The 72,089-nt window shown below is 38.1% G+C and overlaps 2 protein-coding genes across 2 annotated transcripts; one reads left to right on the forward strand and one right to left on the reverse strand.

The window, feature by feature from the left end:
- Positions 1–34,728: 34,728 nt before the first annotated feature.
- LOC308702282 (major histocompatibility complex class I-related gene protein-like) lies at positions 34,729–48,483 on the reverse strand. The gene is made up of 4 exons (XM_081384991.1): positions 48,435–48,483; positions 38,269–38,547; positions 37,805–38,107; positions 34,729–35,901 (listed from the first exon to the last, which is right to left on the reverse strand). Exons 1-4 carry the CDS (start codon positions 48,457–48,459, stop codon positions 35,888–35,890), a joined length of 621 nt encoding a protein of 206 aa, XP_081241117.1. The 5' UTR covers positions 48,460–48,483; the 3' UTR covers positions 34,729–35,887.
- Positions 48,484–49,263: 780 nt separating this feature from the next.
- On the forward strand, positions 49,264–54,732 carry LOC308702277 (major histocompatibility complex class I-related gene protein-like). Its single transcript, XM_081384985.1, has 6 exons — positions 49,264–49,393; positions 50,681–50,935; positions 52,910–53,188; positions 53,379–53,681; positions 53,855–53,956; positions 54,153–54,732. The coding sequence occupies exons 1-6, from the start codon at positions 49,345–49,347 to the stop codon at positions 54,245–54,247; spliced, it is 1,083 nt and encodes a 360-aa protein (XP_081241111.1). The 5' UTR covers positions 49,264–49,344; the 3' UTR covers positions 54,248–54,732.
- Positions 54,733–72,089: the final 17,357 nt, after the last annotated feature.

The following is a 72,089-nucleotide window of genomic DNA, read 5'->3' on the forward strand; positions in this document are numbered from 1 at the left end:
CGGGCGAACCGGCGAGCTTTGGCGGCTGGGAGACGGCTCCGGGACCCGCTGAGCACGGCGCTTTTTAAGGGCGCGGTAACACAGCGGGCGGGGGTGCAATCTCGGCGACACATGCCAGGCGAGTCCTCAGAGTCGCCATGGGCAAGAGCTCGCAATGAGGGCAGCCGCCGTCAGCGAGCGCGAGAGCTGCTTGATCCTCACCCAGGCAGGAAACACAGATAACGTGGCGGTCCCCGTCGCTGAGTGTGGCTCTGCATGAGCCGCAGGAAGGCATCTTGAAAAAGACGCTGCTCTTTTAGAGAGAGTGTGTGTCGCAGTGACGCACACACAAGCACAGAAAAAGGGTACAACGCCGGATAGCACAGCAGGAAGGCAATGAAGGCGGCGCGGCCAGCGACTCCAAAGACTCGTCCCGCTGAAAGGCTTTGTCAGACGGCACGGCTTCTTCTCCGGATCCAACGATGCGTGTGCTTCGCTTGAAGGATGAAAAAATCTGATTTTGGTCGCCTGCGAGCGGAATTTATAGGCCTAAGCCACGCCCGTTTCGGCGGCACGTGACGTAGCGGGCGCGAAGCACCCCCATTGGGTCTGATGTCACACTAGGCCTCGCTCGATAGGCTCATGCAGTTGCCGCCGAGCAGCCAATAGGCGCGCAAGCCATCTTGCCTATGGCTGTATGCTGCCGCAACGCGTTTTACATTATTTCAAAATTAAGGATAATTTTTTGGCTTCAATATCTCGCGGAAAAGGATTTTTCCCCTAGCGTAAGATACTCTTACGCAGTACGAGAGACCTCTCGTAAGAGAACACTTAATATAGAAAATCACATCTAATATAGAAATAAAGTGCCTTAATGTACTAAAATAGTGATAATAAAAGATTCAGAATAGACCTTACTGATGAATACTATATACAGGCGAGAAGCAATGCGCTAAATTATTTTCTCTATAATGGTTTTCAGTGGAAAAACACTTCTGCTCGTATGTATGGTATGTATCATAAATAAGATGTATGTTGAATGTAATTCTTAATATCGCTGTCTTCCTATTAGAACTTGGTACAAACTTGGTCAAATGACTGGAGGCAGAAGGAAAGCCTTGTTTCGTCCACAAGGTGGGCAGAGACGTATAAGAGTGTGATATCAGGTGAAATCTATGAAATAAAGAGGCATAACCTAAAAAGACTATTAACAGAATTATTAAAAACTTACTGTAGTAGCTCTTGATCTCATCTTTAATCAGAATCTTCTGGATAGTTTTTCCCTGGTGCTCCACCTTACAAGTGAACTGGTTGTTCTTCCATTCGTCTGGAGAAACACGAAGGGTAGATGTCTTCTGGAAGGTCTTGTCCTCATTTGGCAGTGTCTCTCCAAGATCCACATCCTTATGGTGCTCCTGCCCATTTCTGAACCAGGTAATGCTCACTCCTGATGGGTAGAAACCTGTGGCATGACACACTAGTGGAGAAGAGGGATTCTTCTGTAACAGAGACACTTCAGGAGCTGAAAAAGATTGAGAAAAATGTGGCCATAGTGTAATCTATCTCCAGTTCAGACAATGGAAATTGTTTGGGAATCATCTTCATGTTACTGTTATAATAGTCGATCTGTTGTCCATCCAGTGTCGTTACAGAAAACTCTGGGATTCCTTCAGTCGTCTGGCCTCTTATTGCAGTGTATGTGGAGATAAACTCATGCATCTCTGAACAAACAACACAAAGACATGAAGCTCTCAATCAGTTAAACACCATATACAGTGTGTCATAAATCAAATTACTGTTTGAGTCATTCACTTTTTTCCTTTTTAATTTCAAATCAGTACTTTTGCACAGATATTTTAGTATTTAAGGTATCATTAGAAAGCACTCAAAATTAATTATTTGAAGCCGTTTTGGCATAGAAAATTTTTTACTATGGTAATGCTACTTGAAAACTTTACATTTTTCAAATTGTACTTTAAGATTTTTTTGAGACATCAACTTAAATTTTCAATATCTCGCGGAAAAGGATTTTTCCCCTAGCATAAGATACTCTTACGCAGTACGAGAGACCTCTCGTAAGAGAACACTTAACATAGAAAATCACATCTAATATAGAAATAAAGTGCTTTAATGTACTACAGTAAAATAGTGATAACTAGATGTACCGCATGGCGGTACAAAATATAACCGCCGCTCAGGCCTGCACTGGCTTTCCACAAAAAGAAATGACTTGGAGCAATTTGTATGAAGGTAAAACAGTAGCAAAACTCGAGAGCTTGCTAATTTGAATGTGAGAACTTGTAAAATTAATATTTGTATTTGTAAGTTGAAATTTATACTTGCAGCTCTGATGTGAAAAGCTGCATCTATCGATTTGCACACACAGACAATACTCAGAACACCTGTGTTTTGAATTCGAAGTTGCAGATTAATAGTTACAAATGTGTAAAGTGTCATTTACATAAACAAAATGACAGGCACAATTGTGTACTACACATTTATCTTTGTGCTTTAGTTCAGTTTCGTTGTACAACCACAAGTCGGCACTCACAACCTCTCATATCTGGCAGTACAACTTCAAATCCTAGCGCTTTGACTTTTGCTACTCTTTTTGCGATATGCCTGTAGCAAAACTCACTAGTGCACTTGTAAATGCAGACTTGAGAGAGCAGAGTCGGGGGCGGGGCTGGGGGCGGAATGAAGTCATTTTATTGGTCGATGCCTCACCAATGAACAACGCCAGCCACAATGCAAACATTTGTATGCATATGTATCAGCTATTTTTTAAAACGCTTGGAAAATATTTTTATGAAATATCATTAGTTTTACTGGAATAGTTTTACAGAATATGAACGCAACGCATTTAATTGAGACAGTGGTATTAAAAGACCAAACAGGAAACACCATAAAGCATAGCCTATACAGAAAAAAATTGAGCACAGAATATGAACGCAACGCGTTTAATTGTACGTTTTCCTCGAAACCCAAGAAAACGCTTAATGAGGCTTAATGGACCAACAGTTATAAAATAAAAATTAAAAACAATAAAAAAAAACATAATTTGTTACTTTATTAATAAAACACTAGGCAGCAAGTTTATTTGCACTGAACACACATTTGCTTATATATATATATATATATATATATATATATATATATATATATATATATATATATATATATATGAAGAGTTCAGATGCTCGTATATTTAAATTCAATAATTTCACTTAAATGGCAGTGAAGATTACCTATTAATTATCATTTAAGTGAAATTACTGAACTTAAATATACAAGCTTGATAAAAATGATCATTCTATAAGAAAATTTCAAATGGCATTTAGAGGCTTTTGCATCTGAACTCTTCATATATATATATATATATATATATATATATATATATATATATATATATATATATATATGTGTGTGTGTGTGCCAATTCCATTGCAATATGAAAATGCACCTAAATTATCTGATAAGAAAGTAAAATGTATACCTTAATATGCAATGTAAGTCGCTTTGGAAAAATGTAAATGTTTTAAATATTCACCCTAGCCTAACTGTTGGACACACAAAAACAAACAAAACATAAATAAATTATATATATATATATATATATATATATATATATATATATATATATATATACACGTACGTGTGTGTGTGTGTGTGTGTGTGTCTTTTACAGTCTATGGTATATATATCATATATAGGGCATATATATATATATGGCATACGTCATATGTTTTACGTCATATTCTGTGCTCATCTGCTTTTCTGTAGTATGCATTAGCATTGTGTCTACTGAGTTTGATAATTTCGTTTATTTATTTTAATATCAGTCTAATGCATTAAGCCATGTTAGTTTTTTTTTTTTTTTTTTTTTTTTTTTTTTTTATTGGACAGAAAATCTTTTTTTTTTTTTTTTTTTTTTTTTATTGGACAGAAAATCTTTTTTTTTTTTTTTTTTTTTTTTTTTTTTTTTTTTTAATAGATGCACAAATACAAAAATAAAAACAAAAATCACAGTACACATAGTATATAGATTATTGTATATAAACAGAGGTTGAGAAAACACAATAAAAAAATAAATAAAAATACCCAGGGACATTGCAGATATTTTGTCAAAAAAAAAAAAAAAAAAAAAAAACACACATTTGGAGAGGAACATATTAATCTGTCATAATGTTGCTGATTAAACATAAAAGTCTGTCATTCTTCTTGTTATTTCGTACATTCCTAAGTGACTGAAGAAGTGAATCAATCTCTAACTTAAAGCTTTTGAAGCAAGGCAGCTTTTTTTGCCATTTTTGTTTGTGAATAAAGAATTTTGCTTGTAAAATAAAAAAGTTAACCATGTATTCAAATGATTTATCCGAGTTCTCATAACCAATGATGATATCTTTGGCTGTGAGGGAATAAGGATTTTTTAATTTTTTAAAAAGAAAACTATTCAGACCATAGAAAAACAATTTGGTTTTTCCACATTCAATGAAAAGATGCAACAATGTTTCATCCACACTCTCACAAAAGGAACACTTGGGGCTTATATCTACATATTTAGCTATACTCGTGTTGGTAGGGTAAATCTTATGAAGAATCTTGAAATGCACCTCCTTTACCTTGTTTGTGATGCAGTACTTATAAGGTAAAAGCCATGCTTCCCTCCACTGGATATCATTAAGTAGAGAAGCCCAGTAGAACTTGCCCCTCGGTGAAATTCTGTGTTTAAGTTCAAATATTTGACGGATATGTTTGTTGTCACATTTTTTATCAAGAATATTAATTCCATTAAGTAAAAGTTGTGTCGGACTACTGGTTGGTAAACCATAAGAGAGATGGCATTTAAATGTTTGTGTTAGTCCTTTAGGTATAGCCTTAATCAGTAAATTGAATTCCTTGAAGGGCACTGGGAAGCAATAGCGGGACAGAAATTGGTCATAAGTCAAAATTGAACCAGAACAGTCAAATAAGGAAATAATATTATGAATACCTTTTTCAAACCAAGGGTAAAATATAGATTTCTTATTAATTGTGATCAATTCATTATTCCAAATAATCATTTTATGAGGTGAAAAATTGTGGATGAAACAGAGTTTCCAGGCAAGCAAACATTGCTGATGAAAATTAGATAATACAACAGGCAGTCTATTTGGAGCAATTTGACATTTAAGCACAAAGGAAAGGCCTCCTATTTGGTTGAATATGTGATTAGGAATGAAGAACCATAGGGAGTTGCACATACTAATACATCTTTTAATCCAACTAATCCTAAATGTGTTAATGGTATCAGTGAAATCCAGAAAATCTAAACCACCATTCGCCCTACATCCTGTAAGCACTTCCTTTTTGAGCTTATGAGGTTTGTTTTTCCAAATAAAGTCTAGAAATATTTTGTTGATCTGTTTTATTGTTTTATAATTAATGAATAATGAAAGTGATGGGTAAACAAAATGAGAAATTCCATCAGCTTTAGATAATAAAATTCTGCCAAACATACTGAGGTCACGTTGTAACCATGAATTCAGAATACTTTTAGTTTTAACTATTTTCTCTGTAAAATTTAATTGTTGTCTATTTTTATAATCTTTAGTAATTTGAATGCCCAAATATTTAACTGTATGTTTTACTGGTATATTGTTTATGTTGGTGTCACTACACTTTTTTAAGGGTAATAATTCACATTTGGCTACATTTAATCTCAGACCCGAGGCATTAGAAAATTGCTCAATAATATTTAGGCCACGAGCTAGTTGGTTTTTATCGTGCAAAAATAAGATAGTGTCGTCTGCCAATTGTGAGATTTTAATTTCTTTGTCAAAAATTGTTAATCCTTTTAAGTCAAGATCATGTTTTATACCCAAAGCTAGTAGTTCTGTTACCAATAAAAACAGGAAGGGTGAAATAGGACATCCTTGCCTTATGCCTCGTTCGATACTAAATCGTTGAGTTGTGTTATGATTAACTATAATAGAGCTATTAATATCTTTATAGAGCATCTCGACTATATTAATAAAGGGTAGGCCAAATCCAAATAGTTTAAGAGATTGAAACAAAAATGTATGTTCGATAGTATCGAAGGCCTTATAGAAGTCCAGAAATAATATAAGGGCCTCAGATTGTACAGCATCTCCATAATCTAACAAATCAAGAACCAGTCTTATATTATTTGTTATATGTCGGTTTTTAATAAATCCTGATTGCGTTTCTGATACAATTTTGTCAAGGCCAATTTTTAACCTTCTGGCATAAACTAAAGCTAAAATTTTGTAATCAATTGTTAATAATGAAATTGGACGCCAATTGTCAATAAGTAAAGTATCTTTTCCTGGTTTAGGGATCAGCGATATCACTCCTTGTTTCATAGTTGATGTCATTTCTTTTTGTCTAATGCATTCATTAAACATACAAAATAGTGGACCCTCTAAGTATTCCCAAAAATGTGAATAAAATTCTACAGATAGCCCATCAATGCCGGGACTCTTACCTTTCTTCATTGAGTGAAGAGCATCTTTTAAGTCACTAGTACTTATTTTAGAGTCGCAGGCCTCCTTATAAAATGTATTAATGATTGGAATGTGTTCCTTTATTTTTTCAATGTAATGGATACTTGTATTCTGATCAAATTTAGAGCTATATAATTTTTCATAAAATTTAGTAATGTGTTCTGAGATTAAGCTAAAGTCTGTACAGATTGTGCCATTTATATTTAAAGATGAAAACGTTTTCCTTTGTCCATTTCTTTTCTCTAATGCAAAGAAATAATTTGAGTTTTTCTCTCCTACCTCTAACCATTTGGCTCTTGAACGCACAAAAGCTCCTTTCGCTAAATCTGTATAAAGTTCGTCAAGTTTTAGACTAATTTTTTTAATATCTAATTTTTCTTCCTCTGTATTATTCTCTTTGGTTAGCAAGTTAAGTTTTTGCAGGAGATCAGTCTCTGATTGATTTCTGTTAGCTTTAATCATTTTGCATCTCTTAATAGCAATTTGTCTGGTTTTATACTTGAAAAATTCCCATTTTTCTTTGTACCCTTCAGTGCAGCCAGAAAATATATTCTTTACAAGTTCCTTGATTGAGTCATTAAATTCTACGTCATTTAATAAGGCGTTGTTTATTTTCCAATACCCCCTTAATGTTGGTGTATTTTGCTGGTTTCCCAGCTTGAGAGATATTAATTTGTGGTCCGATAACGGTGCTACTGAATGTAAAACATCTTGAACAAAATGTAAAGCAGATTGTGAAATTAAAAACATGTCTATTCTTGATTTAAGAGTTAAATTATTATTGGACCATGTAAAATCTATAGACTCTGGGTTGAAAAAACGCCAGGTATCTATTAATGACAGATCTGATCCCAAAGACAAAATTAGGTTATTCGTAATGGATCTTGGATCCAACTTAGAAGGAAATCTATCAACACTAGTGTCAATACACTCATTGAAATCACCTCCCAGAATGACATATGAATCTTTATATTTGCCATTAAGATGTTTAACATTACTAGATATTTGGCCAAAAAGAATTTTGTTGGATTGACTTGAATTATAACCATAAATATTGCCTAAAACATAAGTTGCATTTCCCTGTTTGACAACCATTAATATCCATCTTCCTTCAGATGATCTGATCAGCTCCAATACTTCTCCTTTAAATTTATGCAAGAGTATTGCAACACCTGCTGAGTGACTGCTCCCATGAGAGTAATGTATAGTATTCCCCCACTGTGATTTCCAAAATTTAGCTTCTGTTTCAGTTGAGTGTGTTTCTTGGAGCATTACAATATCTGCCTCACTTCTTTTACAAAATAAAAATAAAGCTTTTCTTTTCACATTTTCACGTATTCCTCTCACATTAAAAGACACAATAGACAAAGAATTACACATAAAACTCCTATGATTACAGGAAATATATAAACGCTCAAGGAACTCTCAAAACTCACCTACAAGAGAGAGGTAGATAACAACAAATATGTCACAACACAATGTGTGATTCAAAACTGACAATCATTGTCCAGTATTTTAACTAACTCAAAAAGACTACAATTTCTACAATTGTTTTGTCATAACTAAATAAGAAGCAAATATCAGGCTTAGGCCAAACTGTTGCCTGTGCCTGATTTAACACCTGTTAATTACCTAAAAACATAAAGATTGTTATTGGCCATTAGCCTGTGGTCTAAGTAGACTCTATAATTATTAATTTTTAATCAACAAAATATCCCAAATTGGCCTAATTTGTGAACAATATATGCAAAATTACATGTGCACAAAGCACAATACTGTTATGTCGGACAGTATATCTATTCAGTGAAGAAAAACAGACCATACATTTAAAGAGTTTTTGAACTATAACTGTAAAACCAGTATCAAGGTAGTTTACCTCCTAATAAATCTGTCACACAACACAATGTGTGATGAAAAGTAGTCCATTAACTATGCTCCATTAGTCCTGACTCAAAAAAAAAAAAAAAGTTTCTTTCTAAATGGACCAACCTTTGCAGTCATTATTTAAGACAGCTAATAGAAGTACAGAACATGTTTAGGTAGTCTTTTCCTTGTTAATACAAATAATTCACCAAAAAAAAAAAAAAAAAAAAAAAAAGTTTAGAGAGAACTAGCAAGGTTGTTTCACTTCACAACAGACCTATCATAACAAAAGTGTGGTGCAAAAACTACCATTATCCTATTGATTTAATGAAAAGGATTTTCTTTTTTTTCTTTCCTCTTTTTTTTTTCCTTTTCCCCTTTTTTCCTTTCCTTCCTTTATTCTTCCCCTTTTTTAAAAAAAACCAACAAAATTAAGGCACAAGGGAAGACAAATTGACTGGTTCACCTCAGACATCTGCGTAGTTGAATTTCTTCCCATCTATGAGGGCATATGAATCTTTGAAAGAAGCTCTCTTGCCTTCCTCTCTTGCCTTTTTTACGAGCGGCCAAAGTTTTTCACGCGCTGCCCTGTCCTCCGGTGGTACGGGCTCCGTGATGGTCAAGTTATTGTCTTTAAGAAATTTGCACCTCCTGACCGCCTGCCAAACAGCATCTCGCACTCGTCGCAAGGAGAACATGATAATGATGGATCGGGTTTTCCCTGTTTTTGGTCCAAGTCGATGTACGATGTCCACTCCAGCATCTAAACTTACAGGTGCGTCAGGCACAACTTTTTTCAGAACTCCAATGACCTTCGATCTCACGTTTTCTCCGTCTTCCTCTTTAAGGCCATGAAGTTTCAAGAAAGACTTCCAACCGTAGCGCCGTGATTCATCCAAGGCTGCTTTAAGTGCGATATTGCCCTGCCGCAACTCTTTAACTTCGTTTTGCAAGCGAGACAACTCTCTCTTGTTTTCGCCAACATCAGACACTAGTTGCTTAACTGTTATAGATAAGCTTTCGATTTCCCTTGAAGTAGCTTGGGTGGTCTTTTCAATTAAAGATACCTTTTGGAATGTAGCATCATGCTTGAGGGAAAGTTTACGAATTGCAGACAAAATGTCTGTACTTTTATTTGAATCTGTGTCAGTTTCAGATTCACGCTTGGACTTTTTAGCCAGCGGTTTCTCGGGAGTATCTGGGATGGGAACTAAAGTAGCATTTTTTCCCAGCGTAGGAGAGGAGTCAAAACAAACTCTATCTTCACCCTCAGAAGAGGCCATATCAACTGAGCTATCAATTTCAGTAGCACTTTGCATCTTCGTTTTTCCCACAGCTTTACCTTTAGTTTTCTTGCCCATACATCCGTTGTAGATCAATCCTGCTTCTATATGGTTGGTCACACATGCGAACGAACAAAAGTTATGCGCTATTATTGTTGTTTTTCCACTTCACTTGACGAGCTGTATCTCACACGTCTAACTCCTCCGACGCCATCTTGGCCCCCCATTAAGCCATGTTAGTGTTTCAGTGCACGCGGGTTTCGTGACATCATCGAACTCCCATTTCATTGGCTAGGTGCGAACCAATAAAACGTCTCCTTTGACCCCCCCCCCTCCTCCCGCCCCCCTTTCTCTCTCGCCGCCTCTGAGTTTCAAGTGCACAAGTTAGTTTTGCACCTGATATATCGCGAAAAGAGTAGCAAAAGTCAAGGCGCGAAATTTGAAACTGCAGTGACAGACTTGAGAAGCTGCAAGTGCTTAATTGAGGAAGTACTGCGAATGTGAACGTAAGATTAAACGCAAAATATATGTTACAAGTTTGTGTCTGTCGTTGTATTTCTGTGAATGGCATTTTACACATTTGTGTCTACTCGTCTGCAGCTTCAGATTCAGAATACAGGTTTGTGCCTATTGTCTGCGAGTGCAAATTTCAACATTCAACTTCAGATTTTTATTTTACAGGTTTTCACATGGGAGCTGTGAGTGTAAATGTTCATACACAAATGCGAATATTTATTGTACAAGTTCTCAAATTCACATTTACGTGCTCTTGAGTTTTGCTACTGATTTACCTTCATAAAGGAAAGCCTTGTTTCGTCCACAAGGTGGGCAGAGACGTATAAGAGTGTGATATCAGGTGAAATCTATGAAATAAAGAGGCATAACCTAAAAAGACTATTAACAGAATTATTTAAAACTTACTGTAGTAGCTCTTGATCTCATCTTTAATCAGAATCTTCTGGATAGTTTTTCCCTGGTGCTCCACCTTACAAGTGAACTGGTTGTTCTTCCATTCGTCTGGAGAAACATGAAGGGTAGATGTCTTCTGGAAGGTCTTGTCCTCATTTGGCAGTGTCTCTCCAAGATCCACATCCTCATGGTGCTCCTGCCCATTTCTGAACCAGGTAATGCTCACTCCTGATGGGTAGAAACCTGTGGCATGACACACTACTGGAGAAGAGGGATTCTTCTGTAACAGAGACACTTCAGGAGCTGAAAAAGATTGAGAAAAATGTGGCCATAGTGTAATCTATCTCCAGTTCAGACAATGGAAATTGTTTGGGAATCATCTTCATGTTACTGTTATAATAGTCGATCTGTTGTCCATCCAGTATCGTTACCGAAAACTCTGGGATTCCTTCAGTCGTCTGGCCTCTTATTGCAGTGTATGTGGAGATAAACTCATGCATCTCTGAACAAACAACACAAAGACATGAAGCTCTCAATCAGTTAAACACCAAATACAGTGTGTCATAAATCAAATTACTGTTTGAGTCATTCACTTTTTTTCTTTTTAATTTCAAATCAGTACTTTTGCACAGATATTTTAGTATTTAAGGTATCATTAGAAAGCACTCAAAATTATTTATTTGAAGCCATTTTGGCATAGAAAATTGTTTTACTATGGTAATGCTACTTGAAAACTTTACATTTTTCCAATTGTACTTTAAGATTTTTTTGAGACATCAACTTAAATTTTCAATATCTCGCGGAAAAGGATTTTTCCCCTAGCATAAGATACTCTTACGCAGTACGAGAGACCTCTCGTAAGAGAACACTTACAGTAATATAGAAAATCACATCTACAGTTTTTTACAATCACTTTGTTACTATTTTCAGAACCTTGATGTCATTTTTCACAACTCTAGACACAAAACTCACAACCAATGATCAAAATGCACATTTTTCAAAACTCTAACCCTTTTCTCAATTGCTTGGATACAATACACATAAAACTTAGATCATTTATTCATTCAACAAAAATCACCTGTTCAATATGACACAACTTAACATCAAAGTACTACTATTTCAAAAGGCAATTCACACATTACATTTCAAATGAGTGTCTATTCATTTCCTTACATTGATCTAACTATCAATTGATACAACTGCTCAAAATGATAAGAAACTATTGCATTACTCTGAATGCATAGTTGTATGGAAACAGACAAACAATCTTCCATGTTTAAATCATGAAAGTTTCAAGATAACGAGATTCATTGTCACCAATTAGCATGGAGCATGAACCAATTAGACTACAATATCCATGGATGTAGCCTAATATTTGATCATAATGCTTCATCAGACACTGTGTCTATGGTCCCAAACACTGTACTACCTTTTCAGACTATGTACAGTATTGACAGCACTGCACTGTATAGATCATCACTCCTGTTCTGTTTCTTACAGTACAAGCAAGCAAGTTGAGGAACACTGCATTTGATGTTTTACAGTACTGTCTTTTCTTTTCTATTTCATAGCTAATTATTTTTTGCTTTGATTCAAATAAACCTATGTTGTGATTGTACTGTAGTGTTTTGCATCAATATATTACAAACTTTGTTCAATGATTCCACTGTCTGTCGTATTCTCTCTACTACTGCAGTGCCTTTACAGAGATGTATTTACTGTACATGTAGTGCCATAATGAAACCTGTATCACCTATTTTGTTCTACAATATTTAATGATTGTACGAACAATGACACAGTGAAACTATCAGTTGCTTGTGTGTGGGTGATCTATAGTTATGTCTCAACGGTATTTCACAGTAAATTAGTTTTTTGAACCAATGATTGTGCAAGTGCAAGATTTCTTTAAAGATGTGAATGCACAATGCAGTGTTTTGAACATTAGATAGCCTGTGTTACAAGTGATAACCGTTTTGAGTTTTGTGTCTAGAGTTTTGAAAAATGACATCAAGGTTCTGAAAATAGTAGCAAAGTGATTGTAAAAAACTGTAAAATAGTGATAACTAGATGTACCGCATGGCGGTACAAAATATGACCGCCACTCAGGCCTGCACTGGCTTTCCACAAAAAGAAATGACTTGGAGCAATTTGGCTGTATTGCGTGTTTATGTATATACCTAAAAAAAGTAGTAGTATGTGCATGTCTGTCTGTGTGTGTGTGTATGTGTGTGTGTTTGTGTATGTGTGTGTCTGTGTGTGTGTGTGTGTGTGTGTGTGTGTGTGTGTGTGTGTGTGTGTGTGTGTGTGTGTGTGTGTGTGTCTGTGCGTGTATGTATGCATGCGTAAATGTGTGTGCGCGTGTGTGTTTGTGTGTGTGTCTGTGCATGTGGATTTGTATGTGTGTGTGTATGGGTGTGTGTCTGTGCGTGTGGATGTCAGTGTGTGTGCATGCTTGTGTTTGTTTGTATTCCTGCATGTGTGTGTGTGTGACAGTTAGGGTTGCCAACTTCAGAAAAGGAAAATGCGCGACAATCGTGGTTATTTATAGGAAAATGAGGGACACTCAAAATATTTGTACTGTATCACACAGTGTACGTCATTTCAGTGTCTGCAGTTAAGTGTGTGTTTAAAAGGTTATCAGACATAAACACATTTGTATTGCTAAACCTATTTATGTTTTTAATTCTAAAAAAAATGTAATGTCATACATGAAAAAAGTCACATTACAAACAAACCATAGTTCAAAATAACAGCATTTATCTAAAATAGAAAGCTTTTTTAACATTATACACTAGGCTTACAGTTCAAAAGTTTGGGGTTAGTAAGATTATTTTTTGGGAAAAAAAATAAAGAAAGTAATTGCCTACTTTTATTCAGCAAGGATGCATTACATTAATCAAAAGTGACAGTTAAGGTAATGTTACAAAAGCTTTCTATGTACTTTCTAAAAGCTTTAAAACATTCATAATAATCAGAAATGTTTTTTGAGCATATTATTCCCTCAGGTAGATTACATGTTTTCTTGCGTGGCTGGATGTTAGACTCATGAACAATAATCACGTTGTTTGCATTCGCCAAAATTGATTAGCCGAAATCAAAACGTGGACAGTGAAAGGAAATTACCGTTAGCGTGAGACGAGTCCGGCTTGAAGCGTAAGCGACCAGACGCCAGAGGATGTTCGCAAATCAAACAATGATTTGTCTCAAAACAGTGATTAAAAAAAGCTGTAATTGGATGATGACAGGTGTCGGTGATCATTCTCAAGTGTCGTGGTCAGCACTGCTGCTGTTGCTGTTGTATCAGTCAGTGGTTTATCAGCTTGTCCAAAAACGGGACACGGGAGGTCACGCACGGGACAAATAAATTAGGCCCAAAATACGGGACGTCCCGCCTAATTCGGGACAGTTGGCAACCTTAGAGACAGTATCATCCTAAACCAGCAACCCTTTGCTCAACAACACCATCTACAGGCCGATGAGTGTACAGTCACTAAATGTGCACATAAATGAATTTATTTTATACCCCCCCATGGATGAAATTCTGCGAAACTTAGCATACCCCCAGAGGATGTCAAGTTAATCATACACATGAAATATGGTGCAGTTCTGAACATCTCCACTGAAGATAGGGGCGATTAAAGCAGAATAATATTGCATTTTCATTTTTTATGGGAGGGGCGCAAATCACAAATGAGTGATTATGGGCTAGGTTGATGTGGGCCCTTAAGAGCAACATACCATAAAAATTTCTTCATCCTCGGTGCCACGGTTCAGGTAGTTATTTAGGAAAAACTGCATTTTTTGGGTTTGGGGGGGCCCAGCGCGGGGGGGGGGGGGTGTGGCCCCCGGGGACCAAACGAAATTTTTCCGTAAAAGTCTAGTGGGGCTACATGCCCACCAAATTTCATGTTCCCCGGTGTTTCGGTGCCCCTGGTATCGTTGATGAAAAATTCAGTAGATGACGAAAAAAAAAAAAAAAAAAAAAAACTTTGACAATCCCTATATGACCGCTTTCGCTAGCTACGCTAGAGGCTGTCATAATAAAAGATTCAGAATAGACCTTACTGATGAATACTATATACAGGCGAGAAGCAATGCGCTAAATTATTTTCTCTATAATGGTTTTCAGTGGAAAAACACTTCTGCTCGTATGTATGGTATGTATCATAAATAAGATGTATGTTGAATGTAATTCTTAATATCGCTGTCTTCCTATTAGAACTTGGTACAAACTTGGTCAAATGACTGGAGGCAGAAGGAAAGCCTTGTTTCGTCCACAAGGTGGGCAGAGACGTATAAGAGTGTGATATCAGGTGAAATCTATGAAATAAAGAGGCATAACCTAAAAAGACTATTAACAGAATTATTAAAAACTTACTGTAGTAGCTCTTGATCTCATCTTTAATCAGAATCTTCTGGATAGTTTTTCCCTGGTGCTCCACCTTACAAGTGAACTGGTTGTTCTTCCATTCGTCTGGAGAAACACGAAGGGTAGATGTCTTCTGGAAGGTCTTGTCCTCATTTGGCAGTGTCTCTCCAAGATCCACATCCTTATGGTGCTCCTGTCCATTTCTGAACCAGGTAATGCTCACTCCTGATGGGTAGAAACCTGTGGCATGACACACTACTGGAGAAGAGGGATTCTTCTGTAACAGAGACACTTCAGGAACTGAAAAAGATTGAGAAAAATGTGGCCATAGTGTAATCTATCTCCAGTTCAGACAATGGAAATTGTTTGGGAATCATCTTCATGTTACTGTTATAATAGTCGATCTGTTGTCCATCCAGTGTCGTTACAGAAAACTCTGGGATTCCTTCAGTCGTCTGGCCTCTTATTGCAGTGTATGTGGTGATAAACTCATGCATCTCTGAACAAACAACACAAAGACATGAAGCTCTCAATCAGTTAAACACCAAATACAGTGTGTCATAAATCAAATTACTGTTTGAGTCATTCACTTTTTTTCTTTTTAATTTCAAATCAATACTTTTGCACAGATATTTTAGTATTTAAGGTATCATTAGAAAGCACTCAAAATTAATTATTTGAAGCCGTTTTGGCATAGAAAATTGTTTTACTATGGTAATGCTACTTGAAAACTTTACATTTTTCAAATTGTACTTTAAGATTTTTTTGAGACATCAACTTAAATTTTCAATATCTCGCGGAAAAGGATTTTTCCCCTAGCATAAGATACTCTTACGCAGTACGAGAGACCTCTCGTAAGAGAACACTTAATATAGAAAATCACATCTAATATAGAAATAAAGTGCCTTAATGTACTAAAATAGTGATAATAAAAGATTCAGAATAGACCTTACTGATGAATACTATATACAGGCGAGAAGCAATGCGCTAAATTTTACTTATCACTATCACTATCACGGATTTTACTTATCACTATTTACAGGCCTCCAAAATACTCTTCAGCCTTTGCTGAAGACTTTACAGAACTGTTATCAATAATTTCCTCAGAGTTTGACAGTTTCACTATTGCTGGAGATTTTAACATTCACATAGATAATGCAGAAAATAATATGGCAAAAGAAATCAATACTGTTATAAAAACTTTTGATCTGATTCAACATGTACATGGGCCCACACACAATCGTGGACACACTCTAGATTTACTTATCAGTAAGGGTCTAAACATTTCATTGAATGATATTAAGGATGTCGCACTCTCTGATCATTACTGTATTTTCTTTGATTTATTGATCTCTCCTGCCATTGAAGTTAGATCTGTGTCTGTCAAGAAGAGATGCCTAAATGAGAACACTAGTGTACTATTTATGAAGGCCATATCCCTAAGACCGAGCATATCTGCTGACTCGGTTGATTCTGTCCTTGATTCTTTTAACTCGAAGGTTAAAAATGTAATTGATGACATTGCTCCTGTGAAAGTCAGGAAGAATGGTAAACAAAAAGCACCTTGGAGAAACTCAACAGCAGTGCAAATTATGAAAAGACAATGCAGAAAATCAGAGCGCATGTGGCGAAAGACAAAACTTGTAATCCACTATAACATCTATAGAGACACCATTCGTGCTTTCAATATGGAACTAGGCAAAGCTAGACAGACTTTCTTCTCCAATATCATAAACAGAAACCTAAATAATACTCGAAATCTCTTCGCTACTGTCGACAGACTAACAAATCCCCCAAGCCAGATTCCCAGTGAAATGCTCTCCGACAGCAAGTGTAGTGAGTTTGCTACCTTTTTCTCTGAGAAAATCAATAATATCAGAAAGGTGATCAGCACATCCTTGAGTTGCACTGGGGTCAGACAGATCAGACTACAACCTGAGAAAGTAGTTACTATGTCTGATTTTGAAGAAATTGATGGCAAAATTCTGAAAGAAACCGTTCAGCACCTTAAAACATCAACCTGCGCCCTTGACACACTTCCCACATCTTTTTTTAAAAGTGTGTTAAACGGTTTGGAAGCAGATCTCCTAGAAGTGGTAAATGCCTCACTTTTCTATGGAAGTTTTCCAAACTCCCTTAAAACTGCAGTTGTCAAACCCCTCCTGAAAAAGAGCAATCTGTATAAGACTATATTAAGCAACTATAGACCGATCTCAAATCTTCCTTTCACAGGCAAAATCATTGAAAAAGTTGTCTTCAACCAGCTGAACAAATTCTTAAACTCAAATGGATACTTTGATAATTTTCAATCTGGTTTCCGACCGCACCACAGCACAGAGACGGCGCTCATTAAGATAATAAACGATATTCGCTTAAATACGGATTCAGGCAAATTATCAGTGCTGGTACTACTCGACCTCAGTGCTGCATTTGACACTGTCAATCACAAAATACTTCTAGACAGGCTGGAAAACTGGGTGGGGTTTTCTGGGATAGTCCTAAAATGGTTCAGGTCATACTTAGATGGGAGAGGTTATAATGTGAGTATAGGTGACTATAAGTCTGAGTGGACGCCCATGACATGCGGAGTCCCTCAAGGCTCAATTCTTGCACCACTCCTGTTCAACCTGTATATGCTCCCAATGAGCCAAATAATGAGAAAGAACCAAATTGCTTACCACAGCTATGCAGACGACACACAGATCTACTTAGCCCTATCGCCTAACGATTACAGCCCCATTGACTCCCTGTGCCAATGCATTGATGAAGTCAACAGTTGGATGTGTCAAAACTTTCTACAGTTAAACAAAGACAAAACTGAAATCATTGTGTTTGGAAACAAAGATGAAGTTCTTAAGGTGAACGCATACCTTCACTCTAGGGGTCAAACAACTAAAAATCAAGTTAGGAATCTTGGTGTGACACTAGAGTCAGACCTTAGTTTCAGTAGTCATGTCAAAGCAATAACTAAATCAGCATACTATCATCTGAAAAATATTGCAAGAATTAGATGCTTTGTTTCCAGACAAGACTTAGAGAAACTTGTGCATGCTTTCATCACCAGCAGAGTGGATTATTGTAATGGACTCCTCACTGGCCTTCCCAAAAAGACCATAAGACAGTTGCAGCTCATACAGAACGCTGCCGCCAGGATTCTGAGCAGAACCAGAAAATATGAACATATCACACCAGTACTCAGGTCATTACACTGGCTGCCAGTTACTTATAGGATTGATTTTAAAGTATTATTACTAGTATATAAATCATTCAATGGCCTAGGACCTCAATACATTGCAGATATGCTCACGGAATACAAACCCAACAGATTACTCAGATCATTAGGATCATATCAGCTAGAAGTTCCAAGGGTTCACTCTAAGCATGGAGAGTCTGCTTTTAGCTATTATGCCAGCCGCAGCTGGAACAGCTTCCAGAGGAGATCAGACGTGCTCCTACAGTAGTCACATTCAAATCCAGACTCAAAACACATATGTTTAACTTTGCATTTAATGAATGAGCACTGTGCCACTGTTTGTCCGACTGTTTATACTGTGTCTTATTTTAGTCTTTATTCTAAACTGTTTTAATTATTTTTAGTTCTTTGTCGTTTCTTTATTTTAAACTGTTCTTTATTCTAAACTGTTTTAATTATTTTTAGTTCTTTCTCGTTTCTTTATTTTAAACTGTATATTCTTATTTCTTCTGATTATTTTTAATAGTATGTAAAGCACTTTGAATTACCATTGTGTATGAAATGTGCTATATAAATAAACTTGCCTTGCCTTGCCTTGCCTAAATTATTTTCTCTACTTGGTCAAATGACTGGAGGCAGAAGGAAAGCCTTGTTTCGTCCACAAGGTGGGCAGAGACGTATAAGAGTGTGATATCAGGTGAAATCTATGAAATAAAGAGGCATAACCTAAAAAGACTATTAACAGAATTATTAAAAACTTACTGTAGTTGCTCTTGATCTCATCTTTAATCAGAATCTTCTGGATAGTTTTTCCCTGGTGCTCCACCTTACAAGTGAACTGGTTGTTCTTCCATTCGTCTGGAGAAACACGAAGGGTAGATGTCTTCTGGAAGGTCTCGTCCTCATTTGGCAGTGTCTCTCCAAGATCCACATCCTTATGGTGCTCCTGTCCATTTCTGAACCAGGTAATGCTCACTCCTGATGGGTAGAAACCTGTGGCATGACACACTACTGGAGAAGAGGGATTCTTCTGTAACAGAGACACTTCAGGAACTGAAAAAGATTGAGAAAAATGTGAGAAAAATGTTTAATACTAAAACAAAGAGACAAACAATGAATCATTATTAGAGATGCAATGATGTATCAGCCGCCAATATTGAGCGATATAAAACCATCAGAATTTCGGCTAATCGGGAATAGCATGAAAAAGGCAGATATAAAAGAAGCAAAAGTTTGGTGAGAGAGCGCAAGATCATTGACACAAGTAAAAAACGGGTTAATTCCATGTTCAATGAAAATTATTTGATGATGCAGATAAATCCTATCAGTGCATCCCTACTATATATGTATATAAATGATCTACTTGGTGAACAAAGGGTACCTGTTATCATGGGAAGCACTGCCCTTAACCTTTCCAGCAAATCATCAAACTCATCATCATAATATTGTTTCAGAGATATAAGCTCTTCTCTGTCATTATTCCACTTCATCGCTGTAGTTGTTGCCTGTGGTACAGATGCGATGTATCTGAGGTTCTTCAGGTCCAATGAGATGAAGTCCTGTCCATCATAACCGTACTGATCAAAAACTTGTGATTTTCCAGTCTCATCATCCCATTCACAGCCAAACCTCCTCTGATATGTATGAACTCCTGGAGAATGGGATACCATAAGATCTGCTCTTTTTAATGTACAAGATAATCTTTCACATTTAAAAATGTTGTATAAAACATTTTCTCTCACCCTGTGTCTGACTGAATGTCTCCATTATATCATGAATGTTGTTTTTGAAGATCTGCTGTTGTTTTTTTCTGGCCATAGTGAATTCTATCTCCAGTTCAGACAATGGAAATTGTCTGGGAATCATCTTCTTTATGTTACTGTCATAGTAATCGATCTGATGTCCATCCAGTGTCGTTACAGCAGTAAACTCTAGAGTTCCTTCAGTCGTCTGGCCTCTTATTGCAGTGTATGTGGAGATAAACTCATGCATCTCTGAACAAACAACACAAAGACATGAAGCTCTCAATCAGTTAAACACCAAATACAGTGTGTCATAAATCAAATTACTGTTTGAGTCATTCACTTTTTTTCTTTTTAATTTCAAATCAATACTTTTGCACAGATATTTTAGTATTTAAGGTATCATTAGAAAGCACTCAAAATTAATTATTTGAAGCCGTTTTGACATTGAAAATTGTTTTACTATGGTAATGCTACTTGAAAACTTTACATTTTTCAAATTGTACTTTAAGATTTTTTGAGACATCAACTTAAATTTTGAAACACAACTTGGTTAGACATATGGAGTATTTAGAGTATTTGTTTTGTAAAACATAAAAAATAAAAATGTATAGGTCAGTACATTTGCTTTAAAGAAAACCTGAATATCTAAAACTTTTTTATACTTCTATGTTTCAAAGTGCTTTAATTTCTGCAATAATTTGCTGAGTGTTTTTTTTTTTTTTACAGTTTTTTTCAATTGTTTACACGGAATTTTGAAAACCGGGTTCTTTTTTTCAAAACAGAATCACAATTATCCAAACACCACACTCAATTTGCATAATTCCTAGATTGTTTGCAAAATGACACACTTCAGTCAAAACATATACACATATTTGTGAAAATGCTATTAGTTTTCATTTAACCAACACAGTCCTCAATGATCAGACACTATTGCAGCCAGTTACACACAGCTGTGATAAATATAAAACACATTTGTAAAAAAAACTAATTTTAGGAAATAGCATGTGCTAGATTTTTGGCAAGACATTGTTATGTAAGGGATAATTTAGATGACAAAAATAAAATAAAAAATAGTTATAGTGACATACCCACATCAATGAAATCAATGAAAGGTCTCTTCCTCTATCTCCTTCTTCTCCTCTTCCTCTATCTCCTCCTTCTCCTCTTCCTCTACCTTGGCCTCTTCCTCTATCTCCTTCTTCTCCTCTTCCTCTACCTAAGCCTCTTCCTCTATCTCCTTCTTCTCCTCTTCCTCTATCTCCTTCTTCTCCTCTTCCTCTATCTCCTTCTTCTCCTCTTCCTCTACCTAGGCCTCTTCCTCTATCTCCTTCTTCTCCTCTTCCTCTACCTAGGCCTCTTCCTCTATCTCCTTCTTCTCCTCTTCCTCTATCTCCTTCTTCTCCTCTTCCTCTACCTAGGCCTCTTCCTCTATCTCCTCCTTCTCCTCTTCCTCTACCTAGGCCTCTTCCTCTATCTCCTCCTTCTCCTCTTCCTCTACCTAGGCCTCTTCCTCTATCTCCTTCTTCTCCTCTTCCTCTATCTCCTCCTTCTCCTCTTCCTCTACCTAGGCCTCTTCCTCTATCTCCTTCTTCTCCTCTTCCTCTATCTCCTCCTTCTCCTCTTCCTCTACCTAGGCCTCTTCCTCTATCTCCTTCTTCTCCTCTTCCTCTATCTCCTTCTTCTCCTCTTCCTCTATCTCCTTCTTCTCCTCTTCCTCTACCTAGGCCTCTTCCTCTATCTCCTTCTTCTCCTCTTCCTCTACCTAGGCCTCTTCCTCTATCTCCTTCTTCTCCTCTTCCTCTATCTCCTTCTTCTCCTCTTCCTCTACCTAGGCCTCTTCCTCTATCTCCTCCTTCTCCTCTTCCTCTACCTAGGCCTCTTCCTCTATCTCCTCCTTCTCCTCTTCCTCTACCTAGGCCTCTTCCTCTATCTCCTCCTTCTCCTCTTCCTCTTCCTCTACCTAGGCCTCTTCCTCTATCTCCTTCTTCTCCTCTTCCTCTACCTAGACCTCTTCCTCTATCTCCTTCTTCTCCTCTTCCTCTACCTCCTTCTCCTCTTCCTCTTCCTCTACCTAGGCCTCTTCCTCTATCTCCTCCTTCTTCTCTTCCTCTACCTAGGCCTCTTCCTCTATCTCCTTCTCCTCTTCCTCTACCTAGGCCTCTTCCTCTATCTCCTCCTTCTCCTCTTCCTCTACCTAGGCCTCTTCCTCTATCTCCTTCTTCTCCTCTTCCTCTACCTAGGCCTCTTCCTCTATCTCCTTCTTCTCCTCTTCCTCTATCTCCTTCTTCTCCTCTTCCTCTACCTAGGCCTCTTCCTCTATCTCCTTCTCCTCTTCCTCTACCTAGGCCTCTTCCTCTATCTCCTCCTTCTCCTCTTCCTCTACCTAGGCCTCTTCCTCTATCTCCTTCTTCTCCTCTTCCTCTACCTAGGCCTCTTCCTCTACCTCTTCCTTCTCCTCTTCCTCTACCTAGGCCTCTTCCTCTATCTCCTCCTTCTCCTCTTCCTCTACCTAGGCCTCTTCCTCTATCTCCTTCTTCTCCTCTTCCTCTATCTCCTTCTCCTCTTCCTCTTCCTCTACCTAGGCCTCTTCCTCTATCTCCTTCTTCTCCTCTTCCTCTATCTCCTTCTTCTCCTCTTCCTCTACCTAGGCCTCTTCCTCTATCTCCTTCTCCTCTTCCTCTACCTAGGCCTCTTCCTCTATCTCCTCCTTCTCCTCTTCCTCTACCTAGGCCTCTTCCTCTATCTCCTTCTTCTCCTCTTCCTCTACCTAGGCCTCTTCCTCTATCTCCTTCTTCTCCTCTTCCTCTACCTAGACCTCTTCCTCTATCTCCTTCTTCTCCTCTTCCTCTACCTCCTTCTCCTCTTCCTCTTCCTCTACCTAGGCCTCTTCCTCTATCTCCTCCTTCTTCTCTTCCTCTACCTAGGCCTCTTCCTCTATCTCCTTCTCCTCTTCCTCTACCTAGGCCTCTTCCTCTATCTCCTCCTTCTCCTCTTCCTCTACCTAGGCCTCTTCCTCTATCTCCTCCTTCTCCTCTTCCTCTATCTCCTTCTTCTCCTCTTCCTCTACCTAGGCCTCTTCCTCTATCTCCTTCTCCTCTTCCTCTACCTAGGCCTCTTCCTCTATCTCCTCCTTCTCCTCTTCCTCTACCTAGGCCTCTTCCTCTATCTCCTTCTTCTCCTCTTCCTCTACCTAGGCCTCTTCCTCTACCTCTTCCTTCTCCTCTTCCTCTACCTAGGCCTCTTCCTCTATCTCCTCCTTCTCCTCTTCCTCTACCTAGGCCTCTTCCTCTATCTCCTTCTTCTCCTCTTCCTCTATCTCCTTCTTCTCCTCTTCCTCTACCTAGGCCTCTTCCTCTATCTCCTTCTTCTCCTCTTCCTCTACCTAGGCCTCTTCCTCTATCTCCTTCTTCTCCTCTTCCTCTACCTAGGCCTCTTCCTCTATCTCCTTCTTCTCCTCTTCCTCTATCTCCTTCTTCTCCTCTTCCTCTACCTAGGCCTCTTCCTCTATCTCCTTCTTCTCCTCTTCCTCTACCTAGGCCTCTTCCTCTATCTCCTCCTTCTCCTCTTCCTCTACCTAGGCCTCTTCCTCTATCTCCTCCTTCTCCTCTTCCTCTACCTAGGCCTCTTCCTCTACCTCCTCCTTCTCCTCTTCCTCTACCTAGGCCTCTTCCTCTATCTCCTCCTTCTCCTCTTCCTCTACCTAGGCCTCTTCCTCTATCTCCTTCTTCTCCTCTTCCTCTACCTAGGCCTCTTCCTCTATCTCCTCCTTCTCCTCTTCCTCTACATAGGCCTCTTCCTCTATCTCCTTCTTCTCCTCTTCCTCTATCTCCTTCTTCTCCTCTTCCTCTACCTAGGCCTCTTCCTCTATCTCCTTCTTCTCCTCTTCCTCTACCTAGGCCTCTTCCTCTATCTCCTCCTTCTCCTCTTCCTCTACCTAGGCCTCTTCCTCTATCTCCTTCTTCTCCTCTTCCTCTATCTCCTTCTTCTCCTCTTCCTCTACCTAGGCCTCTTCCTCTATCTCCTTCTCCTCCTCTTCCTCTATCTCCTTCTTCTCCTCTTCCTCTACCTAGGCCTCTTCCTCTATCTCCTCCTTCTCCTCTTCCTCTACCTAGGCCTCTTCCTCTATCTCCTCCTTCTCCTCTTCCTCTACCTAGGCCTCTTCCTCTATCTCCTTCTTCTCCTCTTCCTCTATCTCCTTCTTCTCCTCTTCCTCTACCTAGGCCTCTTCCTCTATCTCCTTCTTCTCCTCTTCCTCTACCTAGGCCTCTTCCTCTATCTCCTTCTTCTCCTCTTCCTCTACCTAGGCCTCTTCCTCTATCTCCTTCTTCTCCTCTTCCTCTACCTCCTTCTCCTCTTCCTCTACCTAGGCCTCTTCCCCTATCTCCTTCTTCTCCTCTTCCTCTACCTAGGCCTCTTCCTCTACCTCCTTCTCCTCTTCCTCTACCTAGGCCTCTTCCTCTATCTCCTTCTTCTCCTCTTCCTCTACCTCCTTCTCCTCTTCCTCTACCTAGGCCTCTTCCTCTATCTCCTTCTCCTCTTCCTCTACCTAGGCCTCTTCCTCTATCTCCTTCTCCTCTTCCTCTACCTAGGCCTCTTCCTCTATCTCCTTCTTCTCCTCTTCCTCTACCTAGGCCTCTTCCTCTATCTCCTTCTTCTCCTCTTCCTCTATCTCCTTCTTCTCCTCTTCCTCTACCTAGGCCTCTTCCTCTACCTCCCTCTCCTCTATCTCCTTCTTCTCCTCTTCCTCTATCTCCTTCTTCTCCTCTTCCTCTACCTAGGCCTCTTCTTCTATCTCCTTCTCCTCTTCCTCTACCTAGGCCTCTTCCTCTATCTCCTTCTTCTCCTCTTCCTCTATCTCCTTCTTCTCCTCTTCCTCTACCTAGGCCTCTTCCTCTATCTCCCCCTTCTCCTCTTCCTCTACCTCCTTCTCCTCTTCCTCTACCTAGGCCTCTTCCTCTATCTCCTTCTTCTCCTCTTCCTCTACCTCCTTCTCCTCTTCCTCTACCTAGGCCTCTTCCTCTATCTCCTTCTTCTCCTCTTCCTCTATCTCCTCCTTCTTCTCCTCCTCTACCTAGGCCTCTTCCTCTACCTCCTTCTTCTCCTCTTCCTCTATCTCCTTCTTCTCCTCTTCCTCTACCTAGGCCTCTTCCTCTATCTCCTCCTTCTCCTCTTCCTCTACCTAGGCCTCTTCCTCTATCTCCTTCTTCTCCTCTTCCTCTATCTCCTTCTTCTCCTCTTCCTCTACCTAGGCCTCTTCCTCTATCTCCTTCTTCTCCTCTTCGTCTACCTAGGCCTCTTCCTCTATCTCCTTCTCCTCTTACTCTACCTCCTTCTCCTCTTCCTCTACCTAGGCCTCTTCCTCTATCTCCTTCTTCTCCTCTTCCTCTACCTAGACCTCTTCCTCTATCTCCTTCTCCTCTTCCTCTACCTAGGCCTCTTCCTCTATCTCCTTCTTCTCCTCTTCCTCTATCTCCTTCTTCTCCTCTTCCTCTACCTAGGCCTCTTCCTCTACCTCTTTCTCCTCTTCCTCTACCTAGGCCTCTTCCTCTATCTCCTTCTTCTCCTCTTCCTCTATCTCCTCCTTCTCCTCTTCCTCTACCTAGGCCTCTTCCTCTATCTCCTTATTTTCCTCTTCCTCTACCTAGGCCTCTTCCTCTATCTCCTTCTTCTCCTCTTCCTCTACCTAGGCCTCTTCCTCTATCTCCTTCTTCTCCTCTTCCTCTACCTAGGCCTCTTCCTCTATCTCCTTCTTCTCCTCTTCCTCTACCTAGGCCTCTTCCTCTATCTCCTTCTTCTCCTCTTCCTCTATCTCCTTCTTCTCCTCTTCCTCTATCTCCTCCTTCTCCTCTTCCTCTACCTAGGCCTCTTCCTCTATCTCCTTCTTCACCTCTTCCTCTACCTAGGCCTCTTCCTCTACCTCCTTCTCCTCTTCCTCTACCTAGGCCTCTTCCTCTATCTCCTTCTTCTCCTCTTCCTCTACCTAGGCCTCTTCCTCTATCTCCTTCTTCTCCTCTTCCTCTATCTCCTTCTTCTCCTCTTCCTCTACCTAGGCCTCTTCCTCTATCTCCTTCTTCTCCTCTTCCTCTACCTAGGCCTCTTCCTCTATCTCCTTCTTCTCCTCTTCCTCTACCTAGGCCTCTTCCTCTATCTCCTTCTTCTCCTCTTCCTCTATCTCCTTCTTCTCCTCTTCCTCTACCTAGGCCTCTTCCTCTATCTCCTCCTTCTCCTCTTCCTCTACCTAGGCCTCTTCCTCTATCTCCTTCTTCTCCTCTTCCTCTACCTAGGCCTCTTCCTCTATCTCCTCTTTCTCCTCTTCCTCTACCTAGGCGTCTTCCTCTACCTCCTTCTCCTCTTCCTCTACCTAGGCCTCTTCCTCTATCTCCTCCTTCTCCTCTTCCTCTACCTAGGCCTCTTCCTCTACCTCCTTCTCCTCTTCCTCTACCTAGGCCTCTTCCTCTATCTCCTTCTTCTCCTCTTCCTTTATCTCCTTCTTCTCCTCTTCCTCTACCTAGGCCTCTTCCTCTATCTCCTTCTCTTCCTCTACCTAGGCCTCTTCCTCTATCTCCTCCTTCTCCTCTTCCTCTTCCTCTACCTAGGCCTCTTCCTCTATCTCCTCCTTCTCCTCTTCCTCTACCTAGGCCTCTTCCTCTATCTCCTTCTTCTCCTCTTCCTCTATCTCCTTCTTCTCCTCTTCCTCTATCTCCTTCTTCTCCTCTTCCTCTATCTCCTTCTTCTCCTCTTCCTCTACCTAGGCCTCTTCCTCTATCTCCTCCTTCTCCTCTTCCTCTACCTAGGCCTCTTCCTCTATCTCCTTCTTCTCCTCTTCCTCTACCTAGGCCTCTTCCTCTATCTCCTTCTTCTCCTCTTCCTCTACCTGGGCCTCTTCCTCTACCTCCTTCATCTCCTCTTTGAGCTCACCCTCTCATTCTCACTCTTCTTCTTTTTCTTCTAGCTCCTTCCATCTTTGTTGAAGACAGGTGAACTCACCTGCTGCCTCTTATAGCACACCTGGGTGCTGCGTTTTCAAATTAGCACATGTGTGCTTCCACACCTGGTGGTTGTGTTTATCCAATTCGTTCATTAGTGTTGTCATTGGCAATCCGGGGCTTTGTAATGACAAGGAAGTAACCTCACAATCCTTAACTGTGTCTAAGGTGTGAAAATGTGTGTAGAGTTTTACAAATCACTGTGTGTAATGTTTTGCAAAAAGGGTGAAGCAGACATTGTGTGTAATGTTGTGCAAATCTGTGGAGGTGTTTTGCTCCTTGGAGTAGAATTTTGCAAATTGTGTGGAAATTTTTATTTTAGTGTGTAAACAATCGTAAAAAACTGTAAAGGTCTTCACTCCAAAACATTCATGATCAGGAGTGACAGTTAACAGGTTAATTAACATTAAAACTTTATTCATTCTTATAGGCCTATTCTCAGACTTGTTATAGTTTTATTGCCTTGTAAATAGACCTGCCTGCATGAGACAGATCGACGTCATTGGAAAATTAAAGATAAAAACACAACGGAAATGGCAAGCACTGAATCAGATTAAAAAGATCTCATGATTTTCTGTCAGTTCAACAACTGAAACTATTAAAAACCTTTTAACTTAAGTAAAGATGAAATCAAATAAAATTAATAATAAATCAAATGTAAAAACTAAAATAACTAAACTTAAATTAAAAATGTTGCCTTGACAATAAATTATAAATAAACAAAAGTTCAAATTGAAGCACTAAAATTATTAACTGAAAATAAATAAAAAATATACACTAAATTCACATTAAAATATAAATGAAAAATAAAATCTAAATCAAAATAAAACTTCCTTAAACTAAAACTGAAATAAAAATAAATTAAACCTAAATAGCATTTAAAAAAAAAAAAAAGACAAAAGCATATAAAAAAATTACTAAAATTTACACCTAAAATTAACATAAAAAAATATACACTAAAAATATAAAAATAAAAGCTAATAATAATAAAACTAGAGTAGCACAGAGTTCAACACACGGAAGTGGCTGAAGGCCTCGCTGAATTCATCGGTTAAACGACTTTACGAAATGAAACTAACCTGAGTAAACCAAAGGTACGCAGAGGAAGAGGATGATGAACTTCATTATGGATGAAAATCCTTGTATTTGACACACACTTCTTTATGTGCAGTCGTCAAAGAGCGCTGTAAAAATACTTTAGTCTTCACCAGATCTGAATCAACAGGAAGAAGAGCTTAATAACGGAAGATGCAGACTGTCTAGAACAGACGTCACTGATGCTCTAGATAAGCTCTCAGTACAGACGTTTAGAGGAAGCTTTTCTATACTAAATGTTCATGCTCCAAAAAAAAAACATAAAAGTAGCATGAAATTAATCTCGACATGATCAACTTAATCCACTTTATTTTGCAATGCGTAAATTAGCAATCTGTGAATGTGCGAGACATTCGATTCGGGAAATAACAAGAAGAATAACAATGAGGGCATATTATAACCTTTTACAAAGTCTTGATTTTACTTTAGGCTCTACCAGAATAAGTTTCCATGCTTGAATGTTCAAAACACATTATTTTCCCCATATTTGACATTGTTGCAGCTTCTCTCTCTCACGTCCACTTGACACCATCATCCAGACCTAGGGCCCTATTTTAAGGATCTAAGCTCATGGTCTATCCACTTTTGCTAGTTTAGCGATGGGGAAAATGGTCGGCGGTCCCGGCGCATGGTTTAAAAGGGTTCCTTTCCCTTTTCTCTTAATGAGTTATGGGTGTGTTTTGGGCGTAATGTGAAATAAACCAATCAGAGTCTCGTCTCCCATTCCCTTTAAAAGCCAGTTGCGCTCGCGCCATGGCGGATTCGCTTTTACATAGAGAAATTTGCATCGATCGGAAAAACTAAACGCTTCTCCAGAGCGCAAACGGATCTTCTCGTGCGCGAGGTTAAAGCTATGTGTGTGTGTGTGTGTGTGAGGTTAAAGAACAGACCATCTACGAGACAAGCTGAATTCAACCATATCTTTATGTGTACACAATAATAATCTTTTACATGGTAATCCTTTTATTTTTGTTTGGCATGTTTGTGTGCTGCTGTGCCTCCCTGTGTGTGTGTAATAAGCAGAGTGTGTGTGTGTAATAAGCAGAGTGGTGTGCAATATTATTAATATTAATTATACATATTTGGATAAGTTAACTCTTTCCCTGCCAGCGTTTCTTATAAACGCATAAAACACATACAGCTTCACAGCCCTATAGATTTAGCTCGTCCTTGGTCAAGATTCAGAGGTTTAGGCAGTTTTGATGTATATGCTGTTTAATATTAATATTCACATTATTTTCATAAGCATATGATTACATATAGGGCAAATTCTAAATTCCATTTTTGCGCCCTTGAAGGGCCCTTCGGGAAGAGGGGTTTTGTAGGCATTTGTAAGGGTTTTCCAAAACAAAGTGAACAACTGGATCTCTTCATGAAGGGCACTTCCACAAGGCCACTAGCAAAGGGAACGATGGTCACATATGTAACGCATACTTTGAAAACTTTTTTGATATAAAATGTATATTTATTTGCAACAATTATGTTAACAGCAATAATGAGACATTTCTGTTGTAAGACCAGATATTCAACTGATGGGACACCGTGCTGCGCTGTTATGGGAACATCCCAGGTTAAAATAATGAGAAAATTATGTTGGTTGCATCTGAAAACGTAGGCAGTGACTTGTTGCCTCGCTGCCCTATCAGGCAATGACTCTGCAGGCAGCGTTTGCCCTCGGAGGAACCTCACAAACCTGATTTCAGACTGACTTCTGAGGCAGTGTTACGGTTTAATGTTCTACAGCAGAATAGAGCGAGCTTTGGTTAAAACTAAGTGAATATTTAATGGCTACAATAGTAACTTCTCGCTAGAAATGACATCATAAGGGGAAAACATTGATCCAAAATTTACATTCACACACAAACTGATGACCAACCACAACTTTCAGATGCCATCTTTATTTTTCTAGCTCAACTGTCACAGACTGGAAAGCACAGGATTGTGGGATATCAAAGGCAGTGAAGGATACATCTATGCTGCTTTTCAATAGTTTCTCAGGAGACAGGAAGTGAAACCAACACTGCATTCGGACGTGTCTTGATGCTTTCCGACCTTGAAATACATCCTCCAAAGGAAACATTTATCAGTTTTCGGACGCAACCGTTGTCTTTCTTTGCTCCGTTCGCCAAGTGCGTTCAAAACGGCTACATTATAATGGCACACAAGAGTGCCCTGATGATCACTCCCAAGTCCCCACCTCAAGAGCTCTGCCCTTCGAAGGGAGTAGGGCACAGGGATACCCACGAAGAAGCATAATAGCGTATAACCACCATATAACAGTGAAAACAAGGAAAGCCAGAAAATTCCGTCAATGGCGGGGAAGGAATTAATATAATTAACTTGATTAATATTACAATTAATTAACCTGTTCGCCCAGCGAACACTTGATCATCTATCGTGGCCACAGAGAAATAACTTATTTTTTCTTTTTTTTACCGAATGGAGTGCTACTCAAAAGCTATGTAGCTGCGATCACATTGTTAGAGGGACTTTGCAAGCAGAATCAATACTGACGTGAATGTGTGCTAAAGTTTTATTGAACTAAATCACAAACACATAACTAGTCTAAACATAAACATACACACAATCACGCATACATGGGTGAAATGGAAAGTGAAAGTTAATGAATGAAAGCGAAACAGGGGAATGAAGCTATATGGAAATGTAACCACACGTAATAGTCAGTAAACCACCTGAACAGAACCAGGGGTCTACAGCTTATACTAAACCTCTGTTTAGTTATATGATATACTGATATACTTGTGTGATGTACTTGCAATGTCTTAGCTGTTGAACAATTCTTCTGGGTTGAATGAAGAGATGACAAAGTTGTGGTGTTGACTCGGTTATGGTCAAGGAAGTCCCGAAAGGGCTGGTTGTAGCTTGAGGGCCCTTCGACTGCTCACCGGGGAAAAAGTCCCGCCGTCGGACTGGATTTCTCCAGACTTTTCACACAAACAGCAACCAGAAGAAGAAAGAAGAGAGGCAGGACACTGAGACCGTGCCCTTTAACTTTCGCAGAGGTCACACATCGAGTTTGGCGTGTCCGATGAGAAAGGGATATTTTTCAAGCGGGAAAGGTTCCTTTGTTTGGAAGCGGACTCATTTGCATGATCACTGTGAGCTGGCAGTTACTCTGAGTTAATATAACAAGCATACAATGCATGCAATGAGGAGGAGATGTACACCAATGCGCAGGGCGTTAAACAAGGGTTATTTTTGAAAGGGTGCATGATACCAATAAAGTTACATTATCTAATAGTTCTATCATAAGACACGCATAAAACAGGATACAATACACACAATGTCCTGGGGATATGCATGTTCGTTCATAGAAAGGTTTGTCTATGAATTGAAGGACAGAAGTTTCTTTTTTTTGGCCTGTATCTTCAACATTTTTCACGTCATAACCATCTCATCTCGCTGGCGTGCCTTTGCTGCCTCTTCTGCCCTACTGGGGGCTTGTCAAACACACCTTGGCACAGTTTGTTGTTGGGAGAGGGGGTTTGCTGGATTATTCATTAAATATAATGAACAATAGTGTGTCTGATTGGTCCAGCTGCTACAAGGCCTAAACTCCTCAGTCTGTGGACTAAAATGTTGAAATGAATAGACTTCCTTGTGAAGCACAATGTCAAATTGGCTTTCTCCAAAAATGTTGCACATCTGATCTCATTTTTACATTACAAACACTAATTGATACAGTATGTACATCAAAACAAAAGGCAATTTTTTTTCCTTGTTTGTAGATTTCAAGAAAGCATTTGGTTCAATCTGGCATGAAGGATCATACCTAGAGCTTACTGACAGTGGGACAGGGGGAAAACTCTATGATTTGATCAAATCAGTGTACACAGCCAGCCAATGTGCTGTTAAAATTAGAAACCACAGAACTGTGTGGAGTGAGACAGGACTGCGGTTTAAGCTCCTCCCACTTCAACATTCACATCAACCGATTGGCCAATGTATTAGAAGATGCTCCCATTGAAGGTCTCCCTCTACACACACAGAGATAAGTGTCTTCTCTACACAGATGAGCTGGTTCTCCAGTCGTCCACTAAAGAGGGTCTTCAGGACGGCCTGGATCTGCTGGAGGATTACTGTGAGTCCTGGCCGTCAACCTCCAGAAAACTACAGTAATGATGTTCCAGAAACACTCCAGATCTCAGGGACCAACACACACATTCACACCATCGCACAGAACCATCGCAAGCACAAACATACACTTACCTCGGCCTGAAAACATCTTAAACTGGTAACTTTACTGTGGCTGTGAATGAACTCAAAGAGAAAGCTTGAAGGGCTTTATATGGCATGAAAAGATCGATTAAAATTGGCATCCGAATCCAAATTTGGCTCAAACTTTTCAAATCAATAATTGAACCTATTGCATTATATGGCAGTGAAATGCATTCGGGAAATCTCAGAATCGATCCAGAATCATTTCTCGATTCAAGATGCACCAATTTATGGTTAATCAAATTGACAGCACTAATTTAAAAACAAAAAACAACTTCTATAGCATTAAAACCAAGTGGGCCACGCACGTGCTAAAGCGTCTCGATCGCCCCCTGGTGGCTGGTTGCAGTATAGGTCATAAGCCCCGCCTTCTCCATGTAATCAAATGGGACGAGAGCCAAACTAAAAAAATCCAATTACACTTAAAACATTTTCCAAAGATAGTTTCTGTCATTTTGGCCAGCTCTTATCATGTTGATGTTTGTTCAAGTGTTCGTTTTTCAATTAAGTTTGGTTTAAGTCAGTTATTTGATGCTGTAAAAACGGGGTGTGTCATCGTGATTGACAGCTCTGCTGTGCTCAGACTCAGACTCAGACTTCAAATTAATATTTAAAGGAACAGTGCACCCAGAAATGAAAACTGTCAGTCCAAGTTTGATTTTAAAAATTCTTCTGGATAAAAGGCAAATCGTTAGCCTCATAGCATAATTGCCTAAGTCATTTTTTTTTAAATAGGACGTAGGCAATTATGCTATGAGGCTAACAAAATGTAACAATTATTCTGACATTGTCAACCACAACAATAAAAAAACTTTAACCATATTTTTAATTAATACAACTTTAAAGTGCATGGAAAGACTCAGGACTTATCTAAATAAATATAAAGCCATTATAAATAACATTATAAACATGTAAACCGTAATCTGCATACTACCTTTAGCCCGTGGTGCATTCTGAGAACTGAAGACATACCATATTTATTGGATGGGGTGGACAACAGCACCTGTCAAAAGATAAGACTAACAACAAAGCACTCATATACTGAACACATTGGCCTAATAAACGCACACTATTAACAACTTTATTGAAAAAAGGAGAACTGAACATGTTCTTAAATATTTAATTGTTTATTTGAAACTCACAAAAGCTATAGCTGTAAAAGTAGTAGTAATCAGTTAAAACTTGAAAATAAATTGTATATTTACAAAAAATAGTGTCCTTTAGATTTAGATTTTAAATATATACAAACGCGAGTGGTGAAAGACAACAATACACACATTAATACATCAAAAGGTGCCCATTACACCTGATATTAACATAAGTTTCATATCCAGACAGTCTCTGGATGTTCTTTAGCTGATTTGTATTCACACTTATACGACAATGTGCCTCCATTGTGTTTTTATAGACTCAACGCCACACTTATGTTCTTTTTCTTTGTTTGATTGGTCATGTCATATTTTGTTTGGGAAACATTTCCATGACGCCCATATTCATGAATATTATTCAACACTGAAACGTGTACCACAAGCACTATGGAAATCATCTGTTCTCTCACATCTGGATTCCCAACCGGACTGAAATCTGGAGAAAGTGCAGACGACTGGAGGAAACTCTTCAAAGACCTTTGTCAATGCAAATCTGCCCTTCGCTTTCACAGGATACCAGCTCATGCTTTATGTGGCGAGCAGGGCGAGGCCGAGGGCCGTGAGAGAGCGGTGCGAGGCCGGTGGCGTGATTAATGATGAGCGACACCTCCTCGACGCACCGGTCTCGTATTTCTCACGGAGGAGCGGAGGCATAAAAGGAGGAGCGACGACAGTGGAGATCAAGAGAGGACCAGGCCTGGACTTATGTTGTGTTCTGCCTTGTTTTATTATATGTGACAGCAGTCGTCCGTGACTGGCTGCTATCTTTTACTTTCGTTTTGTATTTGTTTTATTTTTGCTATTAAAATGTGTGTTAACCAGTAGCGTTTTTTGGCACGGGTGAGCCTATGCCGGAAAGAAGCAATCGACGTCATTTTTGCGCGAAGAAGAAAGCGACATAAACAACATTGGATGACATACAGCAGATCTTGTTCTTGCTTCTCGGCATGTTTGTCACAAGACAAGCGCCGACATTAGTCGTTTCTCAATACCAAGTACGCAAAGTTCGGACTTGCTAAGTCCAGCTCAAGAGAATGACTCTCAGGGACGCAAGTCCGGTAATTCTGCAAAGGGAACAGCGCGTTCTTGAAAGCGTCACTTAGCTCGCTCTGCTACTCCGGTTATCTCTGTGTGTATATTTTAGGCAACAATAAAACAAACTATGTTATAAAACACCACTCTGCCTCTTTTCATTTTCATTTAAAGAAATCATTATATAGCATACAAATGTGGTTCAGGCAACATGTCACTGCATGTATAACGTTAGCCTATTTATAACTAAACGAAATATAAAACACAGCCCTGCCGCTATTCGTTTAAATTTGAAAATTTTTATCAGGCAATATGTGCATTTGTACTCTGATCATCTTCACTATAATAAAATTTAAAAAAAGACAAAACTCTCTTTTTGTTAAATTTCAGTTTTATCAATATATCCATTATAAAAGTACAATAAGAAATAAAGCAAACAATTCAGTCAAACATACAAAGTCAGCGCTCTATTCTAACATTACAACAGTAAAGATAAATAGCCTAAATAATATAAAGTCAAAGGGGGTCTCGAAGTGCTTGAAGTGCTTGAAGTGCTTGAAGAAGGTCTCGAAGTGCTAGAAGGGGGTCTCGAAGTGATAGACGGGGGTCTCGAAGTGCTCGAAAGGGGACTAGAAGTGTTCAAAGTGCTTGAAGTGCTTGAAGGGGGTCTCGAAGTGCTTGAAGAAGGTCTCGAAGTGCTAGAAGGGGGTCTCGAAGTGCTTGAAGTGCTTGAAGAAGGTCTCGAAGTGCTAGAAGGGGGTCTCGAAGTGCTTGAAGTGCTTGAAGAAGGTCCCGAAGTGCTAGAAGGGGGTCTCGAAGTGATAGACGGGGGTCTCGAAGAGCTCGAAAGGGGACTAGAAGTGTTCAAAGTGCTTGAAGTGCTTGAAGGGGGTCTCGAAGTGCTTGAAGAAGGTCTCGAAGTGCTAGAAGGGGGTCTCGAAGTGCTTGAAGTGCTTGAAGAAGGTCTCGAGGTGCTAGAAGGGGGTCTCGAAGTGCTTGAAGAAGGTCTCGAAGTGCTAGAAGGGGGTCTCGAAGTGCTTGAAGTGCTTGAAGAAGGTCTCGAAGTGCTAGAAGGGGGTCTCGAAGTGCTTGAAGTGCTTGAAGAAGGTCTCGAAGTGCTCGAAGGGGGCCTCGAAGTGATAGACGGGGGTCTCGAAGTGCTCGAAAGGGGACTAGAAGTGTTCAAAGTGCTTGAAGTGCTTGAAGGGGGTCTCGAAGTGCTTGAAGAAGGTCTCGAAGTGCTAGAAGGGGGTCTCGAAGTGCTCGAAGTGCTAGAAGGGGGTCTCGAAGTGATAGACGGGGGTCTCGAAGTGCTCGAAAGGGGACTAGAAGTGTTCAAAGTGCTTGAAGAAGGTCTCGAAGTGCTCAAAGGGGGTCTCGAAGTGCTCAAAGTGCTTGAAGAAGGTCTCGAAGTGCTGAAAGTGCTTGAAGAAGGTCTCGAAGTGCTCGAAGGGGGTCTCACCCAGGGTGTAGAACCGCCACTGGTTGGTGTTAACGTTTGCCGGTTCCCGCCTCCTTCTTTCCACAACATCTGACCTTGTTACACTTGAGTTTCTGCAAAGTAGTGATTAACTAAATTAAGATATTTTTAATTATATGATTTGTATGACCACTGAAACAGCATGTAACCAATTCAAATCCCCAACCTCTTTTTTTTTTTTTTTGCAATTACACACTGGAATTGAACACCAAATTCTGCACACAATCTCTTTCTCTAAAACGTTGCATAAAGATAAACAATTGGCTTTGACTGTTTTTTTAAATATAGCTTTTAAAACTTAAATGCAGCTCTTCATAATTGTTGTTGGTTGCATCAAATGGTTATGAGACTCCTTAAATTTAGACTAGTCTGAATAAGACTGGACAATTGTGCTCCATGTAAATTCAGCTTCTGAAAACTGGATTATGCATCGAGTACATACATGAGAATAAACCTGTGTGCATAGTGCACTACGATGAATATCAATAAAAAAAAAAATAAAAAAAAATCGATTCACCTAGCTATCGCGATTTCTTTCTCTTTTTTACGATTCTAAAATCTTTTTTTTTATTCCAGAATCGATATTAATTCAAATTCAATTGCTTTATTTTTGTCCTTGCTTGTAGATGAGGTTGATAGAAGTTATCCACTTTCATTCCAACAGAGGATGAAATGTGTCGTTGTGTTGAAGTGGACGCGTGGAAGAGTCGTGAGACTGAAAGCACTGAAAAGCCCTCGCGCTACTCGTATACTGAGAGAGAGATAAGACAAAAGAGCTGCACAATTCATCTTTAAAAGACTGTGATTTCGATTCAAACACCCACGTGATCTTTCAATTCGTCTGTCTATTAAACTTTGATAAAATCATATCGCAACATTCAAAGCTGTGTTGGCGCTGCCGCTGACCTGGAGAGAGTAACGTTTGTCATGAAACAGCTTCACAAACACTCTTTTCAACCTCATAGTATCATTATTTCTGTGATACAGTAGTTAAAATTATCATAGAAGTACCGGGATAAAAGTTCAAATATGAACATTGATGTCAACGATAGCGATCGAAATCAGCTTTTGATAGAAACTTGACGCTTAAAATAACGCATTTATCAATTACATTGTTTCACCACTAGGTGACGACAAGTGACTATTAAAAAAAAATCTTTGATATTGAATCATTTATTCAGGAGAATGTAGAACTGTATGATGCTTCTGAAATAAAAGTCAGAAAGATGTGATGATGTTTTTGTAAATATGACTCCTCTCATACATCATGTACAGTCTATACAAGAGTATGATTTAACTTTTCCTGATGGTCTAGTGTTAAAAAAATTGCAATATCGAATCGCAATACTTGTAGAATCGCAATTCTTAAAAAAAATTAAAATAAAAAATAATTCACAATACATATCGCATCGGCACCCAAGTATCGTGATAGTATCGAATTGGGAGATAGGTGTATCATCCCAGCCCTAAAAGCAATCATATGACTTCAGAAGAGTTTATATACAGCCCACAAGTCATAATGTTGTGTTTTTGTGTTGACAAACTCTTTTCCCAGTCATTTCATTGTATGAAAGATCAGACATCGTGCTGTATGTCGCACAGGTTTGAACCACATCAGGGCGAGTAAATGATGACAGAATGATCATTTTCAGGTGAAATAACCCTTTCACCTTGTTAATGTGTGATTTTGATTTAAAAAAAATCTATTTGATAGATTAGCCCAGTGTTATGTACAAGGGTTAGTTCAGCCCAAAACTGTCATTAATTACTCGCCCTCATGTCGATCCAAACTCGACTTTTTCAAAAATCCAAGACTTTTGTTTATCTTTAAAACACAAATGAAGATCTTTTTGAAGAGATTGGGTAGATTTCTGTCCCTCTGCTAAGATCAAATAACCAATTAACCAAATGTGATAAGGATAGGATAAACTTTATAACAAGTACCATAAATACTCTACCGCAGAATTAACAACTTACCGTAGCAGCTCTTGACTTGACCAATGAAACCAGGCTGTCTGTCCCCAAATGTTTTACCCTGGTGCTCCACCTCACAAGTGAACTGGTTCTTCTCCCATTTGTCTGGAGTAACATTAAGGGTAGCTGTCTTCTGGAAGGTCCCATCCTCATTTGGCAGTGTCTCTCCATGATCCACATCGTCATAGAGCTCCTGTCCATTTCTGAACCAGGTAATAGTCACTCCGTATGGGTAGAAACCTGTGGCATGACAGGTTACAACTACTGAAGAGGAGAGGTTCCTCTGTAACAGAGACACTTCAGGAGCTGAAAAAGATTGAGATTTAAGATTTAATATCTCAGATCAGATCAGTAACATTTATCCATATGATTAACTTATAATTAACTTATGAGAAAAGAAAGACATTGAAGACTCTAATTGAATGATCTACTTGGTGAACAAAGTAAATTTCTCAACAATAAGGTACCTCTTATCGCTTTAGGCTCTTTCCTTAACGTCAAGAGCTCCTTCAGCCAGTGAACACACTCATGATCATAGTATTGTTTCACCAATGTAAGCTGTTCTCTGTCATTATTCCACTTCTCCACTGCGAGTATTCCCTGTGGTACAGGTGTGTTGTATCTGTTCTCCCTCAGGTCCAGTGAGATGAAGTCATCTCCATCATAACCGTACTGATCAAACCCGTGTGAGTCTCCAGTCTCATCATCCCATTTACAGCCATACGTCCTCTGATACGTATGAACACCTGGAGAAGAAACCTTCTCTGATCTCAGTGTCTTCTTTCCACATGTCTTTGGATGCATAATCCTTCATCCAGTCCTGTTTGGGAATCAGCTTCTTTATGTTACTGTCATAATAATCGATCTGTTGTCCATCCAGTGTCGTTACAGAAATAAACTCTGGGATTCCTGCAGCCGTCTGTCCATTTATTCCAGTGTATGTGGTGATGAACTCGTGCGTCTCTGAACAAACATTGAACAAAACACAAGACATAAAGCTATGCAAAACGGTAAAACACCAAATACAGTGATATAAATCAATAAAATACCGCTATTCAAATGAATATTGATTGAATTTGAGACACTAATCCCACTAAAAATAATCCTTAGGTTTCTACTTCTTTCACTCATTAAACACATTTTCTGAATCCAGTTCTGATCTTTACCTTAGCAAAGTCTAATTTCTATTAAAAACATCTCTGTCAGTTCAACACATGGGAGCAGCTGAACGCCTTGCTGACAGAGAATTCAACGTTTAAACGACTTTATGAAATGAATCTCACCTGAGTAAACCAAAGGAATGCAGATGAAGAAAATGATGAACCTCATTTTGGATGACAAAAAATTGTATTTGACACACACTTCTTTAAGTGCAGTCGTCGAAGAGCGCTGTAAAACTCTTTAGCCTTTATTACATCTGAATCAACAGGGGGAAAAAACAGTTATTGAGGAAGTTACGACAACTTGTGAGTAAAAGGTTCCTCCCAACACTTCCGTGTTGACGCTGTTTATCTAGAGCTGCAGTGACGTCAGGTCAGTAAGCGGGTTTTACTTTCGATTCAGAGATGTAGCAAAGGCTAAAGAGCTTTACAGCGATCGCGGTGTATATGGAGCTTATACTATGACAAAATGATTTGAATTTGAATTGTGTAAATTTGAATTATTGACAAATGTAATCTAACAAATTTGAATAATATGTGGAATTTTAAATAGTTCTGAATTCGATTTCTTTAAACGAATATTATTGAACATTTGAAATTTAACGAACTGAAATGTTTGTATGGCTGAATTTTATAGACAATTATTTTCAAACAGCTTTTTTTTTTTTTTTTTTTTTTTGCAAATATCCAGTTTTAAAAAAATACAGATTCAAGTTTTCAAAATGAAGAAGAAATTCGTAACTTCAAATTCAGTTTTCTAAAATTGAAAATTCAGATCGTCCAGAAAGTAGATCACAGGTCATCCACAGGGAAGAGTAGAGGATCTCAGAAAAGTCAAACGGAACATTTTGGCCAATTACAGAGCTGCACAATATGGTCCGTGTATCATTCGTTCATTCGTTTTTTGATTCAGTATTGAAAGTAGAAAAACGAGAAAACAGTTACTTTTTCATTAAAAAAAAGTATTCAGCTATTTATTTTTTTTTGTTCTGAGGTAGAAAAAATTATAAACAGCTTGAATATTCGATTTCTACATGTAGGCGGGAATGAAACGCCCCTTTCCTCTGATTTGTCAGCCGAAGATCAAACTGTTCCTTCATCAATTTTTCCTCAGTTCTGCATTGCAGAATAAAAGTCCTCCACTGCTGTAGTTGTATGGATTCTTAATGCGTTTATTGCAACTATTACATTTAATATTTTTCTCATCAAACAACCAGATTAATGGCTCGACACAACCCGTACCAGGGAAGTGCCTAGACAGGGATTTTTCCATGGGTCCGTAGGGTCCGTGAAATAGCCTAATTTGCTATACTACCATATTTTCCGGACTGTAAACTAAAGTCACGTTTTTTATCATGAAAGTATTCCAAAGTGTTTTAGGCATATATAATGCATTTAACTTAATTTAAATAATCTAAATGTTGACTTTCAAAAGTAGGTGCGCCAAGAAGGCTATACACGCTGTATTTTGGTTAATTTTTGGTGAGCGCCAGAAAGATGTTCAAGGAGACGCGCTAAAGCATGTTGTTTTCTTTATTTTTCAAAGGGAGGACATTTTGTAGTCATTTTGAATGAACACAAATAAAAATATACATTTTACTCTTTCGAATGATGTCATATTATCTGTATGACTATAAATGATTATAGTCAAGAGTATTAAGTTATTTCCCGTGCTGAGGAACAAATCCAAGTGGCGCCGGCGCATCGCGCGCTCACACAATGTTATCAGTTCACTTCTGGCATTGCTAACTTGACATCGCAGCCTGTTTATTATTAAAATAAAACAGTCAACAAAACATAAAAAGTTATTCTGCTTAATTTCATTTGTATGTTGTAGCCTACAATATAAAGGCTGTGCCGGTTAGTCACACTCATTTCCCTTGCTGTGAAGATGCTGAGTTAGCCTACGTTGGGACTCGACTGATGTACAAAGCCTTCTTTACATTAATAGATAGCATCCAAATGTTACATTGCAAATATGAAAACTTTGTTACTTTTGCAACATAGTTGCCATCACTTTGCTCAGTAAGCTTTTTTTTTTTTTTTTTTTTTTTTTTTTCAGACAGACAATTGATGATTTCATTTTTTTGCATGTGCACATCCCTGATAAGCCCTTGTTTTAATAGACAGCCTGATCATTTTTTTCAGGCCAACATTACTTTAGAGAGGTTGAATTGTGATCTTCAGTTCCTGCCATAATTACATTGTTTATTCTGTTGTGATTTTGCACCTTTTTTTGGTCGTCCTCTCTTCTCAAAATGACAAACCATATAGATAATTTTAAAAGCTTTGTGATGAATTCACAATATTCAAAGTCAAAACTTCTCAGTCTTTGGCCTAAAACATTGAAATGACTTTTAGACTCCCTTATGAAGCCTTGAGTAAATGTCAAATTAGCTTTCTCACAAAAATGTTTCACAAACTTTATCGCATTTTTACATTACAAACACTAATTGATAAATATGAGTACATCAAAATAAAAGGCTAATTTGAATTAAAGAAAGCATTTGGTTCAATCTGTCATGAAGGATTATACCTAGAACTTATTGACAGTGGGATAGGGAGAAAACTCTATGATTTGATCAAATCACTGTACACAGCCAATGTACTGTTAAAATTAGAAACCACAGAACTGTGTGGAGTGAGACAGGACTGCGGTTTAAGCTCCTCCCACTTCAACATTTACATCAACCGATTGGCCAATGTATTAGAAGATGCTCCCATTGAAGGTCTCCCTCTACACACACAGAGATAAGTGTCTTCTCTACACAGATGAGCTGGTTCTCCAGTCGTCCACTAAAGAGGGTCTTCAGGACGGCCTGGATCTGCTGGAGGATTACTGTGAGTCCTGGCCGTCAACCTCCAGAAAACTACAGTAATGATGTTCCAGAAACACTCCAGATCTCAGGGACCAACACACACATTCACACCATCACACAGAACCATTGATAGCACAAAAACATACACTTACCTCGGCCTGAAAATATCTTCAACTGGTAACGTTACTGTGGCTGTGAATGAACTCAAAGAGAAAGCTTGAAGGGCTTTATATGGCATGAAAAGATTGATTAAAATTGACATCCCAATGAATGATAATATTTTAGCTTCAATTTAGCTGATAGGTTGTATAATTAACATAAATATTGTATAATCTAAATAATTGCTAATAATAGTACAACAAACTTAATAAACTAAATAAAACAAATAATAATAATAATTTGTGTGATGTAGCTAAGGTTTTACAAAAAAAAAACGTTATAAGGTTTTAAAAGCCCAAAATACTCCAATAATGAGGAAATCAGTGACAGCAGTGGAGAAATGAAAATATGAGCCTGAAAGACACCTGTGTGTATTAGTGATTACAAATATTCAAATTGTATTTAAGTAAATTCATATTTAGTTGTTTTTTGACATGGACAAAGTCTAAATTGTGAAATATATAAAGAAAAAAATGTATTCTATGTTTTTACGTTGCAAATGCCAGATATTAACTACTAATTGTAAGAACTGAAAGATACATTCTAGTGTTTCCCCATTTTTACACATACTTTACAAAACATTTAAAACTGTATCTGACAGAGGTGGGACAAAGTCATTGTTATGCAAGTCACAAGTAAGTCTCAAGTCTTTGCCCTCGAGTCCCAAGTCAAGTCGAGTCAAAGATGAGGCAAGTCCCGAGTCGAGTCAAAAGTCAAAGCCAACAAGTCTCAAGTCGAGTCCAAAGTCCTACCATTTTAGTTTCGAGTCATTTCAAGTCCTCTTACCACAGAAATAAAATGTATACAAATCATGTATGTCTGTAAGATTTGTATTTATTTAAACCTCTTTTTATACAATGACATTAATCAAATACAGTAAAAAACAGAAAATTTAATTTTCACAAAAAAATTCACATGAATTTATTTCTTCTGCTGAACAGGAAGGAAGGGGGGCGGTAGATGGGTGCAACTGTGATGCAATTATTAAAGGAGAACTCCGGTCAATTTTAACATTGAGCTCATTTTTTTGTACATTTGGAGTGCTGTCAATACAGAGAACAACGACAAAAATAGGTGTTGCCTACACCGAGTTATTCTATTTTTAAAATTTGCACCCTGTTGACTTCAATGGGGCAAGTACTAAACCTGCTTTTAGGCTCTTAACATCCTTGATGTGTCATTACAAGTGCACAGAAAATGTGAGTGATTCCTTCTGAGTGAACACGAGCGGATCTGACTGCAGTAGATGTGAAAGATATGTATAAAAATGATGTTATTCAAGCCAGCGCAAATACCTGTTTACATCCTGTTTTTCGGTTGAAGTTCAAAGTAGTCGATTGCCGAGTTCACGCGCATAGGTTTAGTTACCTATGATCACGTGCGTGAACTCGGCAATCGACTACTTTTGACTTCAACCGAAAAACAGGATGTAAACAGGTATTTGCGCTGGCTTAAATAACATCATTTTTATACATATCTTTCACATCTACTGCAGTCAGATCCACTCGTGTTCACTCAGAAGGAATCACTCACAAGGCTGGGCACTTGTAATAACACATCAAGGATGTTAAGAGCCTAAAAGCAGGTTTAGTACTTGCCCCATTGAAGTCAACAGGGTGCAAATTTTAAAAATTGAATAACTCTGTGTAGGCAACACCGATTTTTGTAGTTGTTCTCTGTATTGACAGCACTCCAAATTTACAAAAAAATGAGCTCAATGTTAAAATTGACCGGAGTTCTCCTTTAATAATTGTAATTTTTGCATCACAATAAGTGTATTGTGATTGTCAAAACATTTAAGTAACTAAACTATATTTTATTAGGTTTAGTGACAACATGTTACAATGTTTACATGGTTCGATTTCTGGTAAGCTAATACGCTTTTTTATTATTTCAGTTCAATTCACTTATTATGATTTGATTTAATATTGACTCATTTGGATAAATATTAGGTAGGCTACACAAGATAGGCATTAATTTTTCTCAAGAAAAAAACGACTCACCTAATGCTGTAAACAGAGATCCCTATCAGCTGGCAGTATTGGTTAAAAATAACACAAATTAAATATAATGCGTTTTTTAATTATAACAACAACTTTATTTAATGATAAGTAAAAATATAATAAACATGCAATAGTACACATATTTAGCAAAATACTCTCTATAGCTCTTTTTTCTAGCCAACTAACGTGCCTAACTTATATTATGGTCATTAAATGGCTTTCCTGAGTTATGACATAATTGTTCTCCAACTGTTTTATTGACCCCTTTGATTGATGGGTCGATATTATGTATGAGGAATATACATTTCGGTAAGCTGTACTGTATCTTTCAGCAGTGTTCATTCGCGTTTAACGTTATTTACTATCAGCTAGAGATGATCGGTTCACGTGCCGCTAGGGATCTGTCGTGTCACATTTACAAGCGCCAAAACGGTATTGTCTGAATTTCGTAATAAAAGTGACAGAGTCTGAGAGCAGAGATTTTTTATATCATAACTAACCTGCTCTGTCAAGTCTGTCGGTCTCCGTGTCCTCTTTGCTTCGCGATTTTTCTGTGCGTGAGAAAATGGATATGTGGCTACATCATTCGTTCAAATTCGTAGCATGCGTTGTGCTTGTTGCGCTTCATTGGTTGTCTTGCAATGTGCCTGCTTAGATGCTGTCGAATCAAAACAACGTGGGACTACAGTGATTGGATGTCTTGCAGGCAGCGCGCGTGCTCTCTGCATGCATACAGGTGGTGCACATTTTTTCACAGATGCAGATAAACAGAGCGGCGTGTGAACGTTTTTTCCCCAGTTTTCATGGGAAGTAGCAAGTCTTCTCGAGTCAAAAGGCGCAAGTCCAAGTGAAGTCACGAGTCATTGATGTTAAAGTCCAAGTCGAGTTGCAAGTCTTTGTACATTTTGTCGAGTCGAGTCTGAAGTCATCAAATTCATGACTCGAGTCTGACTCGAGTCCAAGTCACATGACTCGAGTCCACACCTCTGGTATCTGATGTTGCACTTGAATATTAATATTAAATTATTATATAAATTATTATTAAAATATGCTTTGTTTTTTGTTTCAGCTTTATATTGTTACGCGGTTTTACTGGGAAAAAAAACTGCAAGTGTTTAATTTCTGTAAAATGTGTAAAAACTATGTGTAAGAACTTGAAAAAAATGTACTAATTTATATTTACAGGACATTTTATTTTAAAATATTTACAAATGCAAGAGGTGAAAGACAAGATCACACACACTTATGTCGTTTAGTCATCATGTCGTATCTCGTTCATAAAAGACGTTCATACTCGTGGACATTATTCAACACTGAAACGTGTTTTGACACACAAGCATGATGGACATCATCTGTTCTCCAACATCCTGAAGATTCTGCGTAGACGGTTGAAGAAATCTCTTAAAATCTACACAACTTCTTTAGTTTCTGCAAAGTAATGTCATAAAGATTCATTAAATGAGGATATTTTTAATTACACGATTTGTATGAAACAGCATGTGACCAATTCAAAATCCTAAATTTATGGAATTATACACTAGAATTGTAAAAGGAGTGTGAAATAAAGACCAGTTTTCACAGACAGGGCTTAGATTAAGCCAGGCTAGGCCTTAGTTAAATTAGGACATTTAAATAGCTTTTATTAAAGTGCCTCAGAAAAAAGCATTACTGATGTGCATCTTGAGACGAAACAATGGCACAGACATATTTTAAAATACAGTATGCTTTCAGTTCAGACAGCTCAACACAGCTCAAACATGCATTTTACTCATTAATAGACAGCTATTGAAGACTGGATTTAATGCTTGCTTTAACAATAAATCCTTTAAATATCATCTAGAGATCATTTATTTACATAGTGGTCTCAATGTTTAAAGACATTTTTGCACTGTGATTCAGCTGCAGTAATGGCTACTGAAGATGAGTATTGTAATTCAATAATTTTGAATCATTTCCAGTAGAAATAGTTGCACTATTTAATTCCACCTTACTGGAATTTTTACCTAATCTACCAAACATATTAAAATGTGAGTAAAACGTATGAATGCTTGTGTAATTGCTGAGGGCATTCCCATCATCCTACAGCTGATGAGCCCACTTGAATGAGACATAAGAGCAGAAAAAAGACAAATAAACGTTTACTTACTGACTTCATTCGTAGTAAAACACAAATAACCAGGATTCCCATCACACACACTGGTATGTATGCTTTTGTAGGTTCTTAAAAATAAAAACAAAACATTTGGAAATACAATACAGCAATATAATGCTGAAAGAACTAAATGATGAAATAGTTAATAATCAATACTAAAAATAACAAGTTATTAGTTAGATACAAGATTATTATCGTTAACATTTTTTTACTGAAATACAGCTAAAATCAAATTAAATAAATATTATGAAACTTAAAAATGGTTAATTAGAAACTATCTGAAATAGGTTTAAGTTAAAGTACTAAACTAAAACTGAGCTAAAAAAATTATTAAACCTAAATTATAATACATAAAATAACAAAACCTAATAAAAATGACAAAACTAAGTAACAAAATTACTAAAAATGAACCAAATTCATACGAAAATATAAAAAGAAACCCTAATTTAAAATGCAAATTCAAAATAATAGTGTCATGATCTCTGTTTTTGTCTTTGGACTTTTGTTTCACTTCCTGTCTCATGTGCCATATTTGTAGTTTTTCACATTAAATGATTTGTTCCCTGACTGTTTCTACATGCGTTTCGTGTTCCCCTTGTTAGCCTGACCGCAAGATTTTTTTTTTCTTTTTTGGCTCAACTATCCCTTTCAACTTTTGAATGTGTGATATTGACTTCAAAAATCTATTTGATCAATTTCTTAATGATAGAAACCTATTTGATAAATTTACCCAGTATAATCGTACAATCCTATAAGCCAAATCTGGCAAAGATAGGAGAAACATAGTAAGTATATTTAGAAAAACACAAAACCATAAAAAGATGGTTACAGATTAGTTACATTTATATGATTAGCTCAAACATAAATTGTGCTAAGTTTTCATGAAGCAATGAGAAAAGAAAGTGAAACACCAATGACTCATTAAAAAGGTACCTCTTCTCTTGAAACCCGCTTTCCTTAACTTCAAGAAATGCGTCAGCCAGTAAACACACTCATGATTGTAGTATCGTTTCAGCACTGTAAACCGTTCTTTGTCATTATTCCACTCCTCCACTGTGGGTATTGCCTGTGGTACATGTGCAGTGTATATGTGCTCCCTCACATCCAGTGAGATGAAAGGTTGTCCATCATAACTGTACCGATCAAACCCGTGTGAGTCTTCAGTCTCATCATCCCAAACACAGCCATAGATCCTCTGATACGTATGAACACCTGAAGAAAAAAATACAACATTTGCTCTTTTTGTTTAATCAACAAGGTAATCTTTGACATTTAAAGGGGTCCTATCATGATCTTTTTACGAAGTCTTGATTTAGTTTTCAGAGTGTACTAGAATATGTTTTTATGGTTGATTGCTCAAAAAACATTACAGCTCCTCTCTCCCCAGTCTGGTTGAACACGTCGTTTTTGATCGAGTCCCTCCTTCCGAAATGAGAAATGTGTTGTGATTGGCAGCGCTTTAGTGCATGTTCAGGAAATGTCCCGCTCCTCCATAACCACGAGTTCTTCTCTAGTGTAAATATTGAGGATGGCATCAATTTCAAACCAATTCAAGCCATGTTCAGACCCTGACAATGTTTACGAACAAAAGGATCATGCAGAACGGATTTCATGCAATGACTTTGCAAGCATGGATTTCACAGGACGTTTCAGAGTGGTGTGTCTTTTGTATTTTCTTATTCATTATAGATACGATGTTATCCACCATTTAATAGTGATATTTGTTGGAAAACTAAGGTAATACGAACAGTAATCGATCACAAATCCATGGTTAATTTTCCTCAGGAGCGGTGAACCATCTTACAAAAGCGACAGAAAACAAGCTGTTCTCCATAAAATGTGCAGCGCACAGATAAACGTTTGGGTTTTAATGTTCAGGAACAGTGTTTAAAATAAATGTTACACACTAAGTTCATCAGCCTTAGAAAGGTCAAACAAATAAGTTTTGTAAATGTTGTGGAAAACACTGTCTCTTTGAAATAGCGACAACATTGTCTTCTCTAACGCAGTTCGTCCAGGCCTTGTCATTTTTTTTTTGTGTGTGTATTCAGTGGGCGGGGATTATTTAAATGAGGAACATTATGACTTCATAAGATCTGGAAAAATCGCGTTGTTGTCCAAATGAACCGTTTGTTGTAGTTCTTGAAAAGGGGATTCTGTTAAATAAAACATTTTCTTTTGGAGGGACTTTGAGCTTTGTAACCCTGCAGATCTTTATGCTCAAACAACAACATTACAGGCTAACTAATGTTGAAAAGTGGAAAAGCATATTTGGACCCATTTAAAATGTATCATGTACATGTACAAAATGTAAAATGTAAAATGAATATTTTCTCTCACCCTGTGACTGGTTGAATCGTTTCATAAGAACATGAATGTTGTTTTTGTAGATCTGATGCACACCTTCTCTGATCTCAGTGTCTTTTTCCCACATGTCTTTATATTCAAACTCCTTCATCCAGTCCTGTTTGGGAATCATCTTCTTTATGTTACTGTCATAGTAATCGATCTGATGTCCATCTACTGTCGTTACAGCAAAAAACTCTGGATTTCCTGCAGCCGTCTGTTCATTCATTCCAGTGTATGTGGTGATAAACTTGTGCATCTCTGAACAAACATCGACCACACAACAAGACATAAAGATATCCAAAACATGATTAAACACCACATACAGTGTCATAAATCAAATTACTAATTCAAGTATCCAAATGAATATTATTTGAATTTGAGACACTAATCCCACTGAAATTCTTGGCTTACTTTTAATATTCATGATTAATACTTTTAATACTCATTATTTTCTGTCCCAACACACGGGAGTAGCTGAAGGCCTTGCATGACAGAGAATACATCGTTTAAACGACTTTACGAAATTAATCTCACCTGAGTAAACCAAAGGTATGAACATGAAGAAAATGATGAACTTCTTCATTATGGGTGAAAATCCTTGTATTTGACACACAATTATTTAAGTGCAGTCGTCGAAGAGCGCTGTAAAACTCTTTAGCCGTTGCTACATCTGAATCAACAGGAAAAACACGATACTGAGCGAAGCGACAACAACCTGTGAGTAAAAGGTTCCTCCCAACACTTCCGTGTTGAGGCTGTTTCTCTAGAGCTGCAGTGACGTCAGTTCAGTAACCTGTTTTACCTGTTGATTCAGATGTAGCAAAGGCTAAAGAGCTTTACAGCGCTCTTCGACGACTGCACTTAAAGAAGTGTGTGTCAAATACATGGATTTTCATCCATAATGAAGTTGTTCATCATTTTCTTCATCTTCATACCTTTGGTTTACTCAGGTGAGATTAATTTCGTAAAGTCGTTTAAACGATGTATTCTCTGTCATGCAAGGCGTTCATAGCCTACTTCCGTGTGTTGAACTGACAGAAAATCATGACGTTTTTAATCTGATATTTTCTCAAACATTTTTCCTCTTATAATAACCAGGCTAGAACTAGTTAACAGATTTAGTGTTTGCTGTTTCCGACGTGAACTGAAAAGCAGGATTTTGTTTAGTTGAACTCCACTGAAATAATTTCAGTATTTTACAATGATGTGTATTTGTTTCCTGCAGGCAGGTCCATTTTAAAGGCAAACTTATAACAAGACTGAGTATAGTCCTTTAAGAATGACTAAAGTTTTTGCACATTTTAAAGTAAATGAAAAAATATGCTTCCTGTGCAGGTCTATGTGAAAAAGTATTGCTTTAAACTGAAAGTTGGCATGAAACTGAAGTTGCGCTAGTATTTTCTTCCCTATTGTGGTGTATATCTGAGTAAAACAGCTTTCTGAAACAAGACCAAATTAAGGGCATTTAAAGATGGCAAGGCACATGACTTTAAACAACAATAATATTGAAAAAAAAAAGAGAGGCTCGGAACACAATCCTTCAAAACACATGAACACACAGCAATGAGCAGAGTCTGCAAACCGTCACGAGATACGGCGTTAAACCATACCTGTCAACACTCCCATTTTTCCCAGGTTTCTCCCGTTTTTTAGCCCTATCTCCCGGACCACTCCTGGTTTGTTATTTCTCCCGGGAAACTCCCGTAATTTGCATGGCCCAAACTCCTTTATGAATAATCGGAACAATATGTTTGTCTAATGTTGACCAGTTGCCAGATCTTGTATTAAATGCATTATATTCACACAATCCACACACCATATACAATCAACCCTTTTGTCACCTCAACCTGGCAACCTATAACCCAGTTGCGCAGTCGCGGAAAGTTGAACCCGAAAGTGAGCCGATAGACATGGCAGGTGAAGGCGGTGTCCCTGCAGTACACTTAACAGCATGAGACTACTTCTTGCTATTCTCCAACCCCCAAGTCTCCAAGTTTTGGTCCTGAAGACTTCCACAGATAGACCAGTTCTATTATTAATTGCTATCAGGATGTGAGGAGAGAACAGTATAACAAAAAAATTGTCTACCCTAGCTTTAACACAGAAACAGACACCGAAAAAAATTTAATGACTTGACTTGGTATCAAATAGTAATTTGATTTATGACACTGTATTCCTATTTAACAGTTTGAGAGATTTTGTGTTCTGTTTTTGAATGTGTGTTCAATATTTTTCAGAGTTGCACACCTTCATGGCCGCTTACACTGGCCAGAGGTTTTCAGGAACTCCAGAGTTTTCTGCTGTAACGACACTGGATGGACATCAGATCGATTATTATGACAGTCACATGAAGCTGATTTCCAAACCGGACTGGGTGAAGGAGTTTGGATCTACAGAACTGTGGAAGGAATACATTCAGATCAGAGAAAAACTACAGCAGATCTACAAAAACAACAGTCATGTTATAATGGAGACATTCACTCAGTCACACGGTGAGTTAAAATACATTATTGCACAGCTCTCTGAAATGCTTGATTCTGATTGGTCACTCGTGACAATCCGAGGTCAGTTATTCCCCGATAATGACCGTCATCATTAACAATGTATATAGAGCGCAACAGTCTGGTTCTGGAAGTTTATTAATGATAACTTTTACCTTTAAAGACAACCTTACTGTGAGCTAAGGGGTTGTTTTTATTTGCTTCTGCTGAAGCCACCAGACCGCATTAACTTAGTTTTAAAATAATCATGTTTAACAGCAGAATTCGTGATGAAAACTACATTACCCATGATGCTGTACAGTAAATTCAACCAGAGTCGAGACAAGGAAAATGCAGCAAAATATTTCTTTAGCTTCGCCCACTCCCATGAAGCAGTGCTAATGACGCAATCGAGTCGATCCTCTACAATCTAAAAAAACTGAAATATTTGAATATGGATATATGCAATAAACTTAAAATATATTGTTTATATACATATATTGCCGTTACACTAAAGCCGCTAATTTCAGTCTTGTGCCTGTGCTTTTTTTGTCCAATTTTCAAAGATTTTTTTGCTTCAAATCAAAGCTTGTAGTGTTGTGATTCACCTCATTGCAGATTGGCTTGGTTCATGGCTTATAACATTTTAAAGGGTTCGCTCGCCCGCCCGAAAATGAAAACGATCAACAGTTACTCGCCCTCATGTCGTTTCAAACCCGCAAGACTTTCGCTCATCTTCAGAACACAAATGAAGATATTTTTGATGAAATCTGAGAGATTTCTGTAACTCTGTTGACAGCCTACACAACTACATCTTTCAAACCCCAAAAAGGAAGTAGAGACATCATAAATTTGAGCTAATCCATGTGACTCCAGTGGTTTATGGCTAAAACTGAGAAAAAATCCATGTAATAGAGACATCAGTACTGGCATCAGTGAGACTGGCCCTCATTCAGTACTTAATACAAATATGCCATTAAACAAATATTTAAAATATACTTTTTACGGTTTGGTGTGATGAAAGTGCATGACAACGAATAAAAAGAAGAGTAGCCTAGAACAATATTTAATAATAAACTTGGAGAATAACAAAACCAAAACCTAATACAAACAAGGACGAACAGAGAATGTGTGAGAACATAGGATATATAAGCACATGGCAAACAAAGAAAACTAATGAGATGATTAACAAGACACACCTAAAAAACAACAAACCTAATCAGTTAGAAACCATGGAGACAAACAGGGAGGAAACCAGGATGACTGAACCAATGAACAAACTGAGAAGTAAACTAGAACACAAAGGCAAAAACAAACATAATTCTAACAATACTTAATGTTGTTTCTACAATATTTTGGAGATTCAATGTGAATGTGTTACAACATAAAAATATATTAAAAAAACTTTAATGTTAGGTGCGATTAATTATACAGCAAATTGTGCGATTAATTAGTTAATATCTTTTTAATCGATTGACCGCACTGATATATACATTTTTTTTATAATTGCAGGTTTTCCTTCTTTTTTGTCTTTAGCTTATGATATGCCTGTTAATATTTTTTAAATAAAGTGGTGAATTATGTTTTTTGCACAAACAACGCACTCGCGTTGCTTCATAAAACTGAGGTTAAATAACTGGAGTCACACAGGTTACTTTTATGTCTTTAGTCAAGTCAAGTCACCTTTATTTATATAGCGCTTTTTACAATACAGATTTTATCAAAGCAGCTTCACATTGATAACATAAAAATAATACAACAAAGTTTGTTTCTAGAAGAAAATATCTTTACTATCTGTCTGTGCTTTGAAAGTGGTAGTTGCATTGCTGTCAATAGTTTAACCTCAATTTTCAAGAAATAAACTCATACAGGTTTGAAACAACTTCAGGGTGAGTAAATGACAGAATTTTGATCTTGAAGTGAACTATTCCTTTAAAAAAATGAAGTTGGAAAAAATGAATCAATATCCCACTCTCTCTCTTTCAGGAGTTCATACGTATCAGAGGATGTGTGGCTGTGAATGGGATGATGAGACTGGAGAGTCGCACGGGTTTGATCAGTACGGTTATGATGGAGAGGATTTCATCTCACTGGACCTGAAGGAGCTCAGATACATCACATCTGTACCACAGGCCTCTCCTACAGTGATGAAGTGGAATAATGACAGAGATCAGCTTGAAACCTTGCAAGAATACTTGCAACAAAAGTGTGTTTACTGGCTGAAGGACTTCTTACATTTGTCTAAAGCTACTTCTGAGAAAACAGGTACAGTATCAGAGTTACCAACTGATTATTTCCTTCTTGCATGTGCAGATCCAGATAAACCATGTTTTAACAGACAGCTTGATAAATCTATGCAAATCTTTAGAGACTGTTCAACAGTTAAAAAGTAGAAAGTTCATGTGTTTCTTTCCCTGTTTCTCAGTTTTGTTCCCTGTTCTGTATTTTCTTCTAGATCCCCCTAAAGTGTCTCTGCTGCAGAAGAACCTTGAAGATTATGTAGAGTGTCACGTCACAGGCTTCCTCTTCAGAAACACAACCATCTTGTGGAGGAAGAATGGACAAGCTCTGAGCAAATCCAGAAAATTTGAGTATAGAGACACACTACCAAATGAGGACGGGACCTTCCAGAGGACTGCTGCCCTCTATGTCCTTCCAGAAGAATGGAAGAAGAACGAGTATGTTTGTGTGGTCGAGCAGAAGAGTTTGACTGAGCCAATCCAGAAGATTCTGACTGAGGATCAGATCAAGAGGAACAGTAAGTTCCTTTTTCTGCATGTTCTACATGTACATTCTACTTTTTTAGGGGGCAATCACTGACAATGAGAATGGCTTTACTTTTTTCAGTTGTTGTTTGTAGGTTTGTTTATTTTGTTGTTTAGGTTTATGCTTTCTGCCATATTATTCAATATATTCTTCGCTGTGTTTTAGAATCTGCATCAGATGCTTCATATATCATGTATCTGGCTGCTCTGCCCATCATCGCAGTTATTGTAGGCATACTGTGTGTAGTTTGGAAGAAACTCAAAGCTTGTAAGTACAAATGACCTGTTGAGAGATATAATTCCCATCATAAGTTAATTAACATAATGTTAATTAATAATTTTCTAAAATGATCAAACTTTAAGAATTCTGTTGGTGCTATATGTGAAATTATGTGTGAATCCCTTGAAAGTGTTCTTTAAATTTCATTACACTATATTTCACCTCCGTTTATCTCTCTCCACAGCCAGCAAGAATAATGACAACTCTGGCAAAACTAGTCCCTCGCCAGAACATGCACCGTCTCTGGACTCTCTTACCTCCACTCTCTTATCTAAATAAAAGTGCAATGGCGTCAGAACAGCGAGTGAGTGGCTCCTCATGGTACCTTTTGGAACAAAATCCCTTTCCTTGTTGTTGTTGTTTTCCTCATTTGTTGCTTTGAATTTTGCGAAATGAAAAAAAAAAAATGTAAATATTTTCTTAATGATAATTGTCTCGATATTTCTTGATGTGCTTTTTTATTTTTATATCTAAACTTAAATTCCCATTCTGTTGAAAACAAAGTCCTACACATCTTTACTAAAAACAATTTTTTAGGACTGTCAATAGATTATAATAATATTGATTAAATAAATTTTTTTTTTTACATTTTTGAATTTGCTGAAATTTGCCTCTAAATAACAAGTTATATGATATTAAGATATGAGCCAGTGCCATTTGTACCATTTTTATCAGAGTATATTTCTCAATCAGATGTTTATATGTTTATGCACATATTTTATATGTGTAATTATATGTGTAAGTTCTATATATGTGCCTTGTTTCCTGTGGAAATATATGTATATATTTCTTTCTGTGTTCTGGAGTGAATGATCAGTTTTAGTTTCCTCAGTCTGATGATTTCTCATTGAAAAGTACTTGTTGATCTTGTGGTTTAATAGAACAGCGTAACAACTGATGACGGCCTGTGATCAATCAACATTTATTTACTTTTTTTTTTCATCCTGTTTGAACATTTTTTATCTTTCTTGCCTCATTCTGTACTATATTAAATAATAAACCTTTTTTTTCTGAGTGAGTTCAGTCTCCGTCATTAATCTATACATAATAGTTTTAATAGAGATCATGATTCTGACTAAATGTGTTTCATGGATTTTGCTACACAGATTTTAACTCATACATGTTAATATGTACAGGTACATGTATATGTTACTCAACTATGGCAATTTGTAAAACTACATTAAAAAAATGTACCACAGAATTCTTGATTGCATATGTGAGACTTAATCTCAAATTTAATTATCTAATGAACTAACATCAGACTGTAGCTTATGGATCAACTTTCTTACCGTACATTTACATTATCAGTCAAACATTCTTCATCGGTAAGATTTTTAATGTTTTTTTTTAAAGTATCTTCTGCTCACCAAGGCTATTTGATTAAAAGTAAAAAAATAAATAAAATAAAAACAGTAATATAAAAATTATGACAATTTAAAATAACTTTTATATTTTTATCTATTTTAAAATGTAATTTATTCCTGTGATCAAAGATGAATTTTCAGCATCATTACTCCAGTCTTCAGTGTCACATGATCCTTCACAAATCACTCTAATATGATGATTTGATGATCAACAAACATTTATGATTATTATCAGTTATTTACATTTTTTTCAGGATTCTTTGATGAATAGAAAGTTCAAAAGAACAGCATTTATCTGAAATAGAAGCTTTTGTAACATTATAAATGTCTTTACTGTCACTTTTGATCAATTTAATGCATCATTGATGAATAAAAGTATTGTAGTGTTTAATGTTACAAAAGCTTCTATTTCAGATAAATGCTGTTTTTTTTTAACTTTTTATTCTTTAAAGAATCCTAAAATAAAAATTTAAATAACTGTTTTCAACATCGATAATAATGAGAAATGTTTCTTGAGCATCAGATCATCATATTAGAATGATTTCTGATTAGAATGAACAGACTCTCCTGCATTAATTTATCGATGAACTGATTAACATGAAATTAACATGCATTCCAGAACATTTTGTGAATGATTTACTGTCTTGTGTTGTGTCTTTTAATACTATTATCTTTTGATACTATTATCTCTTTGATACTATGCATTTTATTATAGAACCAACGGTCAATGTAACCTCACCGATACCATGTTTGGTCTCTATAAATTGGTACTTTGAAGATTGAAATGATTGTGTACATGATATGCTGATAGCTGCGCAGCATATTAGTATTACAAGAATCTTTCTTAGTTTTGTCATCAGAAACCAATCCAGCTGTACATGCAAATGAGCACGCTTAGAACAAAGATTCATAAATCAACCACAGAGGAATCTTCCCGGTTGGAAATTCCACCCTTCTCATTGGTCAAGCAAACCCGGAGAGGTGGGGCCTTTAGTTTAGTTAATAAAACTTGTGCACAATATGTATTTGGTTCTGATTCTCTGCTTGCAACAAAGTCCATTTAACGATCTTGATCTTGATTTTTCGGTGGCCATGAAAGATACGCTTTTCTTAATAAATAAATAATAAAAAGAGTTTGTTGGAACTGATTAATTGATTGTAATATTAATTTAGCTACCTCAAGTTAATCAAATTAACTGACCCAAATATTAATAATTAATCATAATTGATAATTATGAGTTATTATTTATATTTCCCCTTTGAGCTAACTTATGTCTATACACAGATGGTTAATTTGAATATTTCTCTCTTCTGACTGCTGTAATCAATCTCTCTATTTTTTTTTCGCTTTTGGAGAGTCGTGAAAACGCTATTGGATCAAATGAAAACTCAAAAAAATGATACTTGCTGTAGTCTTGCTGTTTTCATTTGAGCTCCATGAGATGAGGCCGTTTACTGCCGTTTTCTGGTAACCGTTTTCTAAAAGCAATAAGGTACTTGAGGCGTGCTGTATTGTGAATATAGTCAAAGGCTATAGTCGTGTCTAACCACACCCTTCATTCGTGAGGGTCTTATTCACATTACAGCACACTAATTGTTTATATAAAATTACTATTCCTCCAGGGGGCGCTTGACATAATAAATGTAAGAAAACATGGAGAGACTCTTGAACCTTAGAGTGAGAAAGCTTTATTGCTAAAGGCAAGAAGAGCAAATATACAGCAGTCGTGGTTAATTGATATCTGTGTCTTGTAGAGAAATATAAACAAATAAAGCCTTTCAATTTTTAAAAAAATCTGACACTGAAAGAGAGAGCACAAGCTCAAACAAACACTAGAAGAAAAAGAACACACTTGAAGTTCAGCATTCTGCTTTACTTTCTGAAAAAGATAAACATATAAAGGCATAAATTATTAAAACTCACAAATATATCTGAAAAATCAGTTTGTGAGAAATGCCATCATCAATCATGTACCTGAGTGAATATGTGCTTGATCTCATTCAGCTCTTCTGGATCTGATCTCATAAACCACAATAATGACAGTAGCCACGCCCACCAGAGCAGAGAGGACCAATCGGCTCACAGCTTCAGTAGGACCACACCAGTGGACAGAGTCTGAGGAATAAAAACATCAAACTGAGATCAGATCAGTCAATAAACTTTAATATCAAAAGTTTTCAGTCGTCACGGTCTGACCTTTACAATCAGATCAGACTGTGGCCCTCAGTTCATGTATGCTCAATTTCAACAATTCTGTGAGGAAAATGACAGTCTACATGTGAAGACAACACCAAAATGGGCACAGGGGGATTGCGTCCAAATTAAAAGGCATATGGCAAAAAGGCAAATTACAATACATTAAAAACTCTGCTGGCAGAATACTCACCCACACCAAGCGTTCTGCACATATTACCCCAATTCTGCATGATCTTCACTGGCTTCCTGTGGCTTACCGTATCAAATTCAAAATTCTCCTTCTCACTTTTAAGTTTCTGCACGGCTTGGCTCCCCCTATCTCTGTAACCTGCTCCTCCCCTATACCCCGACTCGCACTTTACGATCCTCTGATTCCAGCCTTCTCGTCGTCCCTCTGCATCGCCTTGCTTCAACGGCGGGCAGATCATTCAGTGTTGTTGCACCCAAAATGTGGAACTCTCTCCCCCGATCACTCATATTTCCAAACCTCTCTGTAGATTTTCAGATCATATTTAAAGTGCCCCTATTGTGCTTTTTCGAATATTCCCCTTACATGCAATGTGTAATGCAGCTTTCTGCAAAGTTATGAAGATGAAAGAGCACACGATAAATAAAGTAGTTGTTTCTCAAAAGAAAGAATCGACTCTGAATCGCCTAAACGAGTCGTCAGGAATTTGAATCTTACTTCCGTGACGGCTACATGTCACTAGGTAACACATTTGCCTAATGCCCACCTATGTTTTATGTTGTCCGCCCGCAAACAACTTGACCTGCCCTCAAACACTGTAGCAGGTTCGTGTTGTGCATGTCGAGAAGACGCTGTTTTCTGCTCTGCAAAAGCAAATTCTCTTTGTAAACCCTTTCAAAGGATGAGGATGTGAAGAGTCTGGTTAAAATTACCACAGCGATACAACAGCAATATAACCTTTAGACGAATGCTTCTAAAATCTCCATGAGGTCTAAATGAGGTTTACGCTTCTTTACAGTGTGTAATCGCTGAGGACCGAGGAAGCCTCCGGAGCTGAAGTTCAGTTATGGTAATGGATGTTTAGCTTTTGACAGGCGCTGTAAGCGGTCAACCAATCACAACAGACTGGGCCGTCTGGCCAATCAGAGCAGAGCAGGCAGCGGAAAGGAGAGATTTAAAGAGACTGAATTCATCGGACGATTTATTTGAGAATCATTGAAAAATGTGGTGATGTACAATGTATATTATGAGAAAATGAAAGCGTTTGTTGTTGGAGACCTCCAATGCAAAATTTGTATTTTCACCCCCAAAAAATGGTTTTAAGGCAGTTATTTATATCCTTTGCTGTAGTGTCAGTAGGAAATATCAGGTTACACTTCCAAACTTTTATTTTGCCATTGTAATAATCCAGTGAGATTTTTATATGCATAAGGAGTCTGACAACAGCCGGTGCTCCACACGGAGATCTGATCTCACCATCATCGAGTCCATCTGGGATTACATGAAGAAACAGAAAAAACGACTAAATCCAGAAGAACTGCAGGAACGTCTCCAAGACGCTTGAAGAAACCTTCCTACAAAGCTACCTGAAAAGCTATCTGCAAGTGTACCTGGACAACAGCTGTTTGAAACGCAAAGGATGGTCACACCAAATATTGATTTGATTCAGTTAATAGAAGCTACTTGATAAATAAAATCTATTTATGACATTATTTTGGAAAGCATCCTCACTTTACAGCATTTTTACACAAGTGCCTAAAACGTCTCACAGTACTGTAGCTTTGCAGGAAGGTTTCTTTAAGCATCTTGGAGACATTGCTGCAGTTCTTCTGGATTTAGTCTAATTTTTTTTCTGTTTCTTCATGTAATCACAGACAGAATCAATGATGGTGAGATCAGATCATACTGGCTCTTGTCACTCCAAAAATCTCACTGGATTATTACAATTAATGGCAAAATGAATGTTTGGAAATATAAGCTGACACACTACAGCAAAATATATAAATAACTGGCTTAAAACAATTTTTTGGGGGGTGAAAATACTAAAGTGTAGTACATTATATTTCAAGGCCTTAGGTCTGGTTTAACACATACTCTATGTCGGCCAAGAAAGCACACCGTGAAATGGGCTGATGGTGCAATAGGTGGCTCAGTGTGCATTGTCTATGCTAAGTTTAATGGTTTCTCATGCGCACACGAAAGTCTGCATATTTTTTATTTTTGCAAAGATCCTTTTAGTGTCTCTGTAATACGGTGCTAAGAACATCATGAGAAGAAACCCAAAATGCTTATAACCTGCTTTTTTGCATAATGAAAAAGTGCACCTTGAATTCAGTCCTGTTCGACAATCACTAAACAGCTGCCACGAAAACACACTTCTATGATAAATGTATGTTCATTAAATTCTTAATTTTCTATTACAGAAAACTAAATAGGGGCAATAGTCTGGAATACTTTTCCAGACCTGGGGCCGTATTCACAAAGAATTTTAAGGCTAAAAGTAGCTCCTAACTGGCGAATTTAGGAGCAACTCCTAAAAATAATGGGCGTGTCACTCGTAACTTTAGGACTCCTCATTTTTTTGATTAAGAGTAATTCACGAAGCATTTTAGCCCTAAAAGTAGCACCTAAGCCTGGGACAGCTTAAAAGAAGTCGAGAGGACTCCTAACTCACTAAGACCTATTCACAAACCGCTTTTTGTGGCATTTCACGTTGCGATGTTTTGAAATGCGTATGCGACGGCTACAGGAGCTTCCAATCGCGAGGGAACAATTTTGCATTGTAGGCATAACTAGGGATGCAATAACGCCACCAACAACAACCAAAACTAGGCTACTCATTCATTGCATGTAAACTAATCGTAACGTTTGATTGTGAATCAAATTAAAATGTTCTTCTCTTTGCAAACGTAGGCAGAGGCATATAGTGACAGATTAATCAATAATGTTGCAAAGATATTGCATCAATCCATATGTTTCATTAGGCTACTAGGCTATTTGTTTTGCCTTACTCTTTATTCATTTAGGCTATTTATTCAATTATTCATCATCTTCGTCCTTCGCACTACTTGTGTAGCGCACGCATTCTCAGACCTGTCACCTGTCACTCATCATCGTAGGGGAGGTGTTAGGAATCATTCCCGCGTTACAATCATCAGCCAATCAAGGTGGTCACTTCAGTCAAGCTCGTGCATGAGTAATGACGTCATCCATAGCAACGAAGACTCACTCTTAGTTTAGGAGTTGTCATTTTTCTTTACTAAGAGTAGGTCTGAAAGGCGTTGTGAATAACTTTTAAGAGAAAACTCCTAGCTAAAATCTTTTAGTGCGATTTAGGAGTACTCCTAGTGGTAAGATAAAATGCTTTGTGAATACGGCCCCTGGAAATTACTCAAATCAAATTCCATACTTTTCCATACTTTTCCAAACTGTGTAGGAACCCTGCTTAGACCCGTTCACTCAGCTTTGTAACCCATCGTTTCTTTATCTCAACTTGAGAGAAAGTGAGCAGTGAGAATGAGGAAGGAGATTTCTAGAGAAAGTAGTTCATGAACGCAGCGAGGCGAGACTCGTAAAGCGCGAGTCTTCAATGAACGCATCTTGCGGGGTGGAGCCGGCAAGTGGTGTTCAGATGTTCGACATTTTACAACAAACGCCAGTGAAAAGTGCTCTTCTAGAGGGAAATAGCAGTTGCCGAGTCAGCTTATCCGCTGCAAGGGCTTATTCAACGATGAGAAGGCTGTTTTAGCTTATGCCGCGTTCCAGGCAACCTGTAACCCGTGTTTTTCCAACCTTATACCCGTGAAAGTGCACTGGAACGGCAGTAAAACCCGTAACTTCCCACCCGTGAACTCGTACTAGATCGATGTACTCCCAGTTACGAGTTGGAAAAACACGGGTTACAGGTTGCCTGGAACGCGGCATTAGTCTCGAAGTCCAACGAAGAGATAGTCATCGCCGCTGAAGGAGAATTGAGAATTGGCGCGCTCTGGCGGGGTTCTCTGCCATAGGCTCATGCAGCTCCACTGCCACGCCATTGGTTCGTTATACTACTCTGCACGAACCAATGGCCGTGCAGTTTCACTGGGTGATTGAAAAGGCTTCAGAATTCTGAGAAAATTGAGTTTTCCCCATAACAGCGTCTAGCGACGCAGTACGAGTAGAGTATCAAAAGGGAACTATGAATTAAAAAGGCATAACCATAAAAATACTATGCAGCATTATTAACAACTTACTGTAGTTGCTCTTGATCTCATCCTTAGTCTTCTGGATGGTTTTTCCCTGGTGCTCCACCTCACAACTGAACTGGTTGTTCTTCCATTCGTCTGGAGTAACATGAATGTAGGATGTCTTCTGGAAGGTCTCGTCCTCATTTGGCAGAAGACCTCCAAGATCCACATCCTCATAGTGCTCCTGTCCATTTTTTAACCAGGTAATAGTCACTCCTGATGGGTAGAAACCTGTGGCATGACACTCTACTGTAGAGGAGAAATGCTTCTGTAACAGAGACACTTCAGGAGCTAAAAAAGATTGAGAAAAATGTGAGAAAAATATTTAATACTTCAGATCAGATCAGTTAAATCTATTGTTTTCTCATGGTGGCTTCATTAAAACAAAGAGACAAACAATGACTCATTATTAGAGATGCACCGATGTTTCAGCTGCCGATATTGAGCGATATAAAACCATCAGAATATCGGCTAATCGGCAATAGCATGAAAAAGGCGATATAAAAATATGCAAAAGTTTCGTGAGAGCACAAGATCATTGACATATTTCTCTCCTCCCATCTCGTGTTTCTTCTTAAAAAATGGATTCATTCCATGTTCAATGAAAATGATTTGATGATGCAGATAAACCGTATCAGTGCATCCCTACTATATATGTATATAAATGATCTACTTGGTGAACAAAGGGCACCTGTTATCCTGTCAGCCTCTTTCCTTAACTTCAAGAACTCCTTCAGCCAGTAAACACACTCATGATCATAGTATTGTTTCAGAAATTCAAGCTGTGTTGTGTCATTATTCCACTTCATCACTGTAGGAGAGGCCTGTGGTACAGATGTGATGTATCTGTTCTCCTTCAGGTCCAGTGAGATGAAGTCCTCTCCATTATAACCGTACTGATCAAACCCTTGTGAGTCTCCAGTCTCATTATTATATTCACAGCCATACATCCTCTGATACGTATGAACACCTGGAGAAGGGGACACCATAAGATCTGCTCTTTTTAATGTACAAGATAATCTTTCACATTTAAAAATGTAGTACAAAGCATTTTAACTCACTGTGTGACTGATTGAATGTCTCCATTATATCATGACTGTTGTTTTTGTAGATCTGCTGTTGTTTTTCTCTGATCTCAGTGTATTTCTTCCACAGTTCTTCAGGTGCAGACTCATTCATCCAATCCTGTTTGGGAATCATCTTCTTTATGTTACTGTCATAATAATAGATCTGATGTCCATCCAGTGTCGTTACAGCAGAAAACTCTGGAGTTCCTTCAATCGTCTGACCTCTTATTTCAGTGTATGTGGAGATAAACTCGTGTTTCTCTGAACAAAGATTGAACAAAACAACACAAAGACATGAAGCTCTCAATCAGTTAAACACCATATACAGTGTCATAAATCAAATTACTGTCTGAGTCATTCACTTTTTTTCCTTTTAATTTAAAATCAATACTTTTACACAGATATTTTAGTATTTAAGGTATCATTAGAAAGCACTCAAAGTTAACTACAGGAGTGACAGTTAACAGGTTAATTAACATTAAAATGTGCATAACTTTATTCATTCTTATAGGACTATTCTCAGACTTGTTATAGTTTTTTTGCCTTGTAAATAGACCTGCCTGCATGAGACAGATAGACGTCATTGGAAAATACTGAAACATATTTGAACATTTCAGTGAGAAAAAATTAAAGATAAAAACTGCCTTTCAACCCACAACGGAAATGGCAAGCACTGAATCAGATTAAAAAGACCTGAAACTGAAACTATTAAAAACCTTTTAACTGAAGTAAAGATGAAATCAAATAAAATTAATAATAAATAAAATGTAAATATTAGTTGAAAATGTTAGACTAAACTTAAATTAGAAATGTTGCCTTGGCAATAAATTATAAATAAACAATAAAAGTTCAAATTGAAGCACTAAAATTATTAACTGAAAATAAAATAAATAATATACACTAAAATTCACATTAAAGTATAAAGCAAAAATAAAAGCTAAATCAAAATGTTGATAAACTATAATAAAACTACCTTAAACTAAAACTGAAATAAAAATAAATTAAACCTAAATAGCAATTTTTTTTTTCAAAAAGACAAAAGCATATAACGAAATTTAACGAAAATTACACCTAAAATTAACATGAAAATATACACTAAAAATATAAAAATAAAAGCTAATTGAAAATAATAATAAAACTAGAGTAGCACAGAGTTCAACACACGGAAGTGGCTGAAGGCCTCGTTGAATTCATCGGTTAAAAGACTTTATGAAATGAAGCTCACTTGAGTAAACCAAAGGTATGCAGATGAAGAGGATGATGAACTTCATTATGGATGAGAATCCTTGTATTTGACCCGCACTTCTTTATGTGCAGTCGTCTAAGAGCGCTGTAAAAATACTTTAGTCTTCACCACATCTGAATCAACAGGAAGAAAAGCTTAATGACGGAAGATGCAGACTGTCTAGAACAGACGTCACTGATGCTCTAGATAAACTCAGTACAGACGTTTAGAGGAAGCTTTTCTATACATATAAATAAAATGCTCCAAAAAACCATAAAGGTAGCATGAAATTAATCTCGACATTAGGGGTGTCGCAATATACCAGTGTTGACGATAATCGTGATATTCAAAGCATGAAATATCGTGTTGATTTAGAGTGTGACAATATACCCGTATTGGCGATAACCACAATGTTTAAAATGAACATGACAAGCAAATACTCCAGCGCCAGTACCTGGTTGACCTCTCAGGTGGCTGTATTGCATTATCAAATAAGAAGACGACGCAGCGTGCGCCCGCCCATCCCCAGCTAATCTGAGAAGAATGTCGTCTGAGCGAGAGAATGAAACACTCTGTCCACACCCGAAAAAATTCATAGAAAACATCTCCTTAAAGGAGGTCACACACCGGGCGAGAAGCGCACGTATTTAAAATTCGAACACATTATTCTCTATGAGTGTAGCCTACACACACCGGCGGTGCCATTTGGCGTCTGTCCGCGGTGCCCAGCAACTGCGCCCAGCAACGGCTCAAAATCCGGCCGCGACACAGCCCAGCAAACACAGAACGTTGGCACAACGTACCCAACCTTCTAACAACGTTTTATCAACATGGCCAAAAGGTTGCTATAAATACGTTGTGTGGTGAAGGTTGTTACAGCGTTGTCACAATGTTGACATTAAACCACCGTTCAGGGCCATTGCTTGTGCCAACGGTGTCTTGACAACCACTGGACTACATATGTACTCGTCACTGCCCTGAAGCGCGAAAATCAGACTTTTAAATTTCAACCGCCCGTTGGGCTCATGGTGTTGTCTCGTTCTTCATCGAGCAAGGATACGTGAGGATTGCGTTTTATTTACCTCAGCTAAATAAGATACGTAATTATTCAAACACAACCAACAACTTCATTTTCTAATGTGACTAATGTAGCCTCGCTTGCACTGTTTAGTTTTTCATTTCATTTGTCTGCTATTTAGTCTCATTCGTTTCTTTGCCCCTCTGGATTTGTGGATGTTTCCTGGACTGTACAGAACCGGTTTTGTTCATTAAATGTTCTGATCTTTGCTTTTTATGTTTTATGTTATTTATTATACTTAAAATAAATTTGTATATTCATTCATTTATTTATTTTTTTTTTATTTTTTTTATTTATTTTTTTTTACAAATGTATGACCTTTGGAAGTGCAATTTGATTACCATATGCAGTTAGTTTTAATAAAGTTGAATTAACGTAACCTTCTGTAATTTTTACTCTTCAAAGTGTACACTTGCAGGTGTTGATTATAATTAGGCTAATTTACTGATAGCCACATTAAATAATAATAAGGATAAACAATATATATATTTTTTAAAATATAATTAATTATATAATTCTCGTCCGGTGTGCGACCCCCTTAAACCCAATCTGCAGAATGTGTAGGCACCAACCTTTTTACCCATCTCCGTGTACATCACTCTGCAGCATCTCTCTTATGCCATTTTACAGAGAGTAAATTGCGATTATTTTACTAGTCATGGAATGGGAAACGTGACATTAACCTGTTAACAGTGGGTTTCTGTAATCATATATCCCATTTTTTCTCATCTTATTTTTGCATTTTTATTTGCACTTGATTTTTTTGTTAAAATCTGCTATCTGCATGACTTTATTGGCGCCGGCGCAACAGGTTTAACAGCTTTTCAGTTCTTCAGGAAACATTCAGACAGTTTTTCGCTTCAGTTTGAAACCAGATAAACTTCACATGGTTGTCTTCCTTCACAAAAATTTGCCATAGATTGAGTATATAAGAAGTAATGCATGTGCCTTGTGTTTATCAGTATCCTTATGTTTGTTGTGTAAAAAAGAAAAACTATAATCAAAGTAAAAATGAACTTGCCCGACGCGGCACAAGTGCACTTAGGGCGTCCAAATCCACTTTTGCTAGTTTAACGACGGGGAAAATGGTTGGTGGTCCCGGCGCATGGTCTAAAAGTGTTGTCTCTATTCTCTTAATGAGTAATGGGTGCGTTTTGGGCGTAACGTGAAATAAACCAATCAGAATCTCATCTCCCATTCCCTTTAAAAGCCATGGACATGGAGGACTTTGCAAGCGGAAAAATGTAACGCTTCTCCAGAGAGCAAACGGATCTTCTCGTGCGTGAGGTTAAAGCTGTGTATGTGTGTGCCATTGACTTTAGACCAGGTTTCAGTTGGTCAATGGCTCAGTCTATTTCAGTTCCTCAAAATAGCAAAAGTCCAACAATGCGCCAGAACACACCTCATTTTCAGATCAGCAGCCCATGAGGCACAGATGCATTTGCTAGTTAAACAACGTGGTGCAGGACGTGAAAATGAAAACTGCGTCGGGCTGAAACTAGCAAAACACACTTGAGTCGCGCCTGGTGTATGATAGGACACTGACTGTCCTTATGATCACGTCCACATAAGAATCAGGCACATGTTCTTGCAAAGAGACTCAAAGATGTGGCTCTAAACAGGACCAACCAGACCAGCCCCAGGTGGAGCAGAACCAACACTATCCCAGACAAGCCAACGACACACACTTCAGGAAACTACATCCCAGCCAACACGCCATCTAGAGCCGGGGCAAACCGAGCTAATGCTGAACTTCACCACATCCAACACAAGCTGAGTATCATCTGCCCTCAGTGGACAGTGGTGAGACCTGGTGAAAAAAGCATCATACTTAGTGTTAGTGGTGTACATGTCAATTTAAAACTGAATTGTGGATGTTCTGAGTTCCTACTATAACTCTACCTCAATCATTCATTGTTTTTATTCAATCTGTTGTGATTTTGCACCTTTTTTTATCATTCCCTTTTCTCAAAATGGCAAACAAACCATACAGATTTGTGATTTAATTACTTAGTTTTTCCTTGTGGAACATTCAACATTGAACTCAAGAATAATTAATTATATCTTATTATTAATTATAAATTGTATTATATATATATATATATATATATATTTTATATAAACCCCCAGAATATTTAGTTGTATGAACATGTTATATAAAAGAAAGAACAGACCCTCTGCTATTAAACAACAACAAAAAAGCTTCATGCATTCATTTTTTATCAACACTTGAATGTGGGTAAGTTTCATAATTTTTTTTTTTTTTTTTTAAATACTAAAAAAAAGCAAAATTTTGATCAAAAAGCTGAGAAAATCATGTTTTGGTCAAAGACTTCATCAGGATGGGATTCAGAACGATGATCAAAGCACAGATGGAGTACGGCATTTCATTCAGTAATATCAGGCAGTTTTGATTTAAATGCTGTTTAATGTTAATAATCTGATTATTTTATATACGCATATGATTACATATAGGGCAAATTCCAAACAGCATTTTTGCGCTCTTGAAGGGCCCTTCGGGAAGGGGACACCATTTGTAGGGGGGTTTCAAACTAAAGTGAACAACTGGATCGCTTCACGAAGGGCTCTTCCACATGTCCATTAGTGAAGGGAACATGCGATGGTCACTTCAAGGAAGTCATTTTATCATTTATGGTCATGTGACCCAGTAAATACTCATGATTCATTTTAAAGCATGGCGGGAGAGTTCCAGTTAATTCACAAACAGAGCAATTCAAGTTTTGTTTTGTTTGTAAATGTTTTTGTTAATGGAGGGTCCAAAGATGAGACGGCAAGTTTTAAAGTTGAGAGCAGAGAAATACACTGACAGACACACATAACGCATACTTTAAATGTATATTTATTTGCAACAGTTATGTTAACAGCAATAATGAGACATTTCTGTCGTAAGAACAGCTATTCAACTGATGAGACACCGTGTTGTGCTGTTATGGGAACATCCCAGGTTAAAATAATGAGGAAATGATGTTGGTTGCATCCGAAAAACGTAGGCAGTGACTTGTTGCCTCGCTGCCCTATCAGGCAATGACTCTGCAGGCAGCGTTTGCCCATGAAGGAACCTCACAAAACTGATTTCAGACACTCTTCTGAGGCAGTGTCACGGTTTTAATGGATGGACTGCATTTATATAGCGCTTTCACAGACCTATGGCCACCAAAGCTCTTTACATAGCCTCACATTCACCCATTCACACACCGACAGCGGTGTCAGCCATGCAAGGCGCCATCCAGCTCGTCGGGAGCAGCTGGGGTTAGGTGTCTTGCTCATGAACACCTCGACACTTGGTCAGGTGGAATCGGGGATTAAACCACCAACCTTTCGGTTTGTAGACAACCTACATGAACCACTGAACCACTGCCGCCCCTAATGATCTACAGCAGAATAGAGCGAGCTTTGGTGAAAACTAAGTGAATATTTAATGACTACAATAGTAACTTCTCGCTAGAAATGACATCATAAGCGGAAAACATTGATCAAAAATGTACATTCACACACAAACTGACGACCAACCACAACTTTCAGACGCCATCTTTATTTTTCTAGCTCAACTGTCACAGACTGGAAAGCACAGGATTGTGGGATATCAAAGGCAGTGAAGGATACATCTATGTTGCCTTCAAAAATCGATCAGATGAAGGTTTCTCAGGAGACCTTGAAATACATCCTCCGAAGGCAACATTTATCAGTTTTCGAAGGCAGCCGTTGTCTTTCGTTGCTCCCTTTGCCAAGTGCGTTCAAACATAATAATGGCACACAACTGTACATTATACGTCATCAGCGCATATCGTAAGGCTATGCAGAGTTGTAGACAGACGTCAGTCACTGATCGCCGCAAACGAACAGCAGCCGTCTTTTACAGTTCCTCCTGAACCAAAACAAGTAGCTGATGCTGCGTTCACGCCATATCGTAACCGTAATTACAAGATGGCAAACCGAGCATGTTTATGATATGTGCTTTAATGGCAACACTAGAGCTCTGTAAGTTGTTAACGTTCATTATTGTAAAATGATGTGCTTTGAGACATGAGGTAGTTTAACGCCGTCTCTCGTGACGGTTTGCAGACTCTGCTCATTGCTGTACATCTTCATGTGTTTTGAAGGATGCATGTCTTTTGAGACGCACTGAAGGGAGGGTGAGATCTAATGCTTTCAAAGCTAACTCTAACTCTAACTCTAGCTAAGGCTATTACTAGCCTCTCCGAAATTGCCTACCCTACCTTTCACAGAAAAATAACACAATAAAAGTATTTTAAAAATGCTAATAAAAATAAAAGCCAATTCAAAATAATCATAAACCTATAATAAAACTAAAGTAACACTGAGTTCAACACACGGGAGTAGCTGAAGGCCTTGCATGACAGGGAATTCATCGTTTAAATCAGAGGTCTTCAATCCTGCTCCTGGAGGGCCACTGTCCTGCAAAGTTTAGTTCCAACCCTAATCAAACACACCTGAATCAGCTCATCAAGCTCTTCAGAATCAAAGGCAGGTGTGCTGAAGCAGGTTGGAACCAAACTCTGCAGGACAGTGGCCCTCCAGGAGCAGGATTGAAGACCACTGGTTTAAATGACTTTATTAAATTAATCTCACCAATTTATGGATGAAAATCCTTGTATTTGACACACACTTCTTTATGTGCAGTCATCAAAGAGCGCTGTAAAAACTCTTGTCTTCACCACATGTGAGTCAACAGGAAGAAGTGGTTTCTAAAGGAAGATGCAGATTGTGCAGAACTGACGTCACTGATGCTCTAGATAAAGTGTCTCAATACGGAAGTTTAGCTTTTACTCACTAGTTGCCGTCACTTTGAGTCAAGTCAAGTCATCTTCATTTATATAGCGCTTTTAACAATGTAGATTTTCAAAGCAGCTTTACAGAGATAAACGTATAATTTAAGGTAACAGAGATTGTTTTGGCTTTATAGCGGTTCTTTACTAAAGTTATTTTCCAGCTAAAGTTAGTTTTGATTGATTCGCTTCCGTCGCAACGATAATTTTTTATTAAATTAGGGGCCGCTAAGACGACACCATTCTCTCTACACAGACTTTAAACGCGAACCTGTGAGAAACGCTGATGGCGTTCACATGCGCATTAAGAATTGGTTCTATAGTTATGTGCGTTTGAATATATGTGCGCAGGTTTGTAATTCCCTACAGACCAAGCCTAAACAAAGTACTTGTCTTTCCTTATAAATTTTGATACAGAATTCAAGGTTCCCTTCGCCGCTGGTCCCGTCCAACCCAGAGCTCCCTTCGCCGCTGGTCCCGTCCAGCTCAGAGCTCCCTTCGCCGCTTGTCCCGTCCAGCCCAGAGCTCCCTTCGCCGCTTGTCCCGTCCAGCCCAGAGCTCCCTTCGCCGCTGGTCCCGTCCAGCCCAGAGCTCCCTTCGCCGCTGGTCCCGTCCAGCCCAGAGCTCCCTTCGCCGCTGGTCCCGTCCAACCCAGAGCTCCCTTCGCCGCTTGTCCCGTCCAGCCCAGAGCTCCCTTCGCCGCTGGTCCCGTCCAGCCCAGAGCTTCCTTCGCCGCTGGTCCCGTCCAACCCAGAGCTCCCTTCGCCGCTTGTCCCGTCCAGCCCAGAGCTCCCTTCGCCGCTTGTCCCGTCCAGCCCAGAGCTCCCTTCGCCGCTGGTCCCGTCCAGCCCAGAGCTCCCTTCGCCGCTGGTCCCGTCCAACCCAGAGCTCCCTTCGCCGCTTGTCCCGTCCAGCCCAGAGCTCCCTTCGCCGCTGGTCCCGTCCAGCCCAGAGCTTCCTTCGCCGCTGGTCCCGTCCAACCCAGAGCTCCCTTCGCCGCTTGTCCCGTCCAGCCCAGAGCTCCCTTCGCCGCTGGTCCCGTCCAGCCCAGAGCTTCCTTCGCCGCTGGACAGAGCTCCCTTCGCCGCTGGTCCCGTCCAGCCCAGAGCTCCCTTCGCCGCTGGTCCCGTCCAGCCCAGAGCTTCCTTCGCCGCTGGACAGAGCTCCCTTCGCCGCTGGTCCCGTCCAGCCCAGAGCTCCCTTCGCCGCTGGTCCCGTCCAGCCCAGAGCTCCCTTCGCCGCTGGTCCCGTCCAGCCCAGAGCTTCCTTCGCCGCTGGTCCCGTCCAGCTCAGAATATAAATAAATTATAAATAAGGTGGTAGCAATTGCATCACGTGGTGTGGTGTATTATTAAAAGGTACAGTGCACCCAAAAATGAAAACTGTCATCATACATCATATTAAACATAAGTTTGATGTTTAAAAGTTTTCTGGGTAAAAGGCAAATGCAGCAATTGATCTGAGATTATCAACAAGAAAACTATACTAACATATTTGTGATTGATACAACTTTAAGTTCATGAAAAAGACTCTGGACTGGTCATTCCAGTATAAATAACAATATAAACTCATAAACGGTAATCTGCATAATACATTCGTGCCGTGGTGTATTCTGAAAAGACATACCGCATTTGGTGTGGACATTGGTGTGGACAACAGTTCCTGTCAAAAGATAAGACTGATAATAAAGAACTCACATACGAGAACACATACTTGTAGAAACTAACGTAAATGCCAATATACTCTAATGAGAAAATCAGTGACTTAGCAGCAAACAAATGAAGATATGAGCCTCTATGAAACTTGTGTATATTAGTGATTATAAATATAAATTCATGTTTCTTTTTTTATCTCGGGATACTGAGACAAAAAGTCTAAATTGTGAGATATAAAGCAATAAAATAAAGAAATATTTCCTAAATAAAATACTTTTGCAATTTTGCATTCAAATGCAAGATATTAACTAGTATTAAAAAATAAAAAAATAAAAAAATAAATTTAAATTAGAGGCTAAAATATCACAATTTCAAGAGTACTTCTCAATTTTTACACATACTTTACAAACTCTTACTATTTTCATCTTTATATTTTCTTACATACAAGTTTTATTTAAAAAAAAAGGAACTGCACAATTTTCTGAAATGTTTCGGTGTTTATTTTGTTCCATTTGAAACTCACAAAAGCT

This window comes from Scardinius erythrophthalmus (assembly GCF_964197995.2).
Source record: "Scardinius erythrophthalmus genome assembly, chromosome: 14".
Lineage (NCBI taxonomy): Eukaryota > Metazoa > Chordata > Actinopteri > Cypriniformes > Leuciscidae > Scardinius > Scardinius erythrophthalmus.

What these genes read in the sequence shown, in the direction of transcription:
- LOC308702282 (XM_081384991.1), bottom strand. Translation starts at nt 48,459, where the DNA reads ATGAAACGATTCAACCAGTCACAGG. An exon ending in ACGATTCAACCAGTCACAGG is followed by an intron (nt 38,548 to 48,434) that starts GTGAGAGAAAAT and finishes TTTCTTCTCCAG; the next exon opens with GTGTTCATACGTATCAGAGG. An exon ending in AGAGCCTAAAGCGATAAGAG is followed by an intron (nt 38,108 to 38,268) that starts GTACCTTATTGT and finishes AATCTTTTTCAG; the next exon opens with CTCCTGAAGTGTCTCTGTTA.
- LOC308702277 (XM_081384985.1), top strand. Translation starts at nt 49,345, where the DNA reads ATGAAGTTGTTCATCATTTTCTTCATCTTCATACCTTTGGTTTACTCA. An exon ending in CATACCTTTGGTTTACTCAG is followed by an intron (nt 49,394 to 50,680) that starts GTGAGATTAATT and finishes AATATTTTTCAG; the next exon opens with AGTTGCACACCTTCATGGCC. An exon ending in TTGGAAGAAACTCAAAGCTT is followed by an intron (nt 53,957 to 54,152) that starts GTAAGTACAAAT and finishes CTCTCTCCACAG; the next exon opens with CCAGCAAGAATAATGACAAC.